Source organism: Oncorhynchus masou, chromosome 15, assembly GCF_036934945.1.
Source record: "Oncorhynchus masou masou isolate Uvic2021 chromosome 15, UVic_Omas_1.1, whole genome shotgun sequence".
NCBI lineage: Eukaryota > Metazoa > Chordata > Actinopteri > Salmoniformes > Salmonidae > Oncorhynchus > Oncorhynchus masou.
The window spans coordinates 52,924,361-52,996,449 of NC_088226.1; the positions used below are offsets into that span (position 1 = coordinate 52,924,361).

Sequence of the window (72,089 nt, forward strand, 5' to 3'; positions counted from 1 at the left end):
ATATGCAACATTAAATATGTCCTCCACTGTTAAACTAGACAATGAAACAGTCATCCAACTTATTAAAGAGGTAAGTTATCATAATAATTGCTTCCTGTCCATAATGATATGAATAAATACAGAGATAAATAGATTTAAGTTTGTGTCAGTTTCCTCTGATTTCAGTTCTTCCATGTTCTACTGAATGGAAAACAGATCACAGTGAAATAGAGTGCCTTCGGAAAGTTTTCAGATGCCTTGACTTTGTCCACATTTTGTTACGTTACAACCTTATTCTAAAATGGATTATCTAAAAACAATTCCTCAGCAATCTACACACGATACCCCATAATGACAAAGTAGAAACAGGTTTTTAGATTTTTTGCAAAGGAATTAAAAATAAAAACAAATACTTTCTTTAGATAAGTATTCAGACTCTTTGCTATGAGACACGAAATTGAGCTCAGCTGCATCCTGTTTCTATTTATCATCCTTGAGATGTTTCTCGAACTTGATTAGAGCATACCTGTGGTAAATTCAATTGACGACATGATTTGGAAAGGCACACACCTGTCTATACAAGGTCCCACAGTTGACAGTGCATGTCAGAGCAAAACCAAGCCATGAGGTCAAAGGAAGCTCTGTGACAGGATTGTGTCGAAGTGTACCAAAACATTTCTGCAGCCTTTAAGGTCCCCAAGAACACCGTGTTTAATGGAAGAAGTTTGGAACCACCAAGACTCCACCAAGCTGACCAACCGGCCAAACTGAGCAATTGGGGAAGAAGGGCTGTATTCGCTGCCAAAGGTGCTTCATCAAAGTACTGAGTAAAGGGTCTGAAAACCTATGTACATGTAATATTTTATCAGCAAACATTTCTTAACCAGTTTTTGCTTTGTCATCTTTGGGTATTGTGTGTAGATAGTTTTTTCCCCCTCAATTTAATCAATTTTAGAATAAGGCTGTATCAAAATGGGAAAAAAAATCAAGGTCTGAATACTTTCTGAAGGAACTGTACATAAAGGTAGTAACACCATGAAGGTATCTTTTGGAAAGTAAAATATCTAGGCTTACTACCAAGAGTGTGTAAAGATGGCATTTAAGGTATAATTATGATTTAATCCTATAATTGGTGAGTAGCTGCCCTTGAATCAATTAAATATTGCTAATTTCAGTTTCATTCATGTTATCAAAAATATTTTATTAAGTCACATTTTGTATATTAACATGATGTCTACAATGCATAATTACATCTCAATTTTGTCATAATCAAAATTAGCAATGTATTGTTATTATATTTTCAAATGATTACCAAATACTGTTTGTTGATGACTTAATAGGCACTTTCTTGGTCTTAATTCATTTTGACAAAAATGACTGAGTTTAGCAGATCTAAAATATTAATACATAGAATATTAAGTAAAACAACTTCCAGATTAAAAGGAAATGTGCTAGACCCTTTTACATTGACACATTCAGTTGAATGTCCTTCATATTAACTGCATATCAGAAATAATATTCCGCCCTTATCTTGCAATCTCATTCAGTACGTACTGTACTCATTGCTGAGAATCTCATTAGTAATGGAGAAAATGACAATTTGCAGAACAAATAAAACACCTAGACTGGTAAACCATGCATTATTGATTACCTCATCTATCAAACATTACCAAGCTTTGATTCCTCCCACATTGTTTTTTTGTTGGATTGATCATTGGCTCAAAGCTGAACTGTCAGCATAAATGTTTCCAAATCCTAAAGATTCTTGCAGTGCTCTTGTCAGCATGTCCTTCAACCCACCAGGACTGGCCATACCTCGGGGAAGGTAGAGCTCCAAAGTACAAGTAGAGGCATGTGGTCAACGGACACTGAACATTCCCTGGTCTTGGTCATAGAATCTGATGCAGAGATTTCTTAGGAATCCCAAAGGAGTGATCTGATCCGCCCCTGTGATGAAGACCAGTAGATTCCCAAATGACAAGTGTTCTGAGAAGCGATGCAAGAACAGATAACATTTTATTGAAAAGCTGAGAATATATTCAACTTAAACTTTAATGTACATACTTGTATTGCTATGCTCAGGAATGAGTGGAAAATGTTTATGGTGATCTAGATCTATGTATGAACCTTGACCGAAAATGAATTAATTCTAGAAATATTCAATATAAAGCAACAGAAAATACCCAGCCTACCGTTGATCATGATCAGAAGTCTCTCCCAGGAGTGACTGTGGTCTCCTCAGCTTGTCTCAGGCCTATGGTTGATTCCAGAGGACTCCACGACACCTCAAACAGACTTCTGAACTGTTGCAGGGTGAGAGGGTGTTCTGTCCTGGTCATGACAGGCATGAAGGCTGCAGAGTGGGCCTTGATGATATCCCACAGGCCACCACAGCTGTTCAGACCCTCTGTGAACTGGGAGATCATGCTTGCCACCCTGCAAAAAAAAAGCAAGCAGTGATATTAACCAAACGTATAGTTGCATTCCATATGATCGTAAGAGCAGAGGAAAAGCAAGATGACCAAATGTTGAATAGGTATTCAAAAAATATACAGATGTAGGATCTTAATTTGACCTATACTGGTATAGCAGAATGATCCTGCATCAACAGGATTTTAACGTTTAGTCCATAATGTTGCTTGATGGGTGGTTGGGCCATCTGTAACGAGTGCGCTGCGAGTTGGGAAGCAAGTTCAGGGAGTGCATCATTTAATAAACAAAACAAGAAACACGAACAACGCAGACAGGAAACTGAAACAATATCGCCTGGCGAAGGAACCAAAGGGAGTGACATACAGTATATAGGGAAGGTAGTCAGGGAAGTGATGGAGTCCAGGTGAGTGATGACGAGCAGGTGCGCGTAATGATGGTGACAGGTGTGCGCCATAACAAGCAGCCTAGTGACCAAGAGGCCGCACACGTGACTGTACCCCCTCCCCAATGCGTCCTCCAGCCAGAGGACGCTGACCAAAATGACGATCCCGGGGATCAGGAGCGGACCGGACACCTGTCAGTCCAGCTGAGACGCGAGAGCATGGTGACCTAAAGCGCTGGAGAGGGCAGTGCAGGATAATTCTCAGCAACAAAATAGTGATCAAATTAAGATCCTTCATCTGTATGACCAATAAAAAATAATATCCTACCTGTGATAAATGCAGTGCCTTAAAACCCAGGTATAGATGTAGGGCTTGTCTTTGATTTCGGCACTGTAGATATCAGGAATTCCACAACCTACAATCCATTCACACAGGTTTGGAGTCAAACTCTGGATGCTAGTGCAATTCTTGACCTATACAAAAGAATCAATCACAAACCCAGAATCAAATCAAATCAAGTGTTATTTGTCACATGCGCCGAATACAACATTTCACCTTATAGTGAAATGCTTACTTACAAGCCCTTAACCAACAATGCAGTTTTATACCCCCCAAAAAGTGTGAGACAAGAATAACAAATAATTAAAGAGCAGCAGTAAATAACAATAGAGGGGCTAAATACAGGGGGTACCGATACAGAGTCAATGTGGGGTGTCGAGGTAATTGAGGTAATATGTACATGTAGGTAGAGTGCAAATAGTCTGGGTAGCCATTCGATTAGCTGTTCAGGAGTCTTATGTCTTGGGGGTAGAAGATGTTTAGAAGCCTCTTGGACATAGACTTGGCGCTCCAGTACCGCTAGGAACAGGGATTGAGTGCACCAAAAGAGAGAAAAGGTTGGAAGTGATTTGATTATGTCTTGTGTTGTACCTGTTGCAGTTTCATCTGTACATCCACATCAGAGATGTCCATCCAGTTGAAGTCTTCCAGGGGAGGGCTTTGGCCACACATGAGCTGGTAGAGGGACTGGTGTAGGCAGCATGGTCCAGGACCATCATGCAGCAGAGACCAGGCCACCATGACTCCTGCAGCGTAGTACCTCCTCTCCTCCAGGGCAGCCTGGTTGTAGGCAAACAACAGATGCCCCGGGCGACCCTCCAGGATACCACTCTCCTGCAACTCTAACATGATGAGTCTAGAAAAAAGGAATCGATTGCATTAGGGCATGTCAAAGTGAAAAACAAAATAATTTCCTGTTCTGAAGGGGGCAAGCAAATATATTGTATAGTGTAAATAAAAAGGGAGAGCAGTTTGAACTCACCTGAAAAACTCTCTCAAAGGGCCGTCATAGTCATCAACATCCTCTCCTAGGAAGTGGAAGAGAGGAGTTGTCTTGATGGAGAATGACTTCTTCCTCATCACCTTGAGTGCACTTCTGAAGATGTCTCTCCGCCTCACATACATGTGTGTTTGGATTTCAGGCATTGAGTTTTGTTCTCTGTATGTTTGGAGGATGGTGACCAGGTCCGAAATGACCTAAAACATAAAAACTATCTCGTAAAGATACAGAATTTGACATGTTTTACCAAATGTTATACCAAGCTTACCTCCTCATCAGTGGTGACAGGCAGGGGAGACTCTACACTTCTCTCCTCCTCCTCCTCCTCCTCCTCATCCTCATTGTCATCCACCAAGAAATCATGACTAAATTAAAAACATTTGAGGGCATTAGAGCTTTGGTTAAGTGAACAGTAAAGTGTTTTGTTATGAGTCCGCTTGAGATCATATATACACAATGCCATGTTGAGTCATGAAAATAAATTGCACTGACATTGATAAAGATCTAGTTCGAATGTAATTTACATACCTGTTAATTACTGGTGCGTTGTTTGTTGGCCACTCACATTCTATCTATGGAATAACAACAACAAAGACTTCATAAATGTTCCAATGATTGCACAGCAAATACATTTAATAAAAGATAAATCACATTCATTATTTTTATTATTATCCATTTACCTCAAAGCTCATGAAATCATAGTGACTGAGAATATAAAGGGGGCCATGTCCTGCTATCCGCAACACCTGTTCCCCACTCCAGGAGAACTGTGGTGGGGTGTCTGGAACAAACAGCACACGAGAGCTCTGCAGACACTGAAAAATATGGTTTACATATTAAATCAGAATGCAGGTAGGGACACAGAGACAAAAGTACTTAATGTACGGATGCACCACTGCGTAGTTGCATCCCGCGATCAGTAGTGGTGCTGTATCAGAGTTAGTATGCCAAGTGTTTAATCCTCCACTGTAATCACCTGAAGGTATGTGAAGGTGAATCTTTGTTCGTGTCCACTGAAGAAGCGGCTCCTGAACAGTGAGGCAAGGCGGCTCTCCATTTCATGATGGAGCCAGGAGTTGTCTATGGTTATCCTAGCGATGAGGCCCATGGCAGCGAGCTCGTCCCTCTCCTGGCCTCTGGGGACACTGTGTCTGTCCTCCTGAGCCAGGTAGTGGCCTTGTGGCAGGCAGATCACATCTTTAACCACCAAACAAGTCTTCCCTGGTGTGATTCTCCTCCATTTCAGTAAGCTTGGTCGGATTGGTTCTGGTGAGACTGGGACAACTGGTTCTGGTGAGACTGGGACAACTGGTTCTGGTGTCTGAATAAAAGGAATGAAATGTATCATATTCTAGATTTATAATTTTAAATTGAGTGTGTGATTCACAAATCATCCAAGATATAAACATTGAAAATAATTGTATATAAAATGTAACATTCCTTGGATTTATTTGCAGGCATCTAAATTAAAGATCATAAACAAAACAATGATTGGGGTCCTTACCCTGGTCATGACAGAGGGGTCATCTGGAGTGATCTCCACCACATCACTTTCAGTCAAGCCTGAGGGCGGAAACATCTCCATTTCGATTTCAATGCTCTCAAAGGTGTTATTTGTAATCCTTGGTATAGATTCTTTCTCAATCTTTACAGGTGTAACAGTCTCCCTCTGCTGTTTAGGCGGTCCTATATCATCTTCCTCCAACGGGAGTGGTACTAGGGGGTGTTCAGATTGTTGTCTCTATAGGAGAGAGAAAGATGCAGAGTAAGTATAATCTGAAATGTAACTGAACCTAACCATGGTCAGACTCAGTAGTCTATAACACTAAATCATAGAGGATCATAGGTTGATTTGATCTGTTCAACTGCCTCAATGGCTGCGTTACCTACCGTTGTCTCCTGTTGGTATTGCGGAATTACTGCTATTGGCACAGCAAACGTGCCTGTAACGGAAAACAGGTCCATCTCTATGTCCTCTGTCAAAATCATGACTGTAGCAGATCCTCTCTCCTTCTGAGTTGCTTGTCCAAAACGTTCACCTACTTTATGCCTCTCCAGCTCTTTGTGGTTGTTCCTGGGAAGGGTGGATGTTTGCATGAAAAGAGACAAAAGACAAGCATTGCACAACCCATCACCTTCTAAATGGAATCCATTCTCATTGATCTTGTGAGTGGAATTTCTTAAACCTTTCAAATGACCTTTGTGCTCTGGTCTGATTGATCAATGTTTACATTTCATCCTATTATATAGCTTGTTCAGCTTCAGACATGTCTGAAAGCAAGGAAATGGGTTAATTTTGACTCAACATGTCCAGTTCAAAATTTGCCTAAATCTATTAACATAATGATATTCAATCTACAAAAATCTAATTTAGAGCACCCGTAGGCCTATAAATGCCTACCTATCTAGAATTATGTGTATATATCATGTTAAATTCTGTGAGAGGACTCTTCTGAATAATCAGCATGACTATTCATCGGACAATAATTACTCAAATTGAGTAAGGATTTATGATGATCACTCAAGGCAGTCCACACCTCCAAGACAGCCAAAAGGCCCCATTATAATGCACAATTCAGATATACAACAATATGGAGACCACAAGGTTAGTGTTCCAAGAGATTCCTGTGTATGCCTTGCGAAAGACGCTAGGCATGTCGTAATATTGACAAAATCCTGATCAACAGAAGTCGATAGGTATAGTATATCCGAGTGCACGTCTTCTCCTCTCTTCTCGCTGCTTGTGCGCTTTGCGTTGGCTCTATAAATAGAACCGAATCAAACACATGCCCCTTCATGAAATCCAAATATCTCCGTAGCCTATTCGTCTTTTGTTCCACGCACTTCTGGCACACCGGTGCGTTTACCGGACCATGCTGACTTCCAATTATGTTGTCATGAATTGTCGTCTGAAACTGGCTGTTATGTGCCCATTCAATATGGAGCAGATCAATCAAACACGCACTGCAAAATAAACACTTCACTTAGGCCTACTTTTGCGTTGAAATCAAAATCAGTTTACATACAATAAATTAACAACTGGTCTAATTTCATGGCAGGCTTTGGGCCTTCATTATTTCCTTACATTGTGGGATTGGTTTATTTGAGAATTGTAGGCTTCATGGAGCATTGTATTTTAGACATGTTTGGACAAATGGGCAAGTAGACAAAAGGAGTACAATATAGTTCCATCTGAAACATCAGCAGAGACCATTTTCCTAATTGTATTTATTTGGAAAAGGAATAAAACACAATAAATATAAACCACAAATATATATACATTTTTAAATAAATGCATTAAAAACATCTGAAATGAAGAGCTTGAAATTCAGTTTTACAAGGGGAGGGCAATCCAGTGTTTTAATACCAGATTGCACGGCTTTTCTCACTCTTCCCGCCTCAAACACACCAATGTCCAGTGTTATGATATACTGATGATTTGTCGCCACAGATGGTTTGTTAAGGTCTCTGTCGTTGTTGAAAGATGGCGTTGGCCAACAGCTCTATCTACTGGTCGCGTCTTGGACAACAGTTGTTGACAACTGTAGGATTGTAGCTAAGCCTAACCCTAACCCTTTTCCTAAACTTAACCTCATTCTGGAAATACAGTTGGCTAAAAGCTATTGAACACTTTATCTTAAAAAAAAATCAACATTGAAACACATTAGGCCTTGTTTTGTCAACTAAAACACATGTTGAAGTACAAGCGACAAAAATACTTTCATCATGAAGCTGAGCCCTACAGGAATTTCATGGATTTAAAAAAGTATTAATTTAAAGTTATAGGAGGTGAATGATTTCTGATAATGCCCTCAAATGTAATACGTCTCTTCATCTTCAGTTCATGCATGTTGACATTTTGTTGTATATATATTTTGTCACCAATATACAGTGGCTTGCGAAAGTATTCACCCCTTTGGCATTTTTCCTATTTTGTTGCCTTACAACCTGTAATTAAAATAGATTTTTTGGGGGGTTGTATCATTTGATTTACACAACATGCCTGCCACTTTGAAGATGCAAAATATGATTTATTGTGAAACAAACAAGACATAAGACAAAAAAGAACTTGAGCGTGCATAACTATTCACCCCCCAAAGTCAATACTATTTAGAGACACCTTTTGCAGCAATTACAGCTGCAAGTCTCTTGGGGTATGTCTCTATAAGCTTGGCACATCTAGACACTGGGATTTTTGTACCTGACAATTAACCTGTGAGTCTATGTTGTTGTTTTTGTTTGAATTGTTTACGTGTTCGCTATGCGGGGGAAATGGTAAAACAAGCGGGACTACATGGCTAAGAACTGTTATAACGGGGATTCTTTTCGTAGCAAGGCACTTTTGGAGTGAAGGCAATCCCACGCTGTGTTAGATAGGTTATTCATGTCTTCGGGTGTAGTTTGTAATAGTTGAAATGTGTAGTTTGGTTAGGATGGTAACGATATAATAATTAAGGATGAAGCGTGAATTCATGTCAGGAATAAGAAGTGTGAAGTTTTGGATTTCCTCCCTTCTGTAATAAGCAGCCAATGAGGTATTTTTCCTTTATTCATGTGTTTATTAATTAACCTGATACTGTTATATCTCCGGCTAAACTGTTTTTATGTATGTAAGCACTTCAGAGTCATATCAAGCTAATAAGTTACTCATAAGACAAGAAAGTTGTAAGAATGATTAACTGTATTTTCATTTACTTTATAGTTCTCACGGAAGGTGATAATTCTGACTAAAACTACAGAATAAAACCGCCAGTTAAAATCAAGGAACAGTTGTGCTCGTGGTTACTGGAGGGAGCTACAATTTTTGTCCATTCTTCAAGGCAAAACTGCTCCAGCTGCTTCATGTTGGATTGGTTCCGCTGGTGTACAGCAATATTTAAGTCATATCACAGATTCTCAATTGGATTGAGGTCCGGGCTTTGACTAGGCCATTCCAAGACATTTAAATGTTTTCCCTTAAACCACTCAAGTGTTGCTTTAGCAGTATGCTTAGGGTCATTGTCCAGCTGGAAGGTGAACCTCCGTCCCAGTCTCAAATCTCTGGAAGACTGAAACAGGTTTCCCTCAAGAATTTCCCTGTATTTAGCGCCAAACATCATTAAATTCTGACCAGTTTCAAAGTCCCTGCCGATGAAAGACATCCCCACAGCATGATGGATGAGGGATGGTGTTCTCAGGGTGATGAGAGGTGTTGGGTTTGCGCCAGACATAGCATTTTCCTTGATGGCCAAAAAGCTACATTTGACCAGACTATCTTCTTCCATACGTTTGGGGAGTCTCCCACATGCCTTTTGGCAAACACCAAACGTGTTAGATTATTTTTTTCTTTAAGCAATGGCTTTTTTCTGGACACTCTTCTGTAAAGCATAGCTCTGTGGAGTGTACGGCTTAAAGTGGTCCTATGGACAGATACTCCGATCTACGCTCTGGAGCTTTTCAGCTCCTCCAGGGTTATCTTTGGTCTCTTTGTTGCCTCTCTGAATAATGCCCTCCTTGCCTGGTCCATGACTTTTGGTGGGCGGCCCTCTCTTGGCAGGTTTGTTGTCGTGCCATATTCTTTCAAATTTTTTTAAATAATGGATTTAATGGTGCTCCGTGGGATATTCAAAGATACAGATACTTTTTTATAACCCAACCTTGATGATTACTTCTCCACAACTGGTGCACGCACCACTTTTACATTTTGTAATTTCACTTCACCAATTTGGACTATTTTGTGTATGTCCATTACATGAAATCCAAATAAAAAAATCCATTTAAATTACAGGTTGTAATGCAACAAATTAGGAAAAAACACAAAGGGGGATGAATACTTTTGTAAGGCACTATAATGAAGTGAACAGGACCTGAAGAAGAGGGAGCTTGTTTGACTGTATACCGTTGTTTGACTGATGAAATCTTTGGAAGGAATATTATGCTGTAGACCATTGTCTTGCATCAGCACGACGACCGTCTGCACTGACGTGTGTTGCGTTTGAATGACGCCATCTGACCGAAGACAATGGCATTAGACTAGGAAATGGAGGATCTGGGTAGCTCAGTATTCTGTCACAAAGAAGTATTTTATGAAAGACTTACGATACACATTACTCATTAAATTCTCAACCGCTCAGCGTTCAGCCAAGGGTGCCTTTTTAGGCCCCTAACACAGTTTAGTTGATGTAAAACAGTAGAATCATAATAAGGTTATTTCCACTACACGTGACTCACTCCACTAATGGTTTCTCCATAATATGGTAACTATAGTTTCAAGTTGGAGTTAATCAACATGACATAAGACACATTTTTTCAGCTCACAGTAAGGTACAGTACAGTGGGGGTTTTGGTTGACGGCGGCACCTCTCCTGGCATGTCTTTATATCTCACTGCTACTCAAGCTTGTCACTCTGGAACCAGAGCAATCAGGATTTATGATTAATCTGAACTCTCATTGTCAAATCTGATCTGCAGTCTAGAGGTTTGGTCACCAGAGGGACATCCATCTGAAAAGTGACATTAAGCACTCTGGGCTAGCTCACAGTGAATGTCCTCCTGGGGGCCTTCAGCAGTGGATCTCATATGCAAATTGTGAGTCGAGGAACAACCCTGTGTGATTCAGAAACAAGCCCTCTGACTCGGCTGTCACCGTCTCTGCCTCCACGCCCTCCCCTGCCATCCTTCTCATTGTCCGTATATCGGGCTCCATCTGGGGCTTTGTGGGAGACAGTGCTTCCTGCTGTTGGTACCCCAGGGTGGTGGTATCAGCTGTGGTGGAAGGTGGGATGATGGGTTTAGCGCGGTTAAGAACATACATCTCATGCCCGCGCTCATCGCGGTACTCCTCCAGCTGGGCAAAGGTTGTTGGTCCGTCTGAGTAATCATTGACATACAGTATGCTTTCCTCCTTGTCATCTGTGTCTTTCTGTCGCTGGCGGTGCCGGCTGTAGATCATGGCCACCAGGAGAAGGGCAGTGAGGGCCAGTAGGGAGATTCCTATGGCGATGGCAGTCTGTGTAGCAGCTCCCAGCGTGCTGAAGGCCATGCTGCCAAGGGCGTACAGGGGCTCTCTCCTCACGTCTGGCGATGTTGGCCGATTGGCGCGCAGACGAGGCCAGGATGGGGCGTAGGAGGCGGGGGACCAACCGGAAGAGGACGAGGAGTTGATTGCTAGCTGAAAGGTCACACGGGCCACCCCTCCAGCGTTCCAGGCCTCGCACTCATACACCCCGGCGTGAGACACCGTCACGTTGCTGAGGAAAAGCATTCCACTGCCCATGTCTGGATCGAAGCGCTCCCCATCCTCCTTTTGGAGTCTCACCCGCCCTGGGTGTGATGCATCCTCAGCCCCCACGCTCCCTACACTGCCCAGGTCCTGCACCAGCCCCCGCGGGGATAGTTGCACCTTGCCCTGGGACGTCTTCCTCCAGGTGACCTGTGGCCTGGGGTAACCAGAGGCATGGCAGGAGACACGTAGGCTCTCACCCAGGCGCACGGCCAGGCGGCGTGGCTCCAGCTGCACCAGAGGGGGGATACACACCAGGCTGTTGAGAGGCACCTCTACCAAGCTAAGGTGGGAAAGGCGGGGTGGCTCGGAACACACCAAGCGCCTCTCGGCCGAGCTCAGCAGGCGCTGGCCCTCCTCATCAATCCAGCTGCGCAGCCAGTGCAGGGCACAGTCACAACGCCATGGATTGTCTACAGTAGGAAATGATCATGTGATGGGTGGGTATGGCCAAGTCAACAAAAGAGGATAAAAAAGGATGTGACAGGACAATGACACAATTAACACAAAGTTAGGAGGTAATTCTAGCTTAACAATGGCAGTATATTTACTGTATGCTCTTTTATGGTTCCACAGCCCAACCCATGTCCTCTCTCTTGGCGCTCCCCTTACCTGTGACACGCAGCACCTGCAGGCTGACGAGGGGCCGCAGGGTGGCTGGGCCGATGGTGTGCAGGTTATTCCGGCTGAGGTCAAGGAGGGCAAGAGAGGACAGACCAACTAGAGCCTGGTCTCCCAGCATCTCAATGTTATTTTGCTGCAGGTGAAGCTCTTGAAGACGCTACGGAAGCAGGGATTGTAATCATTATTAGTAATGAATAGTGATATCATGTAGAGTAAGTCATTGACGTTAGTACATTGATTGTTGTGTTGAGGTGGAACTCTAGACAAACATGGTCTGTTTACAAGTGAGGAAGGGAACAGTAAAGAAAAGCATTGATTTAGCAAAACATTAACTTGAGTGACTGATAATATGTGGACTGACCAGTAGACCTCTAAAGGTATAGTCCTGTAGGCGAGTGATGTCATTTCCTGCCAGGTAGAGGACACGGAGGTGCTGCAAGCCCCTGAACATGTCTCCTGTGATCAGGTGGATGCGGTTCCCGTTGAGGGCTAGCTCCAGAAGATTACCCTGGCTCTGGAAGGCCCCAGGCTCCAGTGCTGCGATACTGTTGTTCTGCAGATACAGGCAGTGCAGAAGGCCCAGCTGGGAGAGGTCAGATAGATTGATCTGCTGGATAGCATTGTCCTGGAGGAAGATGGTCTAAATGGAATAGATGAGCAGAAGTACAGAATACAATGATCAGGGAAAGCACAACACCATCTTTATTTAACCAGGCAAGTCAGTTAAGAACACATTCTTATTTACAATGACAGCCTAGGAACAGTGGGTTAACTGCCTTGTTCAGGGACAGAACGGCAGATCTTTACCTTGTCAGCTCGGGGATTCGATCTAGCAACCTTTCAGTTACTGGTCCAACGCTCTAACCACTTGGCTACCTGCCACCCTGTAAACTCTCTAAGAAGATAAGTGTATGGATAATTCAAGACAGCCTATATTGTGTGGGGGGTGGTGGCCTATGTGTGTGTGGGTTTTGGAAACAGATGTATGTGGTAAACATATTGAGTCATCATGGCTAACCTGTGTGGTGGGTGGGACATGTGAGGGGATGTCCCGGAGGCCCATAGAGCCACACTCTACAGTCAAACTGTAGCAGCGACATCCCACTGGGCAGCCAAGGGATAGGAGTGTGTGGACAGATAAGATCAGGAAAGCCAGAAAGGAGAAGGCCATCGCACCAATAGGACAGAGATCCTAGAGAGAGACCAGCAGACTGAGAAGAGAGAGATGGAGGGTTATAGAGGGAAGAGGAAACTGGTTAAATATATAATTTTTGTTTACAATATATGCTGTATTGAACTCAAAATGATCTGCCTGAGCCCATAAATAAAAAGCAAGTATCAGTACTAATGTTGCATGCTGCCAGCCTGGCTGTGAGGTTACAATACAGTATCACAAGAGCAGAGGCATCCTTCCCATATTGGGTCCAAGAGCACGTGTCCCATAAGATTTGTCCTGTTATAAAAATGTTCTGATGCTAAATTAACGACTAACACTTCATTTTTAAACCCATATTTTATCATTACTGTTTATAAAAAGATCTGTCAGTGGTATTTTGCAGAGGGGGCAAAATACCCTAAGTGGTTTCTCCCAAGGTGCACGTGCATTAGCCTATCATCAGTGGATGAGGAGAGTGTAGAGTTACAAACACACAGCGTTTGATTTGATTTTAGCTACCCATGATGGGCAGGACTCGCATGAGGTACACTATATATACAAAAATATGGGGACACCCCTATTTCAGCCACACCCGTTGCTGACAGATATATAAAATTGAGCACACAGCCACGCAATCTCCATAGACAAACATTGACAGTAGAATGGCCTTACTGAAGAGCTGACTTTCAACGTGGCACTGTCATAGGATGCCACCTTTCCAACAGGTCAGTTCATTTACATTTACATTTAAGTCATTTAGCAGACGCTCTTATCCAGAGCGACTTACAAATTGGTGAATTCACCTTCTGACATCCAGTGGAACAGCCACTTTACAATAGTGCATCTAAATCATAAGGGGGGTGGTGAGAAGGATTACTTATCCTATCCTAGGTATTCCCTGAAGAGGTGGGGTTTCAGGTGTCTCCGGAAGGTGGTGATTGACTCCGCTGTCCTGGCGTCGTGAGGGAGTTTGTTCCACCATTGGGGGGCCAGAGCAGCGAACAGTTTTGACTGGGCTGAGCGGGAACTGTACTTCGTCAATGGTAGGGAGGCGAGCAGGCCAGAGGTGGATGAACGCAGTGCCCTTTCTTGGGTGTAGGGCCTGATCAGAGCCTGGAGGTACTGCGGTGCCGTTCCCCTCACAGCTCCGTAGGCAAGCACCATGGTCTTGTAGCGGATGCGAGCTTCAACTGGAAGCCAGTGGAGAGAGCGGAGGAGCGGGGTGACGTGAGAGAACTTGGGAAGGTTGAACACCAGACGGGCTGCGGCGTTCTGGATGAGTTGTAGGGGTTTAATGGCACAGGCAGGGAGCCCAGCCAACAGCGAGTTGCAGTAATCCAGACGGGAGATGACAAGTGCCTGGATTAGGACCTGCGCCGCTTCCTGTGTGAGGCAGGGTCGTACTCTGCGGATGTTGTAGAGCATGAACCTACAGGAACGGGCCACCGCCATGATGTTGGTTGAGAACGACAGGGTGTTGTCCAGGATCACGCCAAGGTTCTTAGCGCTCTGGGAGGAGGACACAATGGAGTTGTCAACCGTGATGGCGAGATCATGGAATGGGCAGTCCTTCCCCGGGAGGAAGAGCAGCTCCGTCTTGCCGAGGTTCAGCTTGAGATGTTCATCAAACATCTGCCCTGCTAGAGCTGCCTCGGTCAACTGTAAGTCAACTGTAAGTGCTGTTATTGTGAAGTTGAAACAGCTTCATGAAATGGGTTTCCATGACCGAGCAGCCGCACACAAGCTTAAGGTCACCTTGCGCAATGCCAAGAGTCATCTGGAGTGGTGTGAAGCTCACTTCATTATCTGGCAGTCCAACGGACGAATCTGGGTTTGGCGGATGCCAGGAGAACGCTCCCTGCCCGAATGCATAGTGCCAACAGTAAAGTTTGCGGAGGAGGAATAATGGTCTGGGGCTGTTTTTCAGGGATGGGGCTAGGCCCCATTTTATTTTTTTATTTCACCTTTATTTAACCAGGTAAGCTAGTTGAGAACAAGTTCTCACTTACAACTGCAACCTGGCCAAGATTAAGCAAAGCAGTGTGACAGAAACAACAACACAGAGTTACACATGGAATAAACAAGCGTACAGTCAATAGCACAATATAAAAAAAGAAAGTCTATATCCAGTGTGTGAAAATGGCATGGAGTGGTATGGCAATAAATAGGCCATAGTAGCAAAGTACTTACAATTTAGCAGATTAACACTGGAGTGATAGATGAGCAGATGATGATGAGCAGATGATGGTTTGTAAGTAGTGATACTGGTGTGCAAAAGAGCAGAAAAGTAAATAAAAACAATATGGGGATGAGGTAGGTAGATTGGGTGGGCTATTTACAGATGGACTATGTACAGCTGCAGCGATCGGTTAGCTGCTCAGATTGCTGATGTTTAAAGTTAGTGAAGGAAATGTAAGTCTCCAGCTTCAGCGATTTTTGCAATTCGTTCCAGTCACTGGCAGCAGAGAACTGGAAAGAAAGGCGGCCAAAGGAGGTGTTGGCTTTGGGGATGACCAGTGAGATATACCTGCTGGAACACGTGCTACGGGTGGGTGTTGTTATCGTGACCAGTGAGCTGAGATAAGGCGGAGCTTTACCTAGCATAGACTTATAGATGACCTGGAGCCAGTGGGTCTGGCGACTAATATGTAGCGAGGGCCAGCCGACTACAGCATACAGGTCGCAGTGGTGGGTGGTATAAGGCGCTTTGGTAAGAAAACGGATGGCACTGTGCTAAACTGCATCCAATTTACTGAGTAGAGTATTGGAAGCTATTTTGTAGATGATATTCATATCATATAGATGATATTCAGTTTTACTAGGGTAAGTTTGGCGGCGTGAGTGAAGGAGACTTTGTTGCGAAATAGAAAGCCGATTCTAGATTTGATTTTGGATTGGAGATGTTTGATATGAGTCTGGAAGGAGAGTTTACAGTCTAGCCAGACACCTAGGTATTTGTAGTTGTCCAAGTATTCTAGGTCAGAACCGTCCAGAGTAGTGATGCTAGTCGGGCGCGTGGGTGCGGGCAGCGAATGGTTGAAAAGCATGCATTTGGTTTTGGTAGCGTTTAAGAGCAGTTGGAGGCCATAGAAGGAGTGTTGTATGGCATTGAAGCTCGTTTGGAGGTTAGTTAACACAGTTAAAGAAGGGCCAGATGTGTACAGAATGGTGTCGTCTGCGTAGAGGTGGATCAGGGAAACACCTGCAGCAAGAGCGACATCGCTGATATATAAAGAGAAAAGAGTCGGCCCAAGAATTTAACCTTGTGGTACCCTCATAGAGACTGCCTGAGGTCCGGACAACAGGCCCTCCGATTTTACAAACTGAACTCTGTCTGCGAAGTAGTTGGTAAACCAGACGTGGCAGTCATTTGAGAAACCAAGGCTATTGAGTCTGCCGATAAGAATACGGTGATTGACAGAGTAGAACGCCTTGGCAAGGACGATGAAGACGGCTGCACAATACTGTCTTTTATCGATGGTGGTTATGATATCGTTTAGTACCTTGAGCGTGGCTGAGGTGCACCCGTGACCAGCTCGGAAACCGGATTGCTCAGCGGAGAAGGTATGGTGGGATTTGAAATGGTCAGTGATCTGTTTATTAACTTGGCTTTCAAAGACTTTAGTTCCAATGAAGGGAAATCTTAATGCTTTAGCATACAATGCCATTCTAGACGATTCTGTGCTTCCAACTTTGTGCAAACAGTTTGGGGAAGGCCCTTTCCTGTTTCAGCATGACAATGCCCCCGTGCACAATGCGAGGTCCATACAGAAATGGTTTGTTGAGATCGGTGTGGAACTTGACTAGCCTGCACAGAGCCCTGACCTCAACCCCATCGAACACCTTTAAGGTGACTTCGTAGACTTCGAGCCAGGCCCAACATCAGTGTCCAACCTCCCTAATACTCCTGTGGCTGAATGGAATCAAGTCCCGGCAGAAATGTTCCAACATCTAGTGGAAAGCCTTCCCAGAAGATAGGAGGCTGTTACAGCAGCAAAGGGGGGACCAACTCCATATTAATGCCAATGATTTTGGAATGAGATGTTTGACGAGCAGGTGTCTGTCCACATACTTTTGGTCATGTAGTGTATGTTTGTAAATTAATTTTAGCAAGTTCTTCAGCCTATTGATTCCTTCTTGATAAATAAATAAAACAAAAATGTTTTGTTTGTTCTCTGTAATACTAGCCACCTTCCAGCAATTTTATGAAGTTGGCTTTAGCTAGCCAGATTGGTTCCCGATCTTCCAACCTCATAACTAGCAACCAAGTCATTTCAGGCCATCAATCGTTAGAGTAACTTGTCTATCTTAGCTGGCATGCCTGCTGTCAAGGTTGCTAAACTTTAGAAAAGCAAGTAATTACTAAATGGACTGAATAACAGGGGTGCAACCTTAATTATTATCATTATTATTTTTTATCCAGTCAGATAAACACTCCAAACAGCCTACCTGACCGCCCGGAGGCGTCCGCATGGTCCTAAAGCACACAGTTGCCTAGTTTTGTATCACATTCCAATAATAAAACTGGAGGGGACAAAAATGCAATTTCAGAATTTCCCCAGTGAAAGTTCCACCCCTGCTGAATAAGACTCACATTCCTTTCAATATTTTACCAAGATTTTTGAAGAGGTGCATATTTACACTGAACAAAAATCTGAATGCAACATGTAAAGTGATGGTCCCATGTTTCATAAGCGGGAAATAAAAAATCACAGAAATATTCAATACGAAGAAAAAGCTTTTTAATCCTAAATGCACTCATTTGTTTACATCCCTGCTAGTGAGCATTTCTCCTTTGCCAAGATAATCCATCCACCAGACAGATGTGGCATATCAAGAAGATGATTAAACAGTATGATTATTACACAGCTGCACCTTGTGATGGGGACAATAAAAGGCCACTTTAAAACGTGCAGTTTTGTCACACAACACAATGCCACAGATGTCTCAAGTTTTGAGGAAGCATGCAATTGGCATGCTGACTGCAGGAATGTCAACCAGAGCTGTTGCCAGAGAGTTTAATGTTAATTTCTCTACCATAATATCACACCCTGACCATAGTTTGCTTTGTATGTTTCAATGTTATGTTTGGTCAGGGTGTGATCTGAGTGGGCATTCTATGTTGTGTAACTAGTTTGTCTGCTTCTACTACTGTGATTATTATTATTTGACCATGCAGGTCATTTATGAACATTTGAACATCTTGGCCATGTTCTGTTATAATCTCCACCCGGCACAGCTAGAAGAGGACTGGCCACCCCTCATAGCCGGGTTCCTCTCTAGGTTTCTTCCTAGGTTTTGGCCTTTCTAGGAAGTTTTTCCTAGCCACCGTGCTTCTCCACCTGCATTGCTTGCTGTTTGGGGTTTTAGGCTGGGTTTCTGTACAGCACTTTGAGATATCAGCTGATGTACGAAGGGCTATATAAATACATTTGATTTGAATTTGATTTGTTAAGAGATGAGCAGACCATTTCCTTGGAGAAGGTGAGATCAATTCCAGGAAGTGACCTGGCAGTGAGCATACATCTTCCTCTAATAAGCCTGACACCTAGCAAGGGCCTGGAGGTTTTCCTGAAGAGCTGTGATGCAGCTCCAGGGGAATCAGTAAGTGGCATACAGCATGACTCGTAGCATTTATATGTTTTATAACAGTAGCTTATTCATGACCAGGCCTCTAAGCTCTGATTCTCCTGACTGTTTTGGTTTGTAGCCTATTGTAACTCGAAAAAATAGGTCAGAGAATAAGAATATGCCAAAACGGTATCATAGCAGACATATTTATGAGATGATCTAGGCCTAGACAAATAACTATACAGCCACCATTACTTGGATTCTACAACTAATAACGACAGTAATAATAATATTAGTAATACCATTACGCCTACTGCTAATAAATAATAATGCACTGTTTTATCATAATTCATTACTGTCATGGTTGCTCTTATTTATATTGTGCAAGCTGATCAGTTAGCCTACAACACACTACCATAATAAATCGATATCCAATACAGCCTACTCTGGGATAATAATGCATAAACATTTGGCTACACACTGCACAGTCCACATTATATCAGTAGTTCTTAAAGAAAAAGAGGCATCATCGGCGGCCACATACCAGACAAGGATGGAGAGATGACCTATACAATTACAGTCGCCCAATTTCGAATGGATCAGCCTCGAAAAGTGCGTTATTTCGATTAGAAGCACACCGACACCTTCCTATAGATTTGGGCATACTCTAACAGGATCTCCTCGGCAAAAGACACATCCGACGTTTTGAACAGATTGTCAAAGGCGACTGTCGAGCCTTTATCATTGCACAGCGAGGGCCCCGCATCTTAGTAAAATGTCCGATACGTGCAGGCTAAAGTACATGTCCAATCTCGAAATTAAATGCTTCAAGCCGACAGATTTGTATTCCAAAAAAAGAAAAAACAATTTTGATTAATCAAAATATCTCCTTTTCCTTTAATTCCATTATATGTTATTGCGCCCGCACGGTGTCATCCAATTCAATACGCTCCTGGTCTCTAGCGCCTCCCTTCATCCTCTCTCAAATGCACGATCACATACTAGCTCTACAGTTGAATTGTTAAACACTTGCTTTGTTGACTTCTTGACTTTTGCTATATCTGATCTATTCCCCGATGTTCCTACCAACTAAATATCTTAGATACCACTTTATATCTAATTTACTCTCCATCACACGCGCGACAGAGCGCAAGAGTCTCCGTCACACACATTTTCCATTAGTCCTGTCTTTCTTTCATTATGGCAACATTAACGGTCTATGTCTTCGTCACTAAAAGCATTATCCACATTATTGCACTATAATAACAATAGTATTATCTCATCTGCTTTAAGGAGCAGGAATATTGTAACCATTATGTTTTAGGATAGTAGGTACATGACTAGATCCTTATATTCCTTCATGAGAGACAAATACAATGAGTGTGTAATGTGATCAATTAAATTAACCAGTTGAATTGCATTAGGTTTGTGTCAATATAGGCCGACTGGGCAAATGTGACAGACACTGTCAGTGGAGACAAACACGACATACATATCCCTGGATACAAAGGCAAATTAATAATTTAACTGTCTGAGTTATCGAATTGTAACATTAACATTCAGACATTGGTGGTGTCCTAGAGTTTCAGGATATTGAGATGAGAAGCCATTTCTAGGCATATTAAAAATGTCCACTACTGTATAGTGGGGACTGGGGACCCCTGCTGGTAAGACCGAAGAAGCTACCCAGATCAAGAAAGGTGGTTTACTCTATACAGGAGAATGGCAAGGAAAGCATCATGCAATGGAAAACTGTGTTACTATGACCTCTACTGGCAACTTCCTGCTTGTTCAGGGAGGAACAGTATTGTATGATTCCTTTCATGTTGAATGTTTAGTCCAATAAGTCTGACAATTTATTTGAGAAATTACATTAAAGACATATCTCATCCACAGACAGCCGTGCAAAGCATTTCTCTGTACACAAGCATTTCACTACACCCACAATAACATCTGCTAAATATGTGTATGCGACCAATACAATTCACATATTATTGTTCTCCCACATAGTACCCATCAAACCAGATATACATTAGAAGTATCTATTACAAGTGCTTTACGTTGTAATATAATCAATTATGTTTAGTTTCATCACACAGAGAGAAAGAAAAATGCAATCTAATCTAAAATGCAATCACATATTTTCGATGTGTTTGAGCAGATTTACAAATTAAGTCTTTCCAGTCTTCTTAAGTTTGATGATTCTGAAGGAGCTGATTTCAGTGTATGTTGTCTTGAGATAGGTCTGCAGCTGTAATGCTGCCTGAGAAGGAGGAGGTAGAGAAGGAAGGTGTTATTGACAGGGAGATAGACAAAGTGAAAAGTGAGAGATCAATGCAACCTAACTACATATTTCTGCAGATTCAAAAATCAAGTCTTTCCGGTCTTCTATGGCTGATTCTGATCTATGTCACTCTGGCAGATAGCCTAACAGTTAAGCGCGTTGGCCACTCTGAAAAGATCATCTGCTAAAGGACTCAAATGTATATATGTAAGTAGGGCATTTGTTGTTTCTGAGTGTTGAGATAGGCAAAGAGAAAGCAGAAGCACTTACATTCTGAATAGACACTTCAAGAGACGCATCAGTTGAATTGGGTGGAGCAAGAATGGATATAGATCCACTACCAATCACCTTCTGAATGTCTAAAAAAATATAACATACTTTGAGTTAATGGCAAAAAAATATAATCTTTCAACCATCCCTCTTCGATGTTGGTGTCCTGTGACACTGAAACTCAGTTCCAGTTTTTGGTGTTTCCCAAAAGAGGTACAGAGCAAAATAGTATCAAACACATCATGTACGCTTGAACTGTTAATTATTTAAAAAAGAGGGATCAAGGGTTCTGACCTTTTGTGCAGGTTTCTGCATAGTCAGGACAGCAGTCATTTAGAGTCTGACAAACCTCGTCACAGAAGCACCCTCTGAAGCAGTTCACGTTGGCGCCTTTACAGCACAAGGCCGGCCGCGCAGAACAACTTCCTTTAGGATGATTGGAAAAACATAAATTATTGAACAGGAAGGTTAACTGTAAAGCCTTGATAAAATGTATTGAAAAAAAATCACATTTTGATGTGGTAGAGGAGAAAACTAAAGGAACCTGGAAATGAGAACACTGGGAATGATGTGGAAGTGGAATTGGTTGCATTGCTTGCATTGGTTGCATTGGTTGCATTGGTTGCGTTGGTTGCGTTGGTTGCGTTGGTTGCGTTGGTTGCGTTGGTTGCATTGGTTGCGTTGGTTGCGTTGGTTACATTGGTTGCGTTGGTTGCGTTGGTTGCGTTGGTTGCGTTGGTTGCGTTGGTTGCATTGGAGACAGAGGACACCGTGGCTGATCCAATCTGCACACCTATAAACAAAGACAGTAAATGATGCCACCTCAGACACAGTAGCATGTTTACAATTTGAAGTTTCTACAATTTCAAGATTTTACAACTATTATTAATAGTGATCAAGGGCCTCCATAAAAACAGAGATGATAAAACAATGGCCCAGCGATACCTGTCACACAAGTAGTCTGGAAGTCTGGGCAGCAATCTTTCAACCTTATACAAGCCACATCACAGAAGCACCCTCTGAAACAGGAATTGTTGAGCCCAAGACAACACAGAGGTGGATTTGAAGAACATCTCCCTAGAATGCAAACATATAAAAACAAGTATGAAAATATGTTAAAAGCATAGGTGTACTTTACCTTGCTACTGAATGTAAATACTGTAATCAAAAAAGGAACATTTTAAAATGATGGGACAATAATTCAAGTATATGGTAGTTATATTTACAGCAGGATTTGATTCATAATTTATTTTATCTGATGCATTGCAGAGAAACTTACTTGAGAATGAAGCCACCAGAGGAACTGGGCTAGTTCCATTAATCCCAGGAAATGGTGTCGACAAATTGCCAAAGTGATATTGAGTGGTATTCAATGACCCGCCTGTAGTGGCCAGAGTTGTCCATGCACTCTGAGAGCTTGTATTGGTAGATGGAGTTGTTACATTTGATGGCAGAGCTGTTGCATTTGGACGTTGACGCGTCAAACTTGATGCTTTAGTTGTTGCAATAGATGTAGGATTGTCTGTGTTTGACACTTGAGATGAGGCACCAACCAGTGAGGGTGTTACATCTGTTGACGAGGGTGTTATACCAACTGATGAAGCTGTTGTATCTGATGCTGAAGTTGTTGAGGATGAAGTGGCTGTTGAGCTTGACAGTGGATCATTTGACCTCGTTTGTTGGACAGGGGTCCCACCTGACTGTGGGGCTGCTGAGCTCAATGGTGGACCAGTAGTGCTCGATGGTGGAGTTGCTGTTCTCAGAGGACAAACCGCAAGACAAATTTGAGTCATTAATGCAGAAGAGTTAAGAAAGGTTTTGCAAAACAATATATACATGGACTGGAAAGCCTATTCAATTTATTTGTGTCGTATTTATTATCAACAGTACTGTTTAGAAATGTTTTATTCTCACGTTGATATGGGATAACCAGTGTACAGTACAAGTCTAATAAAATGGCTAAAATGTTAACATGACATTTTGTATTGAAGTCCTTGACTACATTTTCTTGTAAGAAAAGGTTAATCTACGGTATGTGTGTGTGCTCCACCTACCTATAGTAGTCTGTCCATTTACCGTGTGAAGGATAAACAGAAGAGCAATGTGTGCAGTGTAACAACCCATTCTGATAAGTGTCTGTTTTCTTCTAAACCTTTAAGGTCAATGTCAGTGAAGTCAAGTCGCTCTGGATAAGAGCGTCTGCTAAATGACTTAAATGTAAATGTCGTTTGGAGCTATCTACTCTCATGTCCTGTTTATCCTGTTAGAGGTCCTCCTCCCTGCGTGGTAAGGAAATAGAGGTATGACTGCATTCCTATCATTAATCTTGTCTGACCAGATGATTAAATATATATATATATTTTAGGTGGTAGATCAGCTTAATATTGCAGATAGGTTGTGGCTTCTATCAATGTAATTCTCTGTATATTTTCCAAACCCATATACAGTGGGGGAAAAAAGTATTTGATCCCCTGCTGATTTTGTACATTTGCTCACTGACAAAGAAATGATCAGTCTATAATTGTAATGGTAGGTTTATTTAAACAGTGAGAGACAGAACAACAAAAAATCCAGAAAAAGGCATGTCAAAAATGTTATAAATTGATTTGCATTTTAATGAGGGAAATAAGTATTTGACCCCCTCTCAATCAGAAAGATTTCTGGCTCCCAAGTGTCTTTTATACAGGTAATGAGCTGAGATTAGGAGTACACTCTTAAAGGAAGTGCTCCTAATCTCAGTTTGTTACCTGTATAAAAGACACCTGTCCACAGAAGCAATCAATCAATCAGATTCCAAACTCTCCACCATGGCCAAGACCAAAGAGCTCTCCAATGATGTCAGGGACAAGATTGTAGACCTACACAAGTCTGGAATGGGCTACAAGACCATCGCCAAGCAGCTTGGTGAGAAGGTGACAACAGTTGGTGCGATTATTCGCAAATGGAAGAAACACAAAAGAACTGTCAACCTCCCTCGGCCTGGGGCTCCATGCAAGATCTCACCTCGTGGAGTTGTAATGATCATGAGAACGGTGAGGAATCAGCCCAGAACTACACAGGAGGATCTTGTCAATGATCTCAAGGCAGCTGGAACCATAGTCACCAAGAAAACAATTGGTAAACCACTACGCCGTGAAGGACTGAAACCCTGAGCATCCGCAAGGTCCCCCTGCTCAAGAAAGCACATATACATGCCCGTCTGACGTTTGCCAATGAACATCTGAATGATTCAGAGGACAACTGGGTGAAAGTGTTGTGGTCAGATGAGACCAAAATGGAGCTCTTTGGCCTCAACTCGCCGTGTTTGGAGGAGGAATGCTGCCTATGACCCCAAGAACGCCATCCCCACCGTCAAACATGGAGGTGGAAACATTATGCTTTGGGGGTGTTTTTCTGCTAAAGGGACAGGACAACTTCACCGCATCAAAGGGACGATGGACGGGGCCATGTACCGTCAAATCTTGGGTGAGAACCTCCTTCCCTCAGCAGGGCATTGAAAATGGGTCGTGGATGGGTATTCCAGCATGACAATGACCCAAAACACACGACCAAGGCAACAAAGGAATGGCTCAAGAAGAAGCACATTAAGGTCCTGGAGTGGCCTAGCCAGTCTCCAGACCTTAATCCCATAGAAATTCTGTGGAGGGAGCTGAAGGTTCGAGTTGCCAACGCCAGCCTCGAAACCTTAATGACTCTGAGAATATCTGCAAAGAGGAGTGGGACAAAATCCCTCCTGAGATGTGTGCAAACCTGGTGGCCAACTACAAGAAACATCTGGCCTCTGTGATTGCCACCAGAGGGTTTTGCCACCAGGTACTAAGTCATGTTTTACAGAGGGGTCAAATACGTATTTCCCTCATTCAAATGCAAATCCATTTATAACATTTTTGACATGCGTTTTTCTGGATTTTTTTGTTGTTATTCTGTCTCTCAATGTTCAAATAAACCTATCATTAAAATTATAGACTGATCATTTCTTTGTCAGTGGGCAAACATACAAAATCAGCAGGGGATCAAATACTTTTTTCCCTCACTGTATATATATTTTTAATAAATAGATATTATTTTAAATATATGTGTATATATATACACATACTTGTATATATTTTCCTTTATTATTTTCCCCTAACCCTTTCACTCCTCCCCTAATTGTAGTAAACTAATGGACAACAACACTTAGGCTTCTATTTCCAGCTTATACATACTATATACTGTACATTTTACGGACACAGTATATTTTACATTAGTTATCTTTGTTTGTTTTTAGTCCCATCCTTCAGCTATCCTCAACCCCTCCCATCTATCGCTGAACAACATCCAGTTTGGATTTCTATTTGCCATATATTTTTGTGCTGTGCTGTTTCACAAAAGTTCTGAACCTTTCTATTCTCATAGTTTCTACAGATTGTAAATAAAATAAACATTTTGCTAAGAGTATTATTATATTATTGATTAATTGACTATGACTTTTCAAATCACCCAGCAGGGCTATTTGCAGAGTTAGCTCCAGGTAAATGTTGCAATTCTTCAGCCATTCCTGAATCTGCGAGAATCCAGGGGTCATAAAAATGTATTATTACAGGGAAATTGTTGTAAACATGAAAAATGACATACAGATACTGCAAGAATCCATCAATATTAGGTTTTAGACTTTTGAAAATATTTATTGTTGTGATGCTTGTCACAGAGAAAATTCTTATTTTTAAAGCTATTAATGTACATCAGGGCTTGCCAACCATGTTCCTGGAGTGCTACCCTCCTGTAGGTTTTTGCTCCAACCTCAGATGTAACTAACCTGATTCAGTTTATCAACCAGCTAATTATTAGAATCAGGTGTGCTAGATTAGGGTTGGAGCGAAAACCTACTGGACGGTAGCTCTTCAGGAACAGGGTTGGAGAGCCCTGATGTACACTATATTGAAGCATAGAATGAAGCTTCATTATTGACTGCATATTTGGCCAAAGACTGAGTTAAATCTTAAAGAAAGATTTAAATGTGTTAAAGAACTGTAAGAAGCACTTTTCAAGGGTCTGAAAAAGCCTGCATTTCTGCAAGGTTATATTTTATTGCGTTCATCCATAACCTTGGTTGAGTTGCACTTAGGTGCACCAGGAAACAAATGGGTCAAGGTATTTGAGCAGCAGGTTTTGTTACATGCCTAAGATTTTAGAAAGCTCATAAAGTAATCTGATAGCATTGACTATAAATATGATTTGATCTGAACTTCAGCTGTAAAATAACATGCACAGGGTTATCAAACAGTAGCACAACGTTACTGTCAGTCAAATGTGGCATTATAGCAGGCAGTGTTAGGGTTTTCATAGTGCTTGTAAGGGTTATTTTTGTCCAGGATACTAAGGCACACCCAGCAGAAGTACTGACCACAGGTGAAACAGGCCATCTTGTTACAGCCACCGGTCTTCTGTAATGAGAGGATAGACACTGGTCACGAAGATGACGTCAAGCCATGCCATGTCAAAGGTACAATAAGCTGGTTATAGAGCTCAGGCTTACCTGTATGTTGGCACGGCAGGATGGACATTTTTTGCTGTTCTGGCCTTTCCAGCCTTCACTCAGGCTCTCCTCCACCACTGTGTTGAGAATGTGTTTCCCATAGCGTTTCTCCAGGAACATTCTCCTCTCCTCACTGCCTGAGGCATAATCTTCCCATAGGCCCTGGAGCCCAGCTACAGGCAGAAACAGACAAACACAGAAAATGGCGCACAAGCTGGGATAAGAGTTTGATTGAGCCAAAGCAACCTGGAATGACTGCAATGACTCAACAGTGGATAGAGCTAAACATTGGATACTTAAAATGCCATGACAGTGCTAGGAGGCACATCATCTCAAATATATTAATTGTGTTTATTATTTCTTTAAGAATTATTGAAACATTCTATTCTAAGTTACCTTCCACAAGCTCCGAAAGTGTGACTGATCAACAGGCTTGCATGTGGTTCATTTGGTTGCATATAACTTACACTGAATGGTTTCTCTTACCCTCTGTCTGAGGTACACCTGCATAGGATGACTCAGCAGCTGAGTCAGAGCCTGAGGTCAGGAATGTGTTTGCGCTTAGTTTACAGTGGGAGGTGCCATGGTAGGTCTTGCGACAGATAGTGCAGAAGGCATAGCGGCAGGAGGGGCAGAGGGCAGCGGTTGTGTCCGGTTCCAGCACCACTGGGGCAACACAGGCCTTGCGGGCGCAGTAAATCACGTCAGCCATGCGGTCCAGAGTGGACTGGAGCAGGAGGCGGTCATAACGGGTGAATAACTCCTCCCCAACCAACCGCTTCACCTTAAACAACAGTTAATTCTCTGGGTTTAGTTTCCACATAGTTTCACACAGGTTAACTTCAGATATTCCCTGAGGAAACTGTATTTCAACTTCGATCTCTAGAATAAACATCTATTCACTTCAGTTTTTCATTACCTGTGAGGGTGTAGCTGTGGAGCTGCACTCAGGCTCTGGACAGGTAAGGCCACGGACGTTCCCGTCTCTGATCTGGACCGTGAAGTACTCCGACATGCATTCGTTGCAATAAATATGGCCGCACTTTCTGTACTGACTACAGCCTAACTTGCTCATGAAGCAGATCCCACAGCCATATGCCTGTCCCTCGAACACTCTCAGCCTCTGTCTCTCATCATAGTCCAGCAGATGCACCAGGAGGTCTGTGTCTGTGGCTAACATTGACAGGGCCCTTGGGTCCAGGGACACTGCAGCCTCATCAGAGGTTTCAACTACACTACCTTCTGCTTCCCCCTGAGAGTCTCCAGCCTCGCTGCCCTCAGTAGATGGAGTGGCTTGGCCCTGGTCATTGACAGGGATCTCCAGCGGTGGCCGGATATTCAGGAAGTCAAGCAGGTCGTCTCTGAGGAACTGGACCCAGTAGAAGAGGACCACACTGCCCACAGTGTCCTCCCATATCTCATCCAAATGCTTACACACTGCTGAGAGCTGAGACATTAATCAATGATTACTACACATACAAATTATGTCTAAAACTCAATACACTTCACAGTATTGAATACATTTTTGATCTAAACATACCTGACTATGGGAGAGCCACTTACAGGTCAGTATAAACTCGGGTGATGAGGTGGAGGGGTAATCCAAAGGTAGGTTGAAGGTCAGCACCAGAGGAGGGAGGAAAGATATGACATAATCTCTGTGCTTGTCACCTTGGTATCACAATAAAGACAAAAGAAGCCTGGATACCATTCATCTGCTTTACTAGAATAACCTGAGTATAGAATATATATTTTGTCAATGTGTATTGTAGCATAACCGAAATAAAGGCTACAATACAACTGGTAGTGAGATCATGATTTGCATAAATGATAAAATAATTACTATTATTTGAATCCAAACCTGCTTTGACAATCACACTGAAGTCCCGAGGAAGGTCCAAAGAGACCCGGATTTCCCCACCCAATCCTGACACAGCCCGTCTGAACTCCTGACTGTAGATACTCGCGAGCGCCAGCAGTTCATCCTCCTGTTCTTCCAATTCCGCGTTCATAATACTCCAGCGTCACTTCACTACATCTACTAAACGTATTATTATAGCTACGTTTATGAGAATAATAGGCCTACACTAGATACAATACTTTTTTCGATTTGGTTTAGCTCCTTTACTGTTGTAAATTTACTTCCGCGTTCTATTGCCTCCGAAGCACTAATGTTGTTGTGAACCCGCCTATAGGAAATCTCTGGACTTCGAAACGTAGAGCTAGCTTCCTGTTGGTTGATTCGTATACTTTCAAATCAAACCCAATCACATTTTATTTGTCACACACGTCGAATACAACAGGTACCATACAGTGAAATGCTTACTTACAAGCCTTTAACCAACAATGCAGTTTTAAAGAAGATCCCTTAAAAAAAGTAAAGATAAGATTAAAAAATAATTAAAGAGCAGCAGTAAATAACAATAGCGTGGCTATATACAGGCGGTAACTGTACAGAGTCAATGTGTCAAAGTGCGTTGGGCACCGGTGTTGAGGTAATTATGTACATGTAGGTGGAGTTATTAAAATGGCTATGCATAGATGATAACAGAGAATAGCAGCAGCGTTGGACATTTTCACTTGGGGTTGTACTCACTTTTGTTGCCAGCGGTTTAGACATTAATGGCTGTGTGTTTGAGTTATTTTGAGGGGACAGCATATTTACACTGTTATACAAGCTTTACACTCACTACTTTACATTGTAGCAAAGTGTCATTTCTTCAGTGCTGTCACATGAAAAGATATACTCAAATATTTACAAAAATGTGAGGGGTGTACTCACTTTTGTGATATACTGTACATCCGTACCACAGGAGGTTGGTGGCACCTTAATTGGGGAGGACGGGCTCATATTAATGGCTGGAACGGCATCAATGGAATGGTATCGGACTCATCAAACACATGGTTTCCATTTGGTTGATACCATTCAATTTACCCCATCCCAGCCATTATTGTGAGCCGTCCTCCCCTCATCAGCCTTCTGTGGCACGTACTTGTTACTGAGAGTCTTATCTTTCAGTGATGGGGTCACAATATTTTGTTGCTTAAACCGTTCAAAGATAGAGACACATTTGTAGGAAGAAAACATAAACCGTTCTGTTTATTACAACCGCATCTAAATCAATTCAAAATCACATTTATTTATATAGCCCTTCGTACATCAGCTGATATCTCAAAGTGCTGTACAGAAACCCAGCCTAAAACCCCAAACAGCAAGCAATGCAGGTGTAGAAGCACGGTGGTTAGGAAAAACTCCCTAGCAAGGCCAAAACCTAGGAAGAAACCTAGAGAGGAACCAGGCTATGTGGGGTGGCCAGTCCTCTTCTGGCTGTGCCGGGTAGAGATTATAACAGAACATGGCCAAGATGTTCAAATGTTCATAAATGACCAGCATGGTCGAATAATAATAAGGCAGAACAGTTGAAACTGGAGCAGCAGCACGGCCAGGTGGACTGGGGACAGCAAGGAGTCATCATGTCAAGTAGTCCTGGGGCATGGTCCTAGGGCTCAGGTCAGTTGAAACTGGAGCAGCAGCACGGCCAGGTGGACTGGGGACAGCAAGGAGTCATCATGTCAGGTAGTCCTGGGGCATGGTCCTAGGGCTCAGGTCCTCCGAGAGAGAGAAAGAGAGAGAGAAGGAGAGAATTAGAGAACGCACACTTAGATTCACACAGGACACCGAATTGGACAGGAGAAGTACTCCAGATGTAACAAACTGACCCCAGCCCCCCGACACATAAACTACTGCAGCATAAATACTGGAGGCTGAGACAGGAGGGCTACCGGAGGTTACTGACTTAACCCCGGTTCTATGAACCAAGCGCTAATTTTCTCTTGTGACCCCATTTTCAAATCAGGTGACCTCACGTGTGGGGACATTTACAAATCTGTTACAAAAGGGTCAAAGGGAGGCTACTCATCGGTCAGTGACATTACTCTGTGTATGCCACCCATCATGTGTTTTAAGAGTTTTAGCAAGATTAGCCTTGTGGGAAAAGTACCCAATTGTCATACTTGAGTAAAAGTTAAGATGCCTTAAGTAAAAGTGAATGTCAACCAGTAAATGAGAACTTGAGTAAAAGTCTAAGTATTTGGTTTTATATATACTTAAGTATCAAAAGTAAATGTAATTGCTAAAATATACTTCAGTATTCAAAGTAAAAGTACAAATCATTTAAATTCCTTATATTATGCAAACCAGATGGGACACATGACCAGGGATGTTCAATTGAAAAGTGCGTGAAGTGGACCATTTTCCTTTCCAGCTAAGCATTAACAAATACTATCAGTATTTTTAAGAATGTAGTTAACTAAAAGTAAAAGTTGCCAAAATATAAATAGTAAAGTACAGATGACCCCAAAACAACTAAAGTAGTACTTTAAAGCATTTTACTTAAGTACTTTACACCACTGACAACATTTTACATTAAAAAATGGGTTTATAAATACCTTAACCATTGACAGTTTATGAATATGTATAAAACATTTACAGTAATAGGCCTAGCTGAAATTGTGTGGCTGCACTGTTTAAATGGCCACTAACACTGGACAGTCCACAGCTCATCTTATAGTAGTGGGTAAGAATGTGAAAAAACAGGGGTAAGACAAGAAACATAGCATATTTCCCATCCATTGGTGATACACAGCCTGCAGAGAGAAAGGGTGTATTAGAGGAAGGGAGGGAATGGAAGGGGGGAGTTGAGGACTTGCTTCTCTCAAAATATAGTATTACAGAGTGATTAAAACCTGCCTTCAGAACTCCTCTGTCAGCCAAGTCCTTCAAAAATGTTTTGCACTTTAAAAATAATACAGGGGAACCAGCACAGACATGCTGAGGAGAGAGAGGAAGAGACAGAGAACAGAGAGAAAACTAAGGAACCGGGGTGTGTTGATAGTAGCAGGCCTATGCTGGGAAAGGTTGTGAGTTAAGTCAATAGTACACAGTTTAGCTCTGTAATTTGAAGTAGTTCAAAACTACCTTAGTGAAATAACTACTGAGCTCCCCTGACTGGATTTGCCACTATCTAGTGGCATGCAGACAAATACCATAAATCAGTGCTGTGTTCTGACATTCTGTTGTTGTGTGGTTATCATTGTATGTTTGTCAGTTTCTGATGGTTTCACAGGGTCTAGCATGCAAGTCCCCCTGCTGTCTGCCAATCAAAGAAATGCCTGGAATATTTTAGTGCAGGTGTCCTTGTAGTTGATGGACCAGTGAGGGGCTGTGCAGGTGGTTGGGCATTACATGTTATATTGCTATGCTTTCATTGTTCTGTCTCATTCACGTCCTAACAGAGAGTTGAATACCTGTTGTTTAATCAAATCAAATGTATTTGTCACGTGCCGAATGCAACAGGTGCAACCTTACTGTGAAATGCTTACTTACAAGCCCTTATTAACCAACAGTGCAGTTTTAAGAAAATTGTAATGATTGTCTTCGGGTGAAAGAGAGGAGGACCAAGATGCAAGCGTGATGATAATCCATATTTAATGGGAATACTTAAACACCAAACAAAACACCGACAAAAGGAACAATGACGAAACAGTCCTGTACCGTGAACACTAAACACTGGAACAGGAACAATCACCCACAAAATACCCAAAGAATATGGCTGCCTAAATATGGTTCCCAATCAGAGACAACGATAGACAGCTGCCTCTGATTGAGAACCAATCTAGGCAACCATAGACTTACTAAAACACCTAGAATAGAAAACACCCACATAAACATACAAAACCCCTAGACAAGACTAAAACACATTAATCACCCATGCCACTCCCTGACCTAACCAAAATAACAAAGAAAACAAAGAATACTAAGGTCAGGGTGTGACAAAAAATAGAGCTAAGACATGCAAATTTAAAAAGTAACACAATAAAATAACAATAATGAGGCTATATACAGAGGGTACCGGTACCGAGTTAATGTGCTGGGGTACAGGTTAGTCGAGGTAATTTGTACATGTAGGTAGGGATAAAGTGACTATGCATAGATAATAAACAGCTAGTAGCAGTAGTGTAAAAACAAAGGGGGGTGGGGAGAGATGTCAAAGCAAATAGTCTGGGTGGAATACGGATGTATTTAGCATAGGCTACGGCCAAAGTAGCCTGTATGAGTTGTCGTTAATAAACCGTTCAATTCAAGAACTCGATCCTCTGTTGTGGACATCATTTTATTTATGATCTATCGAGGTCATTACAGTACAATGCTGAACTAAAGTTGTATGTCATGATACTGTCTTAAAATTGTGGCATTGTAGATGCCTTTTTGTCCAGTGGCAGTTTAGTTTTTACTGCATGACATCTAACATTAATGTTGTTGTTCATGATATGCGTATGAACTGGTATTGTTGTGGGAAATGCATATTAGACATAATGTCATTGTATATCCATGGATGGAATATAGATTTGTGTGGTCGTGTAGCCTGGAATGAATTGTCAAATGTTTTGAAGAAGATGGGGGCCAGAAAATTCAGGGTCGTCCCAAAGTTTGGGTTAAATGCATTCTGTAAACAGTCTTGACCGTACAGTGATTTTCACTAACACACGAGGACACATTTGGAAACATAGAAAAGTGCCATACCTGTACTAGATTTGTATTGATTTAAACCATATAGTATATTTTCTTGTTGATTGGATTCTCAAATTACTTATAGACTTTTCCATTAGAATTTCACAGTATGTGATTAGAATGGTTTTTGTAATATTCATAACAGATTAACTGCTTTCACAAATCAATCCCATAAACATTTGGAAAGGTACAGTATGCTACTACTTTACTAACTCTATACAATAACCCTTTACATCTCACTTTGCTTTCTGTTTATTCCTATATCTGAAAAGGTCAGTTTAGTAAAACTTAAATTCTGAAAAAGTTGCTATAACCTGTAGTAGTACTGGTTAGGTTAAATATTTGAAGCATTAGCACTGTTAAAAGGTACTGCAAGTGATATATGAGAATAGCACATTCCTCCTGAATTCTCCTTGCCTAAAAATAATCCTCATTCTCCCTCCCCACAGAGAGAGTTGTGTATCTGCATTGTAGCCCGTGTTACTTCCTGCAATGGCAGAGAGAGATCACTCTCAGAGGAGAGAGTGTCTGTTTGAGGATAACACCCGAGCAGAGAGGAAGGCTGGTGTCCCCCGGGGTTAGGCAACACAAAGCCTGGCTGATTAATGACAGCAGATGGACTGATGGCTCTGCTTTGACATACACATTCTCCACAGGAAATGTATTCAGTCCCCTGCAAATCCTCCTCCTTCTGGACTACAGCAGGCAGCACACTGACACTGGTCACCTGGAATGGTACCAGAGAGGGGTGCCTCTACAGAGGTATTACCACCTATCCCCACTAGATGACTGTGGTGTTCCTTCACAGGAAACTATACAACTGGCCATCAACTGTAAGGTATTAAAGTCCAGCATCACTACTCTGGACTGTTCTGACTTAGAATATGTGGACAACTACAAATACCTAGGTGTCTGGTTAGACTGTAAACTCTCCTTCCAGACTCACATTAAGCATCTCCAATCCAAAATTAAATCTAGAATCGGCTTCCTATTTTGCAACAAAGCATCCTTCACTCATGCTGCCAAACATACCCTAGTAAAATTGACTATCCTACCAATCCTTGACTTTGGCGATGTCATTTACAAAATAGCCTCCAACACTCTACTCAGCAAATTTGATGCAGTATATCACAGTGCCATCCATTTTGTTACCAAAGCCCCATATACTACCCACCACTGTGACCTGTATGCTCTTGTTGGCTGGCCCTCGCTTCATATTCATCGCCAAACCCACTGGCCCCGTCAGTTCACTGGTCACCATAGCAGTATAGCACACGCAGGTATATTTCACTGGTCACCCCCAAAGCCAATTCCCAATCTGTAAATAGCACATCCAACTACCTCATCCCCATACTGTATTTATTTATTTTGCTCCTTTGCACCCCAGTATCTCTTCTGCACATTTATCACTCCAGTGTTTAATTGCTATATTGTAATTATTTTGCGACTATGGCCTATTTATTGCCTTACCTCCCTTATCCTACCTCATTTGCACACACTGTATATAGACTTTTCTACTGTATTATTGACTGTATGTTTGTTTATTCTGTGTGTAACTCCGTGTTGTTGTTTGTGTCGCACTGATTTACTTTATCTTTGCCAGGTCGCTGTTGTAAATGAGAACTTGTTCTCAACGAGTTAAAATAAAGGTGGTTAAATAAAGGTGAAGAAAAAAATTAAGCCTAGAAGATGGTGTGTTTCCTCAGGCCTGGAGGGAGGCAATGGTCATTCTGCTGCCCAAGAATATCAAAACACCCCTTAATAGCTGACCAATCAGCCTGTTACCGGTGCTTAAAAAACGTTTGGGAAAAAATGTCATTTGATCAAATACAATGTTATTTTACAGAAAACAAATTATCAAAATACTTTCAGCATGCTTATAGGAAAGGGCACTCAACATACTCTGCACGGACACAAATGACTGATGATTGGCTGAAAAAATTGATAATAAGAAGATTGTGAGGGCTGTTTTGTTAGATTTCAGTGCAGCTTTTGATATCATTGATAATAACCTATTGCTGAAAAAAACATAGATGTTATGGATTTACATCATCTGCCTTATCATGGATTGAGTTACCTATCAAATAAATGGAAGCCTCTCTCATGCAAATTCTGTTGAGTGTGGTGTACCGCAGGGTAGCCGGCTACAGCCATGATTGTTTTCTGTTTTTACTAATGACCTTCCACTGACCTTGAATAAAGCCAGTGTTTCAATGTACACTGACAACTCAAATGTATATACACATCAGCTACGACAGTAAAATAAATACCTTACACCCTTAACATAGAGCACTAGTCAGTTTTAGAATGGGTAACTAGCAATAGGCTGGTGCTAAATATCATACTAAAATAATCGTTTTTGGGACAAATCCCTCACTCAACCCTAAACCTCATCTATATCTATTGCTGAATAATGTACCGATTGAGCAAGTTGAGGAGACTAAACTGCTGGGTGTAACCCTAGATAGCAATCTGTCATGGTCAAAACATATACAGTGCCTTGTGAAAGTATTCGGCCCCCTTGAACTTTGCGACCTTTTGCCACATTTCAGGCTTCAAACATAATGATATAAAACTGTATTTTTTGTGAAGAATCAACAACAAGTGGGACACAATCATGAAGTGGAACGACATTTATTGGATATTTCAAACTTTTTGAACAAATCAAAAACTGAAAAAATGGGCGTGCAAAATTATTCAGCCCCTTTACTTTCAGTGCAGCAAACTCTCTCCAGAAGTTCAGTGAGGATCTCTGAATGATCCAATGTTGACCTAAATGACTAATGATGATAAATACAATCCACCTGTGTGTAATCAAGTCTCCGTATAAATGCACCTGCACTGTGATAGTCTCAGAGGTCCGTTAAAAGCGCAGAGAGCATCATGAAGAACAAGGAACACATCAGGCAGGTCCGAGATACTGTTGTGAAGAAGTTTAAAGCCGGATTTGGATACAAAAAGATTTCCCAAGCTTTAAACATCCCAAGGAGCACTGTGCAAGCAATAATATTGAAATGGAAGGAGTATCAGACTACTGCAAATCTACCAAGACCTGGCCGTCCCTCTAAACTTTCAGCTCATACAAGGAGAAGACTGATCAGAGATGCAGCCAAGAGGCCCATGATCACTCTGGATAAACTGCAGAGATCTACAGCTGAGGTGGGAGACTCTGTCCATAGGACAACAATCAGTCGTATATTGCACAAATCTGGCCTTTATGGAAGAGTGGCAAGAAGAAAGCCATTTCTTAAAGATATCCATAAAAAGTGTTGTTTAAAGTTTGCCACAAGCCACCTGGGAGACACACCAAACATGTGGAAGAAGGTGCTCTGGTCAGATGAAACCAAAATTGAACTTTTTGGCAACAATGCAAAACGTTATGTTTGGCGTAAAAGCAACACAGCTCATCACCATGACCACACCATCCCCACTGTCAAACATGGTGGTGGCAGCATCATGGTTTGGGCCTGCTTTTCTTTAGCAGGGACAGGGAAGATGGTTAAAATTGATGGGAAGATGGATGGAGCCAAATACAGGACCATTCTGGAAGAAAACCTGATGGAGTCTGCAAAAGACCTGAGACTGGGACAGAGATTTGTCTTCCAACAAGACAATGATCCAAAACATAAAGCAAAATCTACAATGGAATGGTTCAAAAATAAACATATCCAGGTGTTAGAATGGCCAAGTCAAAGTCCAGACCTGAATCCAATCGAGAATCTGTGGAAAGAACTGAAAACTGCTGTTCACAAATGCTCTCCATCCAACCTCACTGAGCTCGAGCTGTTTTGCAAGGAGGAATGGGAAAAATTTTCAGTCTCTCGATGTGCAAAACTGATAGAGACATACCCCAAGCGACTTACAGCTGTAATCGCAGCAAAAGGTGGCGCTACAAAGTATTAACTTAAGGGGGCTGAATAATTTTGCACGCCCAATTTTTCAGTTTTTGATTTGTCAAAAAAGTTTGAAATATCCAATAAATGTCGTTCCACTTCATGATTGTGTCCCACTCATTGTTGATTCTTCACAAAAAAATACAGTTTTATATCTTTATGTTTGAAGCCTGAAATGTGGCAAAAGGTCGCAAAGTTCAAGGGGGCCGAATACTTTCGCAAGGCACTGTAGATTCAATGGTTGCTAAAACGGGAACAGGTCTGTTCATGATAACGCGCTGCTCTGCTTTCTTGACATCTGAATCAACCAGACAAGTCCTACAGGCCCTAGTTTTGTTGCACCTGGACTACTGCCCAGTTGTGTGGTCATTTGCGGCAAAGAAGGACATAGCTAAATCGCAGTTGGTCCAGAACAGAGCAGCACGTGTTGCACTTAGATGTACACACAGGGCGAATGTCAGTGGTATGCATATCAATCTCTACCTGCTCAAAGTTGTGTGTGAGTTGTTGATGGGTAAGGCTACGGAACTGTCTGTTCAAGCAGTTGGCACACAGTTCGGACACTCATCGGTACCACACAAGACTTGCAGCCAGAGGCCTCTTCACAGTCCCCAGGTCCAGACAAGAGGCTGGGAAACACACAGTATTAAATAAAGCCATGATGACTACATGGAACTCTGCCACCCCAGGTAACTCAAGCTAGCAATAAAAACAGATTAAAAACAGATAAAAGAAGGGGGCTGTGAAGAGAGACAGACATTTTGATATATTTTGTAATGTATTACGTAGTGTTATGTACATTATATTATGTATTTTATTTTTGTGTTTTGTTTCCTGTTTGTACCCCATGAAGAGTAGCCGCTGCCTTGGGGATCCTTCTGAAACCCACACGACTGTGGGAGCGTTTTATCGATCCTGATCAGATGCAGAGTTCTACGGGTAAAGAGCTGTATTGCTTATCTCATGTTTCGAAAATAATTAGCATGTCTGTTCCTTGCCAAGTCAAAAGAGAGATTGCAGTGAGTTGGAAACCATTAACTCAACCTGGTTATGCCAAAATGCATTGCATCTGTAATAAACAGACAGCTGAAAAATAAAATCATGAAAGATAAAACTTTTTTTTTAAAGATAATACTGACTGTGGTGTGTGTCGCAGCAGCCAATTGATGTGTTTGCAGCAGGGTCTGGTCGGGAGCGATAAGGATGTCAGAAAGCTCTGCAGGCTTGCTCAGTAGAGGAAGAGACAAAAGTTTAAAGACCTCCTTTGATGTGATTTAAAAGTAATCTGCTTTGCTCTAAAGATTGCTCTTTAGTGATGTTGATGATACAGTAAAAACAGTTTTGGAGTCACTACTCTCGCCTTCTACTACAAAGTGCTTCTTGTTAAATGCTGCATCTCGAACTAGGGGTTAGCTTGAGAACTTCATATAACGCCTCCTCATCCCTTCATCCTATATCCTCCTTTCTCTTCACAGGGAGCCTGGGAATTAGTTCAGGGCTAATTGTTATCCAATTTAATTCCTTCTCCCATCACTGGACAGCTCCGCTGATATTGATTGTGCGGTGTGCTGCAACCATAACAGAGAACAGGGGATGGAGAAAAAGAAAGAAAGACGGAAGGAGAGGGATATAAGGGGGAGAGAGATTTGCATCTACAGTGGAACTGTTTTTACCCGTGTGACTCTGCTCCCAGGAGTCATAGAGGATTCCCTTTGATTTGCACAGTGGAGGAAATGGCATTTCCAATATCTGTCTCCACACTCTCTTACTTTATTCTATTTTCCTCTCTCATCCCTTATTATTCTCTCTTCTCTCAGTACACAGGAGTGTAGGAGTATTGCACATGCCATCTTTGAATCCATTAGGAGTCTCCTGTACAACATTATAAAATACAGTACAGTGGTTGTTCATATCAATATTCTATTCTTATTATTGTCTTACACTATATGGTCGAAGGTATGTGGACACCCCTTCAAATTAGTGGATTTGGCTATTTCAGCCACACCCGTTGCTGACAGTTGTATAAAATCAAGCACACAGCCATGCAATCTCCATAGACAAACATTGGCAGTAGAATAGCCCGTACTGAAGAGCTCAGTGACTTTCAGCGTGGCACGGTCATAGGATGCCACCTTTTTAACAAGTCAGTTCGTCAAATTTTTTCATTGTTCGAGCTGTCCCATCAACAACGGCTCAGCCGCAAAGTGATAGGACACACAAGCTCACAGAATGGGACTGCCGAGTACTGAAGCTTGTAGTGCGTGAAAATCGTCTGTCCTCGGTTCCAACACTCACTACAGAGTTCCAAACTGTCTCTGGAAGCAACGTCAGCACAATAACTGTTCGTCGGGAGCTTCATGAAATGGGTTTCTATGGCCGAGCAGCCACACACAAGCCTAAGGCCACCTTGCGCAATGCCAAGCATCAGCTGGAGGGGTGTAAAGCTTGCCGCCATTGGACTTTGGAGCAGTTGAAACGCTTCACCATCTGGCAGTCCAATGGATGAATCTGCGTTTGGCGGATGCCAGGAGCAAGCTACCTGCCCCAATGCATGGTGCCAACTGTTAAGTTTGGTGGAGGAGAAATAATGGTCTGTGTCTGTTTTTCATGGTTTGGGCTAGGCCCCTTAGTTCGAGTGAAGGTGAATCTTAATGCTACAGAATTTTCCAACAGTTTGGGTAAGACTCTTTCCTGTTTTAGCATGACAATTCCCGCGTGCCCAATGCGAGATCCATACAGAAATGTTTTTTCGAGATTGGTGTGAAAGAACTTGACTGGTCTGTCTGCACAGAGCCCTGACCTCAACCTCAAGTAACTGTAGGGTGGCTGAAATCTTGTTTTCAGTAAGTAAATGAATACTGATAGCTCCATATTGAGTGAACTTGATGAATTAAGCAGTGGTCAATTAGAGTAAATTAGCAGGTCAACTTGATTAATTAGTCTACCCCCGTAGGTTTTAAAAATAAATGGCATTCTGTGACCAATATTTCTGTTTGGGATAAAATGGTGCATAGGTCATACTGAGGGTAACATATTATGATATTAGCCATCTCTCACATCTCCAGAGCATCTACAAAATGTGTGATCCCCAATGCATAGGATGAGTGAGTTATAGCCCAGCCCAGAAAGACAGAGGGGAAGGGGTGTACTAGTGTGGCAGAGTGTTGACAACAGTCTCAGACATTCCATGACCTTGCCCAGAGAGACAACCTCAAAGCAACTTAACTTTTTTACCCCAAAGGCTATTTTTAAAAGCCTCTTTGAAGTTGACACTTAAAAGCTCTAATATAGCTCCTGGAGGAAGAGTCTAGTGTGGAAGGGGACTTAAAAACTGTGTGTGTGTGTGTGTGTGTGTGTGTGTGTGTGTGTGTGTGTGTGTGTGTGTGTGTGTGTGTGTGTGTGTGTGTGTGTGTGTGTGTGTGTGTGTGCACATGCTTGCGTGCGTGCACAGGTGGGTATGCAGTGGTTAAGAATCACTGTGGTTATGTTTGTGCCCGTATACATTTAGAATATCTGAATGTCATTGACACTTTACCATTCCTGCATGCAGAAATACTGTATGAGACATTGACAGACAATAATGTGTAAGCCTCCTCTTGCTTCCTGTTCATGATGCACCAACACAGTTTGCACTAATCAATAATGTACAGAGTTAACATTATAACAAAGTGGTATGATAATTCTGCTAAAGATTTGACCTCCACCCACTTCCAAGCCTCTCACCTGCCATATAAGTATTTATTACCCAGGAGTGGTACGATGGCACCCATGGCGGGCATGATTGATTGTATAAGAGAGAGGTCAATCCAAGCATTACAATATAAGGAAAGCTGAGATGCCACTGCCCAAAATGCATGCATTATTCAGGCAATGAAGCAATGGGTAACAATGCTACTGTTTTTAATGTTGAGACATTTTCCCTTTCTATTATACTCAGATTTACAGTGGGGGGTTACTGAACATAATTTACTGAACATTTCTTTGGGTAGTTTCCTCTTATCATGGAATAATAACCCATATCTCATACTATTTACTTTCTCATATGTTGCATAGAGAATATGTAATGAGGGGTGTTGGACAGTTTGAATGCAGGTGTGATACAAAATCACAGCAACTACCATGGGTATAATTTAATTGGTGAATTCCTAACTGAGATAAACCTTGCTCTTTTCCTGGCTCAACGGAAAGGTGTCTCCCAAACCTGGCTTCAAATACTGTACAATTTCAAATATCTCAATTACTTTCACACAGTCAAAGTAAGTATTCAGATATATTTCATTTGAATAGACAAGTAGTTTAACATGTTAATGTATTGGGAATACACCTGGAAAGTATTTGAAAATACTAAAATACACTGGCTCAAACACAATCCCAGGCATTTAATCCAGGTATTTGAAAATATACTGAACAAAAACATAGACACAACATGCAACAATTTCAACGATTTTACAGAGTTACAGTTCATAAGGAAATCAGTCAATTCTACACCTGCATTGCTTGCTGTTTGGGGTTTCAGGCTGGGTTTCTGTACAGCACTTTGAGATATCAGCTGACGTGAGAAGGGCTTTATAAATACATTTGATTTGATTTTGATTTGAGATAAATTAATTAGGCCCTAATCTATGGATTTCACATGACTAGGCTGGGGTGCAGACATGGGGGGCCTGGGAGTGCATAGTCCCACCCTTTTGGGGCAAGGTCCACCCACTGGGGAGCCATCCCAGCCAATCAGAATGAGTTTTTCTCCACAAAAGGGCTTTATTACAGACAGAAATACTCCTGTTTCCTCAGCTGTCCAGGTGGCTGGTCTTAGACGAAAGAAGCCAGATGTAGAGGTCCTGGGCTGGCGTGGTTACACGTGCCCTGCAGTTGTGAGTCCGGTTGGATGTACTGGCAAGTTCTCTAAAACGATGTTGTAGGCGGCTTAGAGGAATGAACGTTAAATTGTCTGGCAACAGCTCTGGTGGACATTCCTGTAGTCAGCATGCCAATTGCACGCTCACTCACAACTTGAGACATCTGTGGCATTGTGTTGTGTGACAAATTCTGCACATTATAGAGTGGCCTTTTATTGTCCCCAGCAAAAGGTGCACCTGTAATAATCATTCTGATTAATCAGCTTCTTGATATGCCACACGTTGGCAAAGGAGAAATGCTCACTAACAGGGATGTAAACAAATTTGCACACAACTCTTGAGAGAAATAAGCATTTTGTGCGTATGGAACATTTCTGGGATCTTTTATTTCAGCTCATGAAACATGGACCAACACTTTACATGTTGCGTTAATATTTTTGCTCAGTATAGTATTTTAAATACGTTTTTGAAAATACTCTAATACAACTTGGTAGACTATTTGGTTTTTACAAATAACCATTCAAATACTCAAATAAAAGTACTTGCCAGGGAAAAGATCATCAATCTCTCCTAGAACAACACACTCCTAGTGGTGTGTACTGTGTAAACACCACAGTGCTACAGCCACAGGCCAGCCAGACCCTGCAGCAGCTTATGCATAATGCAGACAAACTCTCACACCAAGTGTGTCTGGGTAAATGACATGGTAATCACCCTGCATGGCTTTAAGATGCTCCAGTCAACTACAGTGTCCTGCACACCACTGTGGGGAGAGAGTCATCCATCTCCTGGACACTTCCCTCCCTGTAAATTGATAGCATGATGAATGACATCTTTACATTTATCATTTAATTTCTGTAACTGGTGTCTGAGTAAACATACAGACACGCTAAGCAGTGAGGACTCATACAGGGTCAGTGTGATCAAAACCATGGGCTTTGGCTCATACTGTGTGTACAGTATAAGCAATTTTGACCTACTTATGTGGTTGTTGTTGTCTGTCTTTGTATATTCCATTAAATGTGTGCACTAGAGAGCCAGCCTGAGGGCATATGTTATGCCTCCGTTAGCTTATAGGCACACAGATGACCAGGAAGTAGACATGCACAGGTATGGAGACAATACAGTTCTTGTTATCTATGATATGCACCTAAGGTAAGTACATCTACATGTATGTAATTCTCGCTATGTTTTTATCTTTGCTGCTTATAAATGAGCAAAAAGACCCAAAGATGTATGTTTGGAAAGTGGATCATTTTGCACTACAAAGTAAATAATTTAGGCCTATCTCTCAAGGAGATTTGACTACTTCATGGACATATAGGATGGAATCGTTTTCCTGCCACGGAATAAATCTACCATGCCAAAAATGCATGAATGGTAGCGGCCGATTAGAGGACGGGTATGTGCACTTCAGTGGGCCGCTGTAAAGTTTGAAGATACTTTTGAACCATAGCGTGTTGAATGAACAATTGTGAAGGAAATGTTTTCATTGGAAAGCACCATATTTATTTTGTCCTTTATTTCATGCTGAATTTTTATGGACAATGTAGGCCTGTATCATGTTAGTTTCACTGTAAATAAGCTTCCATTGTGAGAAATTTCAAAACGAATACTATTTACTGAGACACCAACAGGGGAGTTGTACTGCTTCACTAAGCTGGTGGGGGTTGGGGGCACCAGTATGGTTGGACATTTTATATATCTAAAACAAGCCCAGTGGTTTATGAATTAAACATAAGTAGAGGGTCCAACATGAAATTGTATGTAATTATGAGAGTTCTTGGCTTCACAACAATTATATAATACATTTTTTTAACATGGGATTAAGGCAGAGGCATGGAGGTTTGCTGAGACCCAAAGGCAACTATAGCTGTGAGCAGCAACGAACGAGGTTCACAGGATGAAAGAAAGGACACAAGATCAATTCAATAACAAAGCAAGCATTCTATCATGTAGAAACAATCTTAATTTATGTGCAATCAGTGAAAGCATTACCATTGTTGGATTCGGGGTTAATTTTTGTTCTATTCAGAAGTATAGGAACATTAGTTACAGAAAAGACATGAGGGGTGCCATAATGAAGCTTGGGAGGGGCTGAGTGCAGGGAACACAATCGCATGTGACAGTGCTGATAAAGGGAGAAACCGTTGAAGGTTCATATCACTTAGTTCCCTGCTTAGCAAGAATGATGCAATTTTTAGCGATAAGGAGGAGACTCCACCCAAAGTGGGATATGAATAGCACCACGGGGAAGCCATGTCTGAATTACAGCTGTATCGACCCTTTGGGAAGAATTCAACTTAGTTAAGCTTTACAAGTGTGTCCGTTGAGTTATTTACTCTGAAAATTATAACCTAACACCATGTTGATTTAAATCTGTTGGTTCACTCCACATTGGCGTTCCAGGATACTTCAATACATCCTCACAGTTGTAATACACTCACTGTGCAAGCAGCAGGACTTACAGTGTTTAATTTTACCAAATAAAATATCCATCATTTAAATCTAACATTCATTTGCATTAGACTCAGTCCACTTGACCAATGCCAATGACATCTATAGTGTCACCAGCTGGTCTGATGCAGCCATATAAGGTGGCAGTGACTTTAAAAACTCAGTAAAATAAGAAACGTCCTCTCACTGTCAACTACGTTTATTTTCAGCAAACTTAACATGTGTAAATATTGGTGTGAACATAACAAGATTCAACAACTGAGACATAAACTGAACAAGTTTATGACATGGGACTTACAGAAGTTGAATAATGTGTCCCCTGAACAAAGGGGGGATCAAAATCAGAAGTAACAGTCAGTATCTGGTGTGGCCACCAGCTGCATTAAGTACTGCAGTGCATCTCCTCCTTATGGACTGCACCAGATTTGCCAGTTCGTGCTGTGAGATGTTACCCCACTCTTCCACCAAGGCACCTGCAAGTTCCCAGACATTTCTGGGGGGAATGGCCCTAGCCCTCACCCTCCGATCCAACAGGTCCCAGACATGCTCAATGGGGTTGAGATACGGGCTCTTCGCTGGCCATTGCAGAACACTGACATTTCTGTCTTGCAGGAAATCAAACACAGAACGAGCAGTATGGCTGGCGGCATTGTCATGCTGGAGAGTCATGTCAGGATGAGCCTGCAGGAAGGGTACCACATGAGGGAGGAGGATGTCTCCCCTGTAACGCACAGCGTTGAGATAAATGCGAATCCGACCATCACCCCTGGTGAGACAAAACCGTGACTCGTCAGTGAAGAGCACTGTCTGCCAGTCCTGTCTGGCCCAGCAACGGTGCGGTTGTGCCCATAGGCGACGTTGTTGCCTGTGATGTTTGGTGAGAACCTGCCTTATAACAGGCCTACAAGCCCTCAGTCCAGCCTCTCTCAGCCTATTGCGGACAGTCTGAGCACTGATGGAGGGATTGTGCGTTCCTGGTGTAACTCAGGCAGTTGTTGCTTCCATCCTGTACCTGTCCCGTAGGTGTGATGTTTGGATGTACCGATCCTGTGCAGGTGTTGTTACACGTGGTCTGCCACTGCGAGAACGATCAGCTGTCTGTCTTGTCTCCCTGTAGTGCTGTCTTAGGTGTCTCACTATACTGACCTTGCCCTGGCCACATCTGCAGTCCTCATGCCTCTTTGCAGCATGTCTAAGGCATGTTCACGCAGATTAGCAGGGACCCTGGGCATCTTTCTTTTGGTGTTTTTCAGAGTCAGTAGAAAGGCCTCTTTAATGTCCTAAGTTGTCATAACTGTGACCTTAATTGTTTTCTGTCTGTAAGCTGTTAGTGTCTTAACGACCGTTCCACAGGTGCCTATTCATAATATATTTATGGTTCATTGAACAAGCATGGGAAACAGTGTTGAAACCTTTTACAATGGGGCGGCAGTGTAGCCTAGTGGTTAGAGCGTTGGACTAGTAACCGGAAGGTTGAGAGTTCAAACCCCCAAGCTGACAAGGTACAAATCTGTTGTTCTGCCCCTGAACAGGCAGTAAACCCACTGTTCCCAGGCCGTCATTGAAAATAAGAATTTGTTCTTAACTGACTTGCCTGGTAAAATAAAACAATGAAGATCTGTGAAGTTATTTGGCTTTTTATTAATTATCTTTGATTGACAGGGTCCTGAAAAAAGGACATTTATTTTTTTGCTGAGTTTATTCGTACAGCTTCTAAGGACATATACATACAGATGTAGGATCTTAATTTGTTCATTCTTTTGTTGCTGAGTATTTTCCTGCAAAGCAGGAAATGCAAACTTGTAGTGTAGTTGAGTTTTCTAAAGTTTGTAATTTCCACTTGATTAGCTCTATGAAAAATGTATAAATCCCTACAAAAATGGCCTTGAATTATATTCCACATAATACTTGACATTTTTTTGATGCTGCAGGATAATTTTTTCCCTGCTATTGCAAACTGGCCCATGGTGGAATCATCTGATCTCCTAAAGCCCCTATGAGCTCAAGTCTAGAAGCAGTCTAGCTGTCACGTCTTGACCTTAGATATCCTTTTTATGTCTCTATTTTGGTTTGGTCAGGACGTGAGGTGGGGGTGGGCATTCTATGTTTTGTGTTCTATGTTTTCTATTTCTGTGTGTTTGGCCGGGTGTGGTTCTCAATCAGAGGCAGCTGTCTATCGTTGTCTCTGATTGAGAACCATACTTGTTTTGTGGGTAGTTTTCTGTTTTTGTGTCTGCACCAGACAGAACTGTTTCGTCCGTTCGCTTTGTTATTCAGGTCTAATAGTAAATCATGAACACTTACCACACTGTGCTTTGGTCCACTTCTTCATGCAACGATGACCGTGACACTAGCTAATGTGTATTTTGTATTTATAAACCAAATTTGTATTTTGATAGCAAGCTGAGCTGTTTTACAAGAAAATGGCTGAGCTGACTCAAACACTGTAGCTAGCTAGCAAGCCCTGTGTGACAATATTATTGGGGCGTGGGAATGTTAGATTTCTTTTTTTTTTTCCTTCATGTTAACTATCATTGAAGTTGGTTGGGAAAAAGTTGTGATGGACTACTTTCTGCACTGGGTCAGTGAGAACCGGAGTGACATGACACAAGCCAAACAAGTGTTCATCCATGTATACAGGTAAGAGTCTAGCTACATTTTCAGATATAAGTTTCTAATTTTGTCATTTTCATTGCAAGTTAAAGTGTATTGTTAGCTAACTAGCGAACGTTGATTTGCTGGCTCGCTAGCTAATGTTACGTGTCTGATCTGTGTAGTAATATTACTTGTATCTCAGGATTCCCATTTGCATTGCTAGTTATAGCCTAATATTAGCTAGATAGCTAACATTGAACCTGGTTAGCTTCAGCTATCTGCAGATTCAAACTAGAGCATTTCATGCATGGTGTCTAGCGATGACACTCCGTTTGTACTGTACTGTAGCTATGTGTTTGTATTATGGTTTATTGTTTAGCTATGTAGCTAGCTAGACAGCATCTAAATAAAAGACTCCACTTTGCCAGATGATTGCATGACCCATCAAGTTAGCCAGGTGTGTCTGGGGGTGATTATGGCCATCTACTGTATTTCATGAACATGTGTACACTACCGTTCAAATGTTTGCGGTCACTTAGAAATGTCCTTGTCTTTGAAAGAAAAACAATTTTTTTGTCCATTAAAATAACATCAAATTGATCAGAAATACAGTGTAGACATTGAAAGAACATTGACATATACGTTGACTCGTGAGTGAGTTTATAAATAAGTGCAATGGAAATGTCATACCCACTTGGACTATTAAAACCTACCCTAACCAGAAACTGTGGATGGATGGTGGCATTCGCGCTAAACTGAAAGTGCTATCCATCGCATTTATCCATGGAAAGAGGCCTGGGAATATTGCTGAATATTAACAGTGTAGTTTCTTGTTTGCAGATGCCTCACGTTCTCAACTGGCAGCTTTATTAAATAGTACCCACAAACAAGTCTCAACGTTGTTGTCTTTGGCTATGTGATATGACATGCTATTCTATAAAGCAATATTACCTGATTAAGCTAATCATGTAAATGTAATTAACTAGAAAGTTGGGGCACCACAAAATAATGTTTATAGAGCGGTTATCTTCCGAATAATGGAGAGTGATCAGATGAATTGCAATTAATTGCAAAGTCCCTCTTTGCCATGCAAATTACCTGAATTCCCCCCAAAAACATTTCAGCCCTGCCACAAAAGGACCAGCTGACATCATGTCAGTGATTCTCTTGTTAACATAGGTGTGAGTGTTAATGAGGACAAGGCTGGAGATCACTCTGTCGTGCTGATTGAGTTCGATTAACAGACTGGAAGCTTCAAAAGGAGGTTGGTGCTTAGAAATATTGTTCTTCCTCTGTCAGCCATGGTTACCTGCAAGGAAACACATGCTGTCATTGCTTTGCACAAAAGGGCTTCACAGCCCAGGATATTGCTGCCAGTAAGATTGCACCTAAATCAACCATTTATCGGATCAAGAACTTCAAGTAGAGCGGTTAAATTGTGAAGAAGGCTTCAGGGCTCCAAAGAAAGTCCAGCAAGCGCCAGGACTGTCTCCTAAAGTTGATTCAGCTCGGGGCACCACCAGTACAGAGCTTGCTTAGGAATGGCAGTAAGCAGGTGTGAGTGCATCTGCACAGACAGGGAGGCGAAGACTTTTGGAGGATGGCCTGGTGTCAAGAAGGACAGCAAAGAAGCCACTTCTCTCCAGGAAAAACATCAGGGACAGACTGATATTCTGCGAAAAGTACAGGGATTGGACTACTGGGGTAAAGTCATTTTCTCTGTATCCCCTTTCCGATTGTTTGGGGCATCCGGAGAAAAGCTTGTCCGGAGAAGACAAGGTGAGCGCTACCATCAGTCCTGTGTCATGCAAATAGTAAAGCATCCTGAGACCATTCATGTGTGGGGTTGCTTCTCAGCCAAGGGAGTGGGCGACTGTGTGATCACGCTCTCCGTAGCCGATGTGAGCAAGACCTTTTAAACAGGTCAACATTCACAAAGCCTCGAGGCCAGACGGATTACCAGGATGTGTTCTCAAACCATGCACGCAACAACTGGCAAGTGTCTTCACTGATATTTTCAAACTCTCCCTGGCCGAGTCTGTAATACCTACATGTTTCAAACATACCACCATAGTCCCTGTGCCCAAGAAAGCAAAGTTAACCTGCCTAAATGATTACCGCCCCTTAGCACTCATGTCTGTAGCCATGAAATTCTTTGAAAAGCTGATCATTGCTCAAATCAACACCATCATGCCAGAAACCCTAGACCCACTCCAATTCGCATACCGCTCCAAACAGATCCACAGATGACACAATCTCATTCACACTCCACACTGCCCTTTCCCACCTGGACAAAAGGAACATCTATGTGAGAATGCTGTTCATTGATTACAGCTCAGCATTCAAAACCATGTTGCCCTCAAAAAGCTAAGGACACTGGGACTAAATACCTCTCTCTGGAACTGGATCCTGGACTTCCTGATGGGCCACCCCCCCCCCCCCCCCAGGTGGTAAGGGTAGGCAACAACACATCTGCCACGCTGATCCTCAACATGGGGGCCCCTCAGGGTTGTGTGATTAGTCACAAAATTAACATTTACAGGACTGCAGTAGAGCGTGTCGAGAGTTCAAGTCCTTTGGTGTCCACATCACCAACAAACTATCATGATCCAAACACACCAAGACAGTTGTGAAGAGGGCACGACAACACGTTGTCCCCCTCAGGAGACTAAAAAGATTTGGCATGGGTCTTAAGATCCTCAATTTATACAGCTGCACAATCAAGAGCATCCTGACCGATTACATCACCGCCTGGTATGGCAACTGCTTGGCATCTGACCGCAAGGCACAACAAAGGGTAGTGCGTATGGCCCAGTACATCACTGGGCCCAAGCTTCCTGACATCCAATACGTACTGTATATACCAGGCAGTGTCAGAGGAAGGCCCATAAAATTGTCAAAGCCTTCAGTTACCCAAGTCATAGACTGTTCTCTCTGCTACCACACGGAAAGCGGTAGCAGAGTGCCAAGTCTACAGTAGGACCAAATGCTCCTTAACAGCTTCTAACCCCAAGCCATAAGATTGCTGAACAACAAATCAAATGTCCACCCCCACCTCCTTTGTTTTTACTCTGCTGCTACTCACTGTTTATTATCTATCCATAGTCACTTTGACAAATGTCCTTGACTAATCTGTAACCCCGCACATTGACTCGGTACCAGTAGCCCCTGTATATAACCTCGTTATTGTTGTGTACACTATTTCTTGAACTGCATTGTTGGTTAAGTGCTTGCACATTTTTCACAGTAAGGTCTAAACCTGTTGTATTTGGCGCATGTGAGAAATAAAATTTGTACATGTAGGTAGAGTTAAAGTGACTGCATAGATAATAAACAGAGAGCAGCAGCAGCGTGGGGGGGGCAATGCAAAGAGTCTGGGTAGCCATTTGCTTAGCTGTTCAGGAGTCTTATGGCTTGGGGTAGAAGGTGTTAACCTGTTGAAACTCTAGGGGCACAATTTCATTTTTGGATGAAAAACGTTCCCGTTTTAAACAAGATATTTTGTCACAAAAAGATGCTCGACTATGCATATAATTGATAGCTTTCAAAAGAAAACACTCTGACGTGTCCAGAACTACCAAGATATTTTCTGTGCGTGCCCTAGAACGTGAGCTTCAGGCAAAACCAAGATGAGACGGCATCCAGGAAATGAGCAGGATTTTTGAGGCTCTGTTTTCCATTGTCTCCTTATATGGCTGTGAATGCGAGAGGAGTAAGTCTGCCCTTTCTGTCGTTTCCCCAAGGTGTCTGCAGCATTGTGACGTATTTGTAGGCATATCATTGGAAGATTGACCATAAGAGACCACATTTACCAGGTGTCCGCCCGGTGTCCTGCACCGAAATTGGTGCGCAAAAGTCAGCTGCAAGTATTTTTCCACAGAATTCAGAGGAGAATGCAGGCTTCCACGAACAATATATCAATGAAGAGATATGTGAAAAAACACCTTGAGGATTGATTCCAAACAACGTTTGCCATGTTTCGGTCGATATTATGGAGTTAATTCGGAAAAAGTTTGACGTTGTAGGTGACTGAATTTTCGGTTCGTTTCGGTAGCCAAATGTGATGTACAAAACGGAACGATTTCTCCTACACACAGACGCTTTCAGGAAAAACTGCGCATTTGGTATGTAACTGAGAGTCTCCTCATTGAAAACATCCGAAGCTATTCAAAGGTAAATGATTTTATTTATTTGGTTATCTGGTTTTTGTGAAAATGTTGCGTGCTAAATGCTACTCAAAATGCTAAGCTAGCTTAGCATACTCTTACACAAATTAGTCAATTGCTATGGTTCAAAAGCATATTTTGAAAATCTGAGATAACAGTGGTTAAGAAAAGGCTAAGCTTGAGAGCAGGTGCATTATTTTCATTTTATTTGCGATTTTCAGAAATCGTTAACGTTGCGTTATGCTAATGAGCCTGAGGCTTTAGTCACGATCCCGGATCCGGGATGGGGACTTTCAACAGGTTAAGAAGTATTTTGGACCTACACTTGGCGCTCCGGTACCGCTTGCCGTGCAGTAGCAGAGAGAACAGTCAATGACTAGGGTGGAGGGAGTCTTTGACAATTTTTAGGGCCTTCCTCTGACACCGCCAGGTATAGAGGTCCTGGATGGCAGAAAGCTTGGCCCTAGAGACGTACTGGGCTGTACGCACTACCCTTTGTAGTGCCTTGCAGTCGGAGGCAGAGCAGTTGCCATACCCGGCAGTGATGCAACCAGTAAGGATGCTCTCGATGGTGCAGTTGTTGAACTTTTTGAGGATCTGAGTGTCACATCTGCTCTTGCAACACCTTCTGCTGCTCATCCTTTGTCTCCTTGACCTGCTAGCACTCCCCCACTACTCTGGCTGGCTGGCTGGCTTTGTAGGCAGAGACGGGTGTGCTGGAGTCAGAGCAGATCCCCACCAGCTGCAACCTGTTCCATAATCAAGACCACTACAAATACTCAGCCCTGCCACTTCCACGCTGCCGGATCATCATTTCTGCTCAGTCAGTCCACGTTCTAGCCGTTTGTTACTATTCAGATCCTTCTATCATGGTGAAGCCCCAAAACTGCCCTTGCTAGAAGCATGTGTTTCAGACATAAGGAAGTGGATGGCTGCAAACTTTCAACTTTTAAACTTGGACAAAACAGAGATGCTTGTTCTAGGTCCCAAGAAACAAAGATCTTCTGTTGAATCTGACAATTAATCTTAATGGTTGTACAGTCGTCTCAAATAAAACTGTGAAGGACCTCGGTGTTACTCTGGACCCTGATCTCTCTTTTGAAGAACATATCAAGACCATTTCAAGGACAGCTTTTTTCCATCTACGTAACATTGCAAAAATCAGAAACTTTCTGTCCAAAAATTATGCAGAAAAATTAATCCATGCTTTTGTCACTTCTAGGTTAGAAAAATTAATCCATGCTTTTGTCACTTCTAGGTTAGACTACTGCAATGCTCTACTTTCCGGCTACCCGGATAAAGCACTAAATAAACTTCAGTTAGTGCTAAATACGGCTGCTTGAATCCTGACTAGAACCAAAAAATTGGATCATATTACTCCAGTGCTTGCCTCCTTACACTGGCTTCCTGTTAAGGCAAGGGCTGATTTCAAGGTTTTACTGCTAACCTACAAAGCATTACATGGGCTTGCTCCTACCTATCGCTCCATTTTTATGGAACGGTCTGCCTACCCATGTCAGAGACACAAACTCGGTCTCAACCTTTAAATCTTTACTGAAGACTCATCTCTTCAGTGGGTCATATGATTGAGTGTAGTCTGGCCCAGGAGTGGGAAGGTGAACGGAAAGGCTCTGGAGCAACAAACCGCCCTTGCTGTCTCTGCCTGGCCGGTTCCCCTCTTTCCACTGGGATTCTCTGCCTCTAACCCTATTACAGGGGCTGAGTCACTGGCTTACTGGGGCTCTCTCATGCCGTCCCTGGAAGGAGTGCGTCACCTGAGTGGGTTGATTCACTGATGTGGTCATCCTGTCTGGGTTAGCGCCCCCCCTTGGGTTGTGCCATGGCGGAGATCTTTGTGGGCTATACTCAGCCTTGTCTCAGGATGGTAAGTTGGTGGTTGAAGATATCCCTCTAGTGGTGTGGGGGCTGTGCTTTGGCAAAGTGGGTGGGGTTATATCCTTCCTGTTTGGACCTGTCCGGGGGTGTCCTCGGATGGGGCCACAGTGTCTCCTGCCCCCTCCTGTCTCAGCCTCCAGTATTTATGCTGCAGTAGTTTGTGTCAGGGGGCTGGGTCAGTTTGTTATATCTGGAGTACTTCTCCTGTCCAATTCGGTGTCCTGTGTGAATTCTCTAGTGTACGTTCTCTAATTCTCTCCTTCTCTCTCTTTCTCTCTCTCGGAGGACCTGAGCCCTAGGAACATGCCTCAGGACTACCTGACATGATGACTCCTTGCTGTCCCCAGTCCACCTGGCCGTGCTGCTGCTCCAGTTTCAACTGTTCTGTCTTATTATTCGACCATGCTGGTCATTTATGAACATTTCAACATCTTGGCCATGTTCTGTTATAATCTCCACCCGGCACAGCCAGAAGAGGACTGGCCACCCCACAGCCTGGTTCCTCTCTAGGTTTCTTCCTAGGTTTTGGCCTTTCTAGGGAGTTTTTCCTAACCACCGTGCTTCTACACCTGCATTGCTTGCTGTTTGGGGTTTTAGGCTGGGTTTCTGTACAGCACTTTGAGATATCAGCTGATGTACAAAGGGCTATATAAATAAATTTGATTTGATCATGTTGTGCCTGTTTTCCTTGCCTGTTGCTGTTTTCCCCCCTGCTACAGTTCTGCCCGCTCTGACTCTGGTCCCTGTCTCCTGTCCCATGTATTGTCATCCTGCTCCTCTGTCCTGGATACTCCACTCTACTACCCCCTTGGATTCCCTGCTAACCCTGTCTCAACCACTCTCACTCCAGCCTCAGCCTCCGCAACTGGTTCCAGCAACCCACCCGAGCTTCCCCTGACCTGCACTCCATCTCCCCCCTGGGGTTCAATAGATACCTTGATTATTTCATCCCAGTCTCCTCTTCTGAGTCTGCTCTTGGGTTCCCCTGTTCCACCCCGCATAACACTGAGGAATCATGCAAAATCTTTTCAGTCTGAGGGGAATTAGGCTTTGTCATGCCCTCTTTACGACTGGCTTGGTGTGCTTGGACCATGATAGTTTGTTGATGTGGACACCAAGGAACTTGAAGCTCTCAACCTGCTCCACTACAGCCCTGTCGATGTGAATGGGGGGCATGCTCGGTCCTCCATTTCCTGTAGTCCTCAATTATCTCCTTTGTCTTGATCACATTGAGGGAGAGGTTTTTGTCCTGGCCCCACACAGCCAGGTCTCTGACCTTCCCTCTTTAGGCTGTCTCATTGTCAGTGATCAGGCCTACCACTGTTGTGTCATTGGCAAATTTAATGATGGTGTTGGAGTCATGCCTGGCCATGCAGTCATGAGTGAACAGGGAGTACATTAGGGGACTGAGCACACACCCTTGAGGGGCCTCCATGTTGAGGATCAGCGTGGAGGATGTGTCGTTACCAACCCTTACCACCTGGGAATGGCCTGTCAGGAAGTCAAGGATCCAGTTACAGAGGGAGGTGTTTAGTCCCAGGGTCCTTAGCTTAGTGATGAGCTTTGAAGGCACTATGGTGTTGAATGCTGAGCTGTAGTCAATGAATAGCATTCTCACATAGGGGTTCCTTTTGTCCAGGTGGGAAAGGGCAATGTGGAGTGTGATTGCATCATCTGTCGATTTATGCAAATTGGAGTGGGTCTCTGGGATAATGGTATTGATGTGAGCCATGACCAGCCCTTCAAAACACTTCATGGCTACAGATGTGAGTGCTACCGGTAGTATTCATTCAGGCAGGTTCCCTTAGTGTTAGTGGGCACAGGGACTATGGTGGTCTGCTTGAAACATGTTGGTATTACAGACTTTGTCAGAGAGAGGGTGAAAATGTCAGTGAAGACACTTGCCAGCTGGACAGCGCATACTTGGAGTACACATCCTGGTAATACGTCTGGCCTTGTGAATGTTGACCTGTTTAAAGGTCTTTCTCACATCGGCTACAGAGAGTGAGACTGCTTATAACGGAGCAACCTATAGGCCAATTGGTGCTCTTCTTTTTGACCAAGTTACTCATAGCCTCTAGTAGTATATGCCCGGCATTCTAGTCTGTCTGCTTTCCGTTTCCACTTTGTCAGCAGAGCTCGCACCGTACATTTACATAGGGAGTGATGTGTCACATTTTCTGGCCTATCCAGAACATTTTTTTGATTTCCTCTGCTTCGGAGCAACGGAGCCCAGCCTCATATCGCTGTGATATTCATAGCTGGATTTAGAGCTCTCAGCATGAAAAAAAAACGAAATAATTTTGTAGAATTGCTCCGGAGTGGCACAGCAGTCTAAGGCACTGCATCTTAGTGCAAGAGGCGTCACTACAGTCACTGGTTCAAATCCAGGCTTAAACACATCCGGCCGTGATTGGGAGTCCCATAGGCCAGCACACAATTGGCCCAGTGTTGTCCGGGGTAAATAAGAATTTGTTCTTAAAACCTCTACAGGATCGGTGGGTCCCTTGCGGGATGGTTGAGCTAACATAGGCTAATGTGATTAGCATGAGGTTGTAAGTAACAAGAACATTTCCCTGGAAATAGACATATTTGATATTGGTAAAAAGCTTAAATTCTTGTTAATTTAACTGCTCTATCCAATTTACAGTTGCTATTACAGTGAAATAATAGTATGCTATTGTTTGAGGAGAGTGCACAGTTATGAACTTGAAAATGTATTAATAAACCAATTTGGCACATTTGGACAGTCTTGATACAGAATTTGGAACCGAAATGGTTCATTGGATCAGTCTAAAACATTGTACATACACTGCTGTTATCTAGTGGCCAAAATCTAAATTGTGCCTGGGCTGGTATAATACATTATGGCCTTTCTCTTGCATTTCAAAGATGATTGTACAAAAAAATACACAAAATACACTTTTCTTTGTATTGTCTTTTACCCGATCTAATGTGTTACATTCTCCTATATTACTTAAAGTATTTCCACAAACTACAAAGTGTTTCCTTTCAAATGGTATCAAGAATATGCATATCCTTCTTCAGGTCCATAGTTAAGGGCAGTTAGATTTGGGTATGTCATTTTAGGCAACATTCTTTTTTAAAGGGGCGGATCCTTAAGAGGTTTTAACTGATTTGCCTAGTTAAAATAAAAAAATGTAATCAACCACTTTCTCTTGGTCACAGAGATACGACATCGCTTTGTGTAAAGCTGAAATTGTAACGAGCCTGCAGACATTTGAATGGTGTCTCTGCTTGACTCAGAGGAAGCTTTGCAAAAGATGCTCTGTCGTCAGTTATGTGAAATATGTAAAATACATTTTTATATTTTCATAATATTTGTACTATGTACTTGATCTTGTGTCCTCAAAAGTGAGTACACCTCAGAATGTTATAACTATTTCTTTACCAGAAAGTGAGTTCCAGACCTTTCTAGAACTATGCAGCATTATTAGTTATTGTTTATCTCATGAAAAATTATTACTTTTAGGTATATCTATTTAGGCAGAAATCTACATTGTGCCATAATGTTCAATTACAGTATAAAAGGGAATGCAAGGCACATATACTAATTTAAGTATTTTTACACATCCATTTGGGGTTTGTTTCCTGAGCTACAGCTTAGCAACGTTGAGCCAAAAAATGGAACAAAATGCTTCTCTGGCACACGCACTGGGACAGTGATGTAAAGGGTGTGTAACTGGTGGCAGGGAAGTCAGACGCAGGAGGGCAGAACTAGGTAATAGCCGTAGCAGTTTAATTGCAAAACCAACGGCATAAAGAAATAACCAACATGGGTACAAAAATCTTACCAGTAAACATGTGCACAAGCACTTACAACAAACAATTCCACACAAAGACATGGGGGGAACAGAGGGCTAAATACACAACAATAAATGAGGGAAATGAAAACCAGGAGTGTTACAAGACCGGTGACGCCGAACGCCGCCTGAACAAGGAGAGGAACTGACTTCGGTGGAAGTCGTGACAGTACTTCCCCCTCCCTGACGTGTGGCTCCAGCCGCGCGCCGACACCAGCCTCTGTAACGACCCAGAGGGCGAGGTGCAGGGCGATCCGGACGGAGATGGTAGAACTCCCGCAGCATTGAATGGTCCAACACGTCCTCCACTGGAACCCAGCATCTCTCCTCCGTACCATAGCCCTCCCAGTCCACATGGTAGTGAACGCCCCTCGCCCGATGCCTCGAATCGAGTATGGATCGAACGGAGTACGCTCCCTCGATGTCCAGAGAGGGCGGAGGAACCTCCCGCACCTCAGACTCCTGGAGCGGGCCAGCCATCACCGGCCTGAGGAGAGACACATGGAACGAGGGGTTAATACGGTAATCGGGGGGAAGCTGTAAACTGTAACTCACCTCGATTAGTCTCCTCTGGACTTTAAATGGCCCCATAAACCAGGGACCCAGCTTCTGGCAGGGCAGGCGGAGGGGCAGGTTTCGGGTCGAGAGCCAGAGCCGGTCCTGCGGTGACTGTCTGCGCTGGCTTTCTGGCGCAGCACGGCGTGCTGAAGTTGAACATGAGTGGCGTCCCATGTCTCCTCCGTGCACCGGAACCAGTTGTCCACCGCAGGAGCCTCGGTCTGACTCTCATGCCAAGGAGCCAGAACAGGCTGAAACCCCAGTACACACTGGAAGGGGGCGAGGTTAGTGGAGAACTGGCGGAGTGTGTTCTGGGCCATCTCTGCACAGGGCACAAACGCCGCCACTCTCCGGCCGGTCCTGGCAATAAGACTTCAGAAACCTACCCACATCCTGGTTAACTCTCTCCACCTGCCCGTTACTCTCAGGGTGAAAACCCGAGGTAATGCTGATCGAGACCCCAGACGTTCCATGAACGCCCTCCAGAACCTCAAAGTGAACAGACACTATGTCCTCAGGCACCCCGTAGTGCCCGGAAGGCATGTGTAAACAAGGCCTCTGCAGTCTGTGGGGACGTAGGGAGACCGGGCAGAGGGAGGAGACGGCAGGACATAGAAAAACGGTCCACAACAACCAGGATAGTGGTGTTACCCTGTGAGGGAGGAAGATCAGTAAGGAAATCCACCGTCAGGTGCGACCACGGCCGTTGGGGAATGGGTAAGGGGTGTTGCTTACCTCTGGGCAGGTGCCTTGGAGCCTTACACTGGGTGCACACCGTGCAGGAGGAAACATAAACCCTCACGTCCTTAGCCAAAGTGGGCCACCAGTACTTCCCACTCCTACAGCGCACTGTCCGACCGATGCCTGGATGACCAGAAGAGGGTGACGTGTGGGCCCAATAAATCAGTCGTTCACGGACAGTAGACGGAACGTACAGAGGCCCAGCGGGACTCTGGAGGGGAGCGGGCTCTGCACATAGCTCCTGCTCAATGTCCGCGTCCAGATCCCACACTACAGGCTCCACCAGACAGGAGGCCGGGAGTATGGGGGTGGGATCCATGGGCCACTCCTCTGTGTCATACAGCCGGGACAGTGTGTCTGCCTTAGCGTTCTGGGAACCTGGTCTGTAAGAAAGGGTGAAAACAAAACAGGTTTAGTAGCACCAACGGAAACCTCTAAACATCTCCCCGAGCACTCTCGCGACCACACCATGAGAGCCCTCTGTTGCCACGAAACAGTGGGGTCATGACAGGCTAACCAGGGTAGGCCTAGCACCACAGGGAACACATGAGAGTCAATAAGAAAGAGACTGATTCTCTCCTTGTGATCCCCCTGTGTCACCATGCCCAGAGGAGCGGTGGCCTCCCTTATCAACCCTGACCCTAATGGTCGACTGTCTAAGGCATGAACGGGGAAGGGCACAGCCACGGGAACAATGGGCATCCCTAAACTATGGGCGAACGATCTGTCTATAAAATTCCCAGCCGCGCCTGAATCGACGAGCGCCTTATGCAGGGAAAATTCAGGAAAAGTGACATACAAAAACATGTGTGCAACAGAGGGCTCTGGGTGAGAATGGCCCCGCCTGCCGCCTGCTGCCTTGATACCCAGAGGAACCAACCCGGCACCGACCGGCAGTGTGACATCTGCGGCCACAGATGGTGCATGAGACGGAACCTCCTCCGGTCTCCCTGCGCACAGCACCTCCCAGCTCCATGGGCATCGGAGAGGTGGTGCTGGGGGATGGAATTGACAGACCTCGTTCTAGACGTCTGCGGGTAGCCAGTAGGTTATCAAACCGAATGGACAGGTCCACCAGCTGGTCGAAGGTGAGGGTGGTGTCCCTGCAGGCCAACTCCCGATGGACGTCCTTGCACAAACTGCAGCGATAGTGGTCGATCAGGGCCCTGTCGCTCCATCCCGCGCTGGCGGCGAGAGTTCGAATGTCCATGGCGAACTCCTGGACTCTCCTAGTCCCCTGCGTCAGATGGTAGAGACGTTCACCCGCCGCTCTACCCTCGGGCGGGTGGTCGACAACGGGTGAAATGGTCCAGCGGGGAAGGGCGAGACGAACCCCACTGGGACCGGGTGAAGAGGAGGCGAGTAGTGGAGGCCCTGGTTGTGCTGGTGGAGTTGCTGGAGGAACTCCCTGTCTCTCCCTGCGGTCCATGGTTTGGACCACGCAGCCCATGGCGGTGCCGAGATGGTGGATCATCGCCGCTTGATCCGGAATGCGCTCCTCGACCCCTATACCAGGGGCACCTGCTCCTGCTGACTCTATATGGTGGTGTGGAATTCTGTAAGGGGTCCGCAACTGGTGGCAGGGAAGTCAGATGCAGGAGAGCAGTACTAGGTAATAGCCGTAGCAGTTTAATTACAAAACCAACGGCATAAAGAAATAATCAACATGGGTACAAAACCTGACCAGTAAACATGTGCACAAGCACTTACAATAAACAATTCCACACAAAGACATGGGGGGAACAGAAGGAACACAACAATAAATGAGGGAAATTTTACTACACAAAACCAGGTGTGTAGGAAAACAAGACAAAACAAATGAAAAGTGGATCGACGATGGCTAGAAGACCGGTGACGCTGACCGCCGAACGCCGCACGAAAAAGGAGAGGAACCGACTTCGGTGGAAATTGTGACAAGTGACAAATGTTGAAATGCTGTTCTTCTTATGGTATAATGGACGATTGCGTCCCACTTGAAAAAAAAACAGGGAAAATGCAGCACGGCAAATTAAAAAAATTATATAAAAATCTAACTTTCATTAAATCACACATGTAAGATACTCAATTAAAGCTACACTCGTTGTGAATCCAGCCAACGTCAGATTTCATAAAGCTTTTTGGCGAAAGCATAAGAAGCTATTATCTGATGATAGCAAAATGTCAACAAAGAGTAGCAATTTCAACCCTGCAGGCGCTACACAACGCTGAAATAAAATATAAAACATGCATTACCTTTGATGAGCTTCTTTTGTTGGCACTCCAATATGTCCCATAAACATCACAATTTGTCCTTTTGTTCAATTAATTCCATCCATATATATCTAAATGTTCATTTATTTGACGCATTTGATCCAGAAAAAACAGCTGCCAAAAAACACAACGTCACTACAAAACATTTCAAACGTTGCCTATAAACGTTGCCAAAATATTTCAAACTACTTTTGTAATACAACTTTAGGTATTTTTAAACGTTAATAATCAATCAAATTGTAGACTGTGCTATCTGTGTTCAATACAGGAAGTAAACAAACCATGCTCCTTTTTACGTCTTGCGCAACTCTCAATAGTGTAACGTTCCAGGATGTGCTTCTTCTTCGTTGCACAAATGAATAACCTCAACCAAATTCCAAAGACTGGTGACATCCAGTGGAAGCGGTAGGAACTGAAAACGGGTTCCTATGAAATATCCCTTGGCAAAGACACCTCAGGGAACAGTCAGAGGTGACAAATTCAAAAACAAATTCTGAACAGTTAGTCCTCGGGGTTTTGCCTGCTACATAAGTTCTGTTATACTCACAGACATGATTCAAACAGTTTTAGAAACTTCAGAGTGTTTTCTATCCAAATCTATGAATAATATATATATATATATATATATATATATATATCTTATATTCTTGGCATGAGTAAATTCTGCCCCCTAGCCCCAAGAGGTTAAAACTATCTGATCTCCAAAGTCCACGTCTATAGTCTCAATCAACCACACACAACACAGAGTTACAGAGGTGCAGTACAGCACCAGTTACATCAGCACATTAACGAACTTGACAAAAAAACATGACTTTCTTGGTATTTCATTACTTTAATAGAATTCTTCCAAAAAGTTCAAACAGGGTTACATTTTATTTGCATTTTGGTAATGTACTAATAATATGCATATCTTATATTCCTGGCATGAGTATCAGGAAGTTGAAATTGGGCACGCTATTTATCCAAAAGTGAAAATGCAGCCCCCTATACCTTAAAACCTCTTACACCTATGGTGGCGCTATTTCATTTTTGGAAGAAAAACGTTCCCGTTTTAAACAAGATATTTTGTCACAAAAAGATGCTCGACTATGCATATAATTGCTACTGTTCGAAAGAAAACACTCTGACGTGTCCAGAAATACAAATATCTTCTCTGTGCGTGCCCTTTAACGTGAGCTTCAGGCAAAACCAAGATGACTTGGCATCCAGGAAATGACAAGGATTTTTGAGGCTCTGTCTTTCATGATCTCCTTATATGGCTGTGAACGCAAGAGGAATGAGTCTGCCCTTTCTGTCGTTTCCCCAAGGTGTCTGCAGCATTGTGACGTATTTGTAGGCAGATCATTGGAAGATTGACCATAAGAGACCACATTTACCACGTGTCCGCCCAGTGTCCTGCGCCGAAATTGGTGCGCAAAAGTCACCTGCCAGTATTTTTCCATGGGGCACAGAGAGAGAAGCAAGCTTCCACGAACTGCATGTCAATGAAGAGATATGTGAAAAAACACCTTGAGGATTGATTCCAAACAACGTTTGCCATGTTTCGGTCGATATTATGTAGTTAATCCGGAAAAAGTTTCACGTTGTAGGTGACTGCATTTTCGGTTCGTTTCGGTAGCCAGGCGCAATGTAGAAAATGGAACGATTTCTCCTACACACAGACGCTTTCAGGAAACACTGCGCATCTGGTATGTGGCTGGGAGTCTCCTCATTGAAAACATCAGAAGCTCTTCAAAGGTAAATGATTTTATTTATTTGGTTATCTGGCTTTTGTGAAAATGTTGCGTGCTACATGCTACACAAAATGCTATGCTAGCTTAGCATACTCTTACACAAATTAGTCAATTTCTATGGTTCAAAAGCATATTTTGAAAATCTGAGATGACAGTGTTGTTAAGAAAAGGCTAAGCTTGAGAGCAAACGCATTATTTTAATTTTATTTGCGATTTTCAGAAATCGTTAACGTTGCGTTATGCTAATGAGCCTGAGGCTTAGTCACAATCCCGGATCCGGGATGGGGAGTTTCAAGAGGTTTTAAGAGGTAACACAATTAAAATAATGTGACCTAGTGATTAATGGGCTTTCTTTTCACCAAGGTTTATCCATATTTTTACAAGTTAAAAAAAATATATATATTGGCAACTATCCATCAAAATGGATGTAAGACTCAGAAAAGGAGTACATGCCACAAAGGGGTGAGTCAACATATCTACATACTTTCCTCCAAACTTGGGATGGCCGTCTCTACGTCTTCCAAACTGTGACTTCTACTGTGTTGCTCCATGAACCAATCTGAACCCCCCCCTCTATCATTCCAATAAAATTATAGCTTCAGAGAGGATATTCTATCATAGGAGTAAAATGTGTGGGTGGAAAGACAGTATTGAAGAGCCTTTGACTGCTGCATTGACGTACCTGACTATAGCACTGATCAAAAGCATCCTTCAGTTTTTCCACCTTCTATAGGCAGTTTGGAGGAGAGAGAACAAAGGGATCCTCGGCTTCCTCCTGACAGGATCAACGGACCTCGAGGGCTAATCTTTCATACTTGAGACTTCAGAACTTTTTCAGTCCCACATATCTGCCTACATCTTACCCCTTAGACCCCATCAACATCTGGAAGTTGAGGTGAGTTTTTTAACCTTGTAAATAATGTTTCTCTGATATTCTTCCTGCCTATCATCCATTGGAAACTGATGACCTAGTCACTTTTATCAGATACAGGATATACACAGAGCTGTATCAGTGGAATATAACCTTGCCTTTCCTCCTCTGACCATCTCAAAGGGTGGCCCATTTTTTAGGCAAGTCAGTTAAGAACAAATTCTTATTCTTATTTTCAATGATGGCATAGGAACAGTGGGTTAACTGCCTTGTTCAGGGGCAGAACAACAAATGTTTACTTTGTCAGCTCGGGGGATTTGATCTTGCAACCTTACCTTATGGTTACTAGTCCAATTCTCAAACCACTAGGCTACATGCCGCCCCCCATAAGGTCAGTGTTTTGACTGTGCGCACAAAAAGCCATGGTAGCGAGTGCAACAAAAGCTCTTTCCAAGTTGTAAAGAATAAATGAATGAAGAGCGAAGTTCCCGTCAGCCTGAAATGGGTATGTGTGATTGAGAACCATGGAGTTAATGATGAAAGCAGGCTTCAAAGTGATGTTAGAATCCATTATACCCTGACTTCCTTTTCTTCAACTGTCATTTCCACTTGAACCTGTGAGTATGAAATGGGGAAATTGAGATGAAAAAAGGAATATTGACTTGACAGCACTTATATGCATTGCCTGCATTGTATAAAATATGGAGATTTGGAACCCTGTCTTTTCGAAATAAGTGCAGAAAGGCTCCTTCACTAATATGGGCATACACATGCGCGCGCACACACACATGCATTGCATCTACATAGACTTTACTACCATTTTCACTTTCACCTGTTGGATCTGCCTTTTCATCTTGTTGAAGTTTTTCATGTTACCTCTGTGTCCAGGCGAAGACATTGGAATGCATGGTTTTAGCTTACATTAATTCAAGAGATGGTCCCGTGTAGCTCAGTTGGTAGAGCATGATGCTTGCAACGCCAAGGTTGTGGGTGTAATTCTCATGGGGGACCAATATGGAGAAAATGTATGTCCGCACTACTGTAAGTCTCTTGGGATAGGAGTGTCTGCTAAATTATGTAAATGTTAATTTCCCCAGGTTGCATAAAGTTTTATGAAAGCAGCATCGGTCTTGCAGCTTCTACTTGATTTGTTTGCATAACACTTATTATCAGTGACCAATTGCCCATTCTGCTGTTGTCTCTCTGTTACTTTGGGATTATGATGAACCTTTACTGATGAACTTGTTCCAGTAAACTCAACTTCAACAATTGAAATTATTCACCATGCTCAGTGCATTGAAGAGTTACACTTCCAAGTGAAACATTTCTTCATTTTATGTACATCTGCCTTAAATGAAGTTGATGTTTCCTGCAACATGGCACGGTATTCTATATCCCTGTGGGGGCTTTCTGCATAACTAATCAACAGCATTAGCATCTGGATGCAGAGTTTGGCAGCTTTGATGTAGCAGGTGTGTCAGGGGCTAGAACAAAAAACAACAATACATTTGGTTTTCAAGGGCATGGTTTTCACAATTTAGCATAATCATAATCAATTTCATTACAGCAGAGAGTTGTGTTAATTAAAACTTCTAATGGCTGCAGGGGCACTATTGAGTAGCTTGGATGAAAGGTGCCCAGAGTAAACGGCCTGCTCCTCAGTGTCAGTTGTGAATATATGCATATTATTAATAGTATTGGATAGAAAACACTCTGAAGATTCTGAAACTGTTTGAATGATGTCTGTGAGTATAACACAACTCATATGGCAGGCATAAACCTGAGAAGGAATCCAAACAGGAAGTAAGAAATCTGAGGTTGGTATATTTTAAAACCATTCCCTTTTGAAATTCCTGTTAGATATGAATGAAGATTCACATCCTAGGGCCTCCACTAGATGTCAACAGTCTATAGAAATTTGAATGAGGCTTCTACTGTGATGTAGGGCTGAATAAGAACAGACTGCATCAGACTACTGGCAGAGAGCCAGTTCCAGGTCACGCAAAGCACATGATATCTTCCTGCATTCCGTTCCTCTAGACACAAAGGAATTCTCTGGTTGGAACTTTATTGAAGATATATGTTCAAAACATCCTAATGATTGATTCTGTAGTTTGAAATGTTTCTTCGACCTGTAAAATAACTTTTTGAAGTTTTTGTCCAAAGAAACGGTCGACCAGCTCCAGCGTTTGGATAGGTGTACCAAACGCGCTAACAAAAGTAACTAATTGGACATAAATAACGGACATTATCGAACAAATCAAGCATTTATTGTGGACCTGGGATTCCTGGGAGACTTTCTGATGAAGAGCATCAAAGGTAAGGGAATATTTAGCATGTAATTTATGGTTTATGTTGACTACAACATGGCGGCTAATTTGACTATTGTTCTGAGCGCCTGACACAGCGGTTGCATTAAGGAGAAGTATATTTATAATTTCTTGTGTATAACTTGTATTATCATCTACATTTATGATTTCTGTTGAATCGATGTGGCTATGCAAAATCACTGGATGTTTTTGGAACTAGTGAATGTAACGCGCCAATGTAAACTCTGATTTTTTTTTAACATAAATATGAACTTTATCAAACAAACAAAACATACATGTATTGTGTAACATGAAGTCCTATGAGTGCCATCTGATGAAGATCATCAAAGGTTAGTGATTAATTTTATCTATATTTGTGCTTTTTTCTCTCTCTTTTGCTGGAAAAATGGCTGTTTTTCTGTGAGTTGTTGGTGACCTAACATAATCGTTTGTAGTGCTTTCGCCGTAAATCCTATTTGAAATCGGACACTCTAGTGGGATTAACAACAAGACTACCATTAAAATGATATAAGATACATGTATGTTTGAGGAATTCTAATTATGAGATTTCTGATGTTTTGAATTTGGCGCCCTGCACTTTCACTGGCTGTTGTCATATCGATCCCGTGAACGGGATTGCAGCCATAAGAAGTTTTTAAACAAATCAAATGAAAAGTGTTAAACAAATCAAAATGTATTTTATATTTGAGATTCTACAAAGTAGCCACTCTTTGCCTTGATGACAGCTTTGCACACACTTGGCATTCTCTCAACCAGCTTCATGGGGTAGTCTACTGGAATGCATTTCAGGTGTGCCTTGTTAAAAGTTAATTTAATATCATTTATTTCCTTCTTAAGGTGTTGGAGCCAATCACTTGTGTTGTGACAAGGTATGGGTGGTATACAGAAGATGGCCCTATTTGGTATTTTCAAGAACATTGAACATTTCTTCAAGTACAGTCGCAAAACACATCACGAGCTATGATGAAACTGGCTCTCATGAGGACTGCCACAAGAAAGTAAGAGTTACCTCTGCTGCAGAGGATAAGTTAATTATAGTTAATTGCACCTCAGATTGCAGTTCAAATAAATGCTTCATAGTGTTCAAGTAACAGACACATCTCAACATCAACTGTTCAGAGGAGACTGCGTGAATCAGGCCTTCATGGTAGAATTGCTGCAAAGAAACCACTACTAAAGGACACCAATAAGAAGATGAAGAGACTTGCTTGGGCCAAGAAACACGAGCAATGGACGTTAGACTGGTGGAAATCTGTCTTTTGGTCTGATGAGTCCAAATTTGAGATTTTTGATTCCAACCACAGTGTCTTTGTGAGATGCAAATTAGGTGAACGGGATGATCTCCGCATGTGTGGTTACAACAGTGAAGCATGGAGGAGGAGGTGTGATGGTGTGGGGCTGCTTTGTTGGTGACACTGTGTGTGATTTATTTAGAATTCAATGCACACTTAACCAGCATGGCTACCACAGCATTCTGCAGTGATATTCCATCCCATCCGGGTTTGCATTTAGTGGGACTATCATTTGTTTTTCAACAGGACAATGACTGAAAACACACCTCCAGGCTGTGTAAGGGCTATTTGACCGAGAATGAGAGTGATGGTGCTAAATCAGATGACCTGGCCTCCACAATCACCCATCCTCAACCCAATTGAGATGGTTTGGGATGAGTTGGATCACAGAGTGAAAGAAAAGCAGCCAACAAGTGCTCAGCATATGTGGGAACTTCTTCAAGACTGTTGGAAAAGCATTCCTCATGAATCTGGTTGAGTAAATGACAAGAGTGTGCAAAGCTGTCATCAAGGCAAAGGGTGGCTGCTTTGAAGAATCTAAAATCTAAAATTATATTTAGATATTTTTTAAACTTTTTTGGTTACTACGTAATTCCATATGTGTTATTTCATAGTTTTAATGTCTTTACTATTATTCTACAATGTAGAAAATACTTTAAATAAAGAAAAACGCTTGAATGAGTAGTTGTGTCCAAACGTTTGACCAGTACTGTATCAATGAAAGAGGTGAAGTATTTTATCCTGGCTATAATTCATGTTGACAAGTCAAATATAGTTTCTCAGATTCAATTTGAGTTCTGGCTATAGGGGAAATGGTATTTTCTTTAAAATCTGTGTTGAGTAGCACCTCAATTGGAGCTTGGGCTACGAACACCATATAATTTGAACACCTTTTTTACATCGGAATACACAACTGCTGCAAAAAAGGATGTTAAACCAAAGGACATTGCATTGCTGTTGGTTTGAAGGTAAGGTTAGGCTACATCTTAGCACAACAAAATAATTTATTTCCCCTCTGTAACTGACAAGAAAGTCCTCGAGCGGCGGTCAGAAGTGATTGTCCTCCAAACCAGAGATCATTACTGCAGAGAGGCTATTTGACTGAGACCAAATATCCATGACCGCAATCATATATGGAGCATTTATTTTACAAACAATTTATGAGAAAAAGCTTTCAGAAGAAAGACACTATTACCTCCACATAGAATATTGTGACTGAGATTGGAGAGTAAATGTTCTCCTTAAGAATAAATTAAGGGTTTAGTCATAAAAGAACATGCAGCTCTTTTCGTGTCAATACGGTATTCACTAGCTATAAATCACTGCTTAAACATGTGACTTTTTGATGTAGCACAATTCCATTTTCAATAGTTAACCATGGAGAAAAATAAAAAGATGTCATAAAACACAGCCAGTTTTGTCTTTTCATCCTCTTTCACCTAAAAAGCAGACGACGAAAAACACTTAAATTAAGAGAAGTAAGAGATCAAGAATAATAAGGAGAAACCGGTTTATGCAGGGTGTTCTGTTCATGATGTGTTAAATGAAAAGCTGAGTGTATTAAGCAGATCAAAACAGCTGGTGGCCTACCACAGGGCAAGGACAAAATGCCTCTGCCAGTGTGGCGTTATATTACTGTATATAAAAACACATCCGCCGTAGCAAAGTAAAATGATTATTACTACTCTCACACTTGGAATGGGAACTTCGAGGATAAATATTGTAATGTGCTGAGTAAGCAATACATTATACAGGTAATGTATTTTGGCTCCCTGGTAGTCGAGGTCAAATCAAATCAAATTAGTCACATGCGCAGAATACAACAGGTGTAGACTTTACAGTGAAATGCTTACTTACAAGCCCCTTTCCAGCAATGCAGCACAAGAATATGGATAAGAATAAGAGATAAAAATAACAAGTAATTAAAGAGCAGCAGTAAAATAACAATAGCGAGACTGTATATAGGGGGGTACTGATACAGAGTCAAAGTGTGGGGGGCACCCCACGGTTAGTTGAGGTAGTATGTATATGTAGGTAGAGTTATTAAAGTGACTATGCATGATCACAGCAGAGAGTAACAGTGGTGTAAAGAGGGGGGAGGGCAATGCAAATAGTATGGGTAGCCACTTGAATAGATGTTCAGGAGTCTTATGGCTTGGGGGTAGAAGTTGTTTAGAAACCACTTGGACCGAGACTTTGCGCTCCAGTACTGCTTGCCGTGCGGTAGCAGAGAGAACATTCTATGACTAGGGTGGCTGGGGTCTTTGACATTTTTATGGCCTTCCTCTGACACTGCCTGGTATAGAGGTCCTGGATGGCAGGAAGATTGGCCCCAGTGATGTACTGGGCCGTACACACTACCTTGCGGTTGGAGACCGAGCAGTAGCCATACCCGGCAGTGATGCAACCAGTCAGGCTGCTCTCGATGGTGCAGCTGTAGAACCTTTTGAGGATCTGAGGACCCATGCCAAATCTTTTCAGTCTCCAGAAGGGGAATAGGTTTTGTCGTGCCCTCTTCATGACTGTCTTGGTGTGCTTGGACCATGTTGGTGATGTGGGCATCAAGGAACTTGAAGCTCTCAACCTGCTCCACTGCAGCCCCTTTGAGAATGGGTGCGTGCTCGCTCCTCTTTTGCCTGTAGTCCACGATCATCTCTTTGTCTTGATCACGTTGAGGGAGAGGTTGTTGTCCTGGCACCACACAGCCAGGTCTCTGACCTCCTCTCTATAGGCTGTCTCGTCATTGTCGGTGATCAGGCCTACCACTGTTGTGTCATTGGCAAACTTAATGAAGGTGTTGGAGTCGTGCCTGGCCTTGCAGTCATGAGTGAACAGGGAGTACAGGAGTGGACTGAGCACGCACCCCTGAGGGGCCCTTGTGTTGAGGATCAGCGTGACGAATGTGTTGTTACCTACCCTTACCACCCGGGGTTGCCCATCAGGAAGTCCAGGATCCAGTTGCAGAGGGAGGTGTTTAGTCCCAGGGTCCTTACTTTATTGGTGAGCTTTGAGGGCACTATGGTGTTGAATGCTGAGCTGCAGTCAATGAAGAGCATTCTCATATAGGGGTTCCTTTTTTCCAAGTGGGAAAGGGCTGAAAATTGGAGTGGGTCCATGGTTTCTGGGATGATGGTGTTGATGTGAGCTATGACCAGTCTTTCAAAGCATTTCATGGCTACAGATGTGAGTGCTATGGGTCAATAGTCATTTAGGCAGGTTCCCTTAGTGTTTTTTGGCAGAGGCACTATGATGGTCTGCTTAAAACATGTTGGTATTACAGACTCGGACAGGGAGAGGTTGCCAGTTGCCAGTTGGTCAGCGCATGCTCGCAGTACACATCCTGGTAATCCGTCTGGCCCTCTGGCCTTGTGAATGTTGAACAGTTTAAAGGTCTTACTCACATCGTCTGCGGAGAGCGTGATCACACAGTCTTCTGGGAACAGCTGGTGCTCTTATACATGTTTCAGTCTTATTTGCCTTGAAGCCAACATTGAAGTAGTTTAGCTCATCTGGTAAGCTCGTGTCACTGGGTAGGTCTCGGCTGTGCTTCACTTTGTAGTCTGTAATGGTTTGCAAGCCTTGCCACATCCGACGAGTGTCAGAGACTGTGTATTTTACAATTCGACCTTAGTCCTGTATTGACGCTTTGCCAGTTTGATGGTTCGTCGGAGGGCATAGCGGGATTTCTTGTAAGCTTCCGGATTAGAGTCCCGCTCCTTGGAAGAGGCAGCTCTAGCCTTTGGCTTAGTGCAGATGCTGCCTGTAATCCATGGCTTCTGGTTGGGGTTTGTACGCACGGTCACTGTGGGGCTGACGTCATCGATGCACTTATTGATGAAGCCAATGACTGATGTGGTGTACTCCTCAATGCCATCGGAGGAATCCCGGCACATATTCCAGTCTGTGCTAGCAAAACAGCCCTGTAGCTTAGCATCTGCTTCATCTGACCACTTTTATTGATCTAGTCACTGGTGCTTCCTGCTTTAATGTTTGCTTGTCAGCAGGGATCAAGAGGATAAGAATATGAACAGATTTGCCAAATGGAGGGCAAGGGAGAGGTTTGTATGCATCTCTGTGTGTGGAATATAGGTGGCCCAGAGTTATTTTTACCTCTGGTTGCACATTTAACATGCTGATATAAATTTGGTAAAATGGATTTAAGTTTCCCTGCATTAAAGTCCCCGGCTACTAGGAGTGCCGCCTCTGGGTGAGTATTTTCTTGTTTGCTTATGGCGGAATACAGCTCATTCAATGCTGTCTTAGTGCCAGCCTCTGACTGTGGTGGTATGTAAACAGCTACGAAGAATACAGATGAAAACTCTCTCGGGAGGTCGTGTGGTCTACAGCTTATCATGAGATACTCTACCTCAGGTGAGCAATAACTCAAGACTTCCTTAGATATCGTGCACCAGCTGTTATTTACAGAAATACATAGTCCGCCGCCCCTGGTCTTACCAGACACCGCTATTCTATCCTGCCGGTACATCGTATAACCAGACAGATGTATGTTGATATTGTCGTCTCAGCCACAACTCCGTGAAACATAAAATGTTAGTTTTTAATATCCCGTTGGTCGTTTAATCTTCTGCGTATCTTGTCGATTTTATTCTCCAAGGATTGCATGTTTGCTAGCAGAATGGAGGGACGTGGGGGTTTATTCGATCGCCTACAAATTCCCAGAAGGCAACCCGCCCTTCGCCCCCTCTTTCTCCGCCTCCTCTTCACGCACATCACAGGGATTGGAGCCTATTCCCAAGGAAGCAGTATATCCTTCGCATCAGTCTCGTCTGAGTCGTGAAAGGAAAAAAGGATTCTGCTAATGCGCGGTGAGTAATCGTAGTCCTGATGTCTAGAAGGTCATAAGAGACGGTAGTGGGCAACATTATGTACAAAATAAGATTTAAAAAAAAGTTACACCAACGCAAATAAACAAAAAAAAAACACAATCGACTGGGGGCATGTAAAATGTCTGTCTTCTTCTCCGGCACCATCTTAGTTTAGTTAGAATGTCTTGACATTCTTTGTCCTCAAAGTGGCCTCATCCCTTCAAATCCTGTTCCTCATCCTTGTTGATGTGAAATGACTGGATTGTTGACAGAAAATGGCAAAAGATTAAGGACAAGCTAGTAGGACATAATGTAGTTAGTTACATGGTCAAGTGATTGGGTGCTGGATATTTTGTGTACTGAGACCACAAGAGGGCACTGTGTGACTTGAATCTCTCCCTCCCACCATACTACA

General features: G+C 42.8%; 2 protein-coding genes across 4 annotated transcripts; both read right to left on the minus strand.

Moving 5' to 3' along the window:
• Positions 1-7,338: 7,338 nt before the first annotated feature.
• On the minus strand, positions 7,339-20,488 carry LOC135556434 (leucine-rich repeat-containing protein 24-like). The gene is made up of 5 exons (XM_064989641.1): positions 19,291-20,488; positions 13,038-13,230; positions 12,381-12,659; positions 12,008-12,176; positions 7,339-11,808 (listed from the first exon to the last, which is right to left on the minus strand). The coding sequence occupies exons 2-5, from the start codon at positions 13,188-13,190 to the stop codon at positions 10,676-10,678; spliced, it is 1,734 nt and encodes a 577-aa protein (XP_064845713.1). The 5' UTR covers positions 13,191-13,230; positions 19,291-20,488; the 3' UTR covers positions 7,339-10,675.
• An 87-nt stretch (positions 20,489-20,575) lies between these two features.
• On the minus strand, positions 20,576-29,277 carry LOC135556433 (E3 ubiquitin-protein ligase RNF14-like). Of its 3 annotated transcripts, XM_064989638.1 has the most exons (12): positions 28,677-29,268; positions 28,356-28,486; positions 27,735-28,262; positions 27,302-27,599; positions 26,816-26,988; positions 26,684-26,723; positions 22,580-23,053; positions 22,246-22,377; positions 21,845-22,093; positions 21,595-21,726; positions 21,301-21,389; positions 20,576-21,009 (listed from the first exon to the last, which is right to left on the minus strand). In XM_064989638.1, the coding sequence occupies exons 1-12, from the start codon at positions 28,825-28,827 to the stop codon at positions 20,917-20,919; spliced, it is 2,490 nt and encodes an 829-aa protein (XP_064845710.1). In that variant the 5' UTR covers positions 28,828-29,268; the 3' UTR covers positions 20,576-20,916. The 3 variants fall into 3 exon arrangements, with proteins under 3 accessions (XP_064845710.1, XP_064845711.1, XP_064845712.1); XM_064989639.1 differs by lacking the exon at positions 28,356-28,486 and having other exon boundaries at positions 27,735-28,255; XM_064989640.1 differs by lacking the exons at positions 20,576-21,009; positions 21,301-21,389; positions 21,595-21,726; ... (1 more) ...; positions 22,246-22,377; positions 22,580-23,053 and adding an exon at positions 25,283-26,399 and having other exon boundaries at positions 26,657-26,723; positions 28,677-29,277.
• Positions 29,278-72,089: the final 42,812 nt, after the last annotated feature.

What these genes read in the sequence shown, in the direction of transcription:
- LOC135556434 (XM_064989641.1), bottom strand. Translation starts at nt 13,190, where the DNA reads ATGGCCTTCTCCTTTCTGGCTTTCCTGATCTTATCTGTCCACACACTC. An exon ending in ATGTCCCACCCACCACACAG is followed by an intron (nt 12,660 to 13,037) that starts GTTAGCCATGAT and finishes TATTCCATTTAG; the next exon opens with ACCATCTTCCTCCAGGACAA. An exon ending in ATACCTTTAGAGGTCTACTG is followed by an intron (nt 12,177 to 12,380) that starts GTCAGTCCACAT and finishes CTGCTTCCGTAG; the next exon opens with CGTCTTCAAGAGCTTCACCT.
- LOC135556433 (XM_064989638.1), bottom strand. Translation starts at nt 28,827, where the DNA reads ATGAACGCGGAATTGGAAGAACAGGAGGATGAACTGCTGGCGCTCGCG. An exon ending in AGTGGCTCTCCCATAGTCAG is followed by an intron (nt 28,263 to 28,355) that starts GTATGTTTAGAT and finishes TTAATGTCTCAG; the next exon opens with CTCTCAGCAGTGTGTAAGCA. An exon ending in GATGGCCTGTTTCACCTGTG is followed by an intron (nt 23,054 to 26,683) that starts GTCAGTACTTCT and finishes CTCTGAGAACAG; the next exon opens with CAACTCCACCATCGAGCACT.